Source organism: Solanum pennellii, chromosome 7 (genome assembly GCF_001406875.1).
Source record: "Solanum pennellii chromosome 7, SPENNV200".
Lineage (NCBI taxonomy): Eukaryota > Viridiplantae > Streptophyta > Magnoliopsida > Solanales > Solanaceae > Solanum > Solanum pennellii.
In genome coordinates this window covers 38470544-38542632 of record NC_028643.1, presented here as the reverse complement: position 1 = coordinate 38542632, position 72089 = coordinate 38470544, and positions in this window count along the sequence as shown.

The window sequence follows — 72089 nt, the reverse complement described above, 5'->3', positions numbered from 1 at the left end:
GACGACTAAATATCTATATTAGGCCTGTTTTAAACAACTTTTACACGTCATAAATCAGATCAAACGAAATTTCTTTCATCTCTCTCAAGAAAGCTCTCTTTTTTAAACTACATTGAAGAACAAGAGGAGCTTAAGGAAGAAGACGAAGACTTAAAGCTTTTCATCCGATTTTCGTGGATTCCTCATCTATAAAGTATGGGTTTTTCACTCTTGGGATTCTTTTCCCTAAGAGGTCCTCTCAAGATAACTTTTCAAGACTTCAAACACTAGGGTTTTTACTCTACAAAATGAATTTTCTTCCTAACCCTAGATTTATGATTTTCAAAGTAAAGTAATTGTTTTCCATTGTCTATTCACACGAATTGATGAGTATGTTTTTAGTATGTTGGAATTTCGTGTGGAGCATGTTCTCATCTATATCATGGTTTCGTATGATTGTCTCTACTACTTGATAATATGAAAACCTACAGATTTGAACTAAGACTAGAATGAACTCCTAAATGACCCTTATCCTTTACCCTATATTATGCTTTGATATCTTACAAGTTTTAAGGAGTTTTTCTTGATAATTATATTGAGTATTTCACTATGTTATGGTTATGTATGTTGTAAGTTGAACATAAGTTCTTAAATAAGGTCCTTGGAAGCAAAAGATAAGTTTTCTAAAGTTCTGATTACTCTACCATGTTTATGTTAGCCTATAAATCATGATGATATGTTGTGAAAGTATGCATAATGTTGCTATGTGGATATGCTGGGCTACGAACATGTTATTTGTAAATATCATGAAAAGAACATGATAAATGCAAGTTACTATATTCTCTTGTATGTTCAGAAGATGAATATGTTATATTAATCTCACATACGAAGGTTATGATGAAAGGAAATTCTCATCTATTCATAAAGAGCTCATGATCATGTTTATACGAGGAGTTAATCTCCTATGACCTATGATAAGTTTATGATAAAATACAACTTAAAGGTTATTCAATGAAGGGACTTAAGCTAAGCACCGATGAAGTAGATATAAGAGGTGTCCCTTCTCTAGTTGGAAGGCAGGTTCACAATGATTCTCATGAGATTGAGGCTACCATGTAATGTGGAACTATGGGTCTCTAATACATATCATTGTTCTTGAACTATGCACTTTTGTAAGAAGTGTTCCGAATCACTTCATTTATAATGAGTTGCTGAAAGAATACTTCTACTGTGCGCAGGATGACAATTGTAAGGTAGTTCTTGATACTATATCTAAGGTTTTTATGGTTAATGCACTTTTGAGCAGATTGCGGAGAAGACGGAGAAGATCTCTTCGAATAATAAAGATTGGGGTACTAGAAAGATAGATACTAGGAGAAACACATTTGCAGTCCATGCCACAAATAACTAATACAAAGATGATCATATTCATGTGGAGATGGCGCAAATTAGAACTTGATTAGGGTTGGTTTAGAAGCATGTGAGTGGAGGTCTTGAGAAGGTAAACGTTGTGAATTACTTTACTACAAATCCACCACCGACTGTGGTGTATTACGAGGAAGAATATGCTTATGCGGTGAATAAATAGAAAAGAGGTTACCGACCAAACTCCTTCAACATGGATAATTAGCTCCAAAGTCAAGGAATCCAAGTTCAGAACTATGAAGACTACAATCAAGAGGTTCAATATGTCCGGGATGGAAACATCAATCACAACAACAACTATAACTAGAAAAACTATGGCAACAGGAACAATCGGGTTGGACCTTATGTTCCTCATCAAAATCAGGAATCTCATCCTAGCGAAGTTGGAGGTAATACAGCGCGTATTGAGGATATGATGCAAGAATATGATGAGGAGCTTTTATGCGACTTATAAAAATGCAAAGGAGATGCAATTGACTTGTCTTGTAATGGTGAAAAATATGATGCCCATGAAGGGTTAATAAAACATATTGGAATGACTCAATTGTCTACCAAAGTTAACCCACATCAGCTTGACACTCTTCCAAGCAATGCCATCCATAATCCTAAAAATTGTAGGAATTGTATGATAGTCATTACCCGCGAGGTTAAGAAAACCATTGATCCACCTATGCCGTCTAGGGTGGAAGATAGGACTACTAAGGATTATGATGTGGTTGAGGTGAATAGAGGGTCCAAGAAAACGACAAAGAAAGAGAGGTTGAAAGGTGCGTGAAGCAGACCGAAGAAGGAAAATAGCACAAGTTTATTATTATGTTGAAACAACTTTCGATCATTGTTTCGTTGATAGAAGCTTTTGAGCAATTTCTTGGGTATGCTATTTTTATGAATGACATGGTGACAAAGAAGAGGTATGTGAGTTTCAAAGATAAAGATAGGTTACAACATCATAGTGCTATTTCTACAAGTCCCTTGTGCAGAGAACGAGGATCCTAGTGTCTTTAGTATTGTATGTACCATCGGGTTATTGCAATTTTCCAAAGAATTGTGTAATATTTGTGCTAGCATAAATCTCATTTAGTTATTCATTTAAAAGAAGTTAGGATTACGAGATCCAAAAAAAACTACGATGTGGTTATCTTGGATGATAACTGTGAAGAGGACCATTGTTGTTCTCTATGATGTGATAGTGAAAGTGGATACATTCATTTTTCTTGTGGATTTTGTTATTCTTGATTGTTTCGTTGACTTTGAGGTTCCCATCATTCTTGGGAGACCATTCCTTTCCACTTGGGTATGTTAGTTTATATGAAGAAAGTCTAGATGAAGTTTTGACAGCACAATAAAGAAGCAACATTCAACATTTGTAGGTCCATGAAGTAGAGTTGTGATCTCCAATCGGTATCTTCTATCAGATATATAGTAGAGTGGGTCTAAGTAGCAGATTGAAGAGAGATTAGGTGTTGAGTAACTAGCATCTATTATGATGAACATTGAGATTGATGGTATTGAAGACTATGACAAATTGGTTGTTGCACTTGATAGGTGCGAATATCGGTCAAAACAAAAGAAGTCGGAGCTAGATACAAATAATCGTGACTCCTAATCAACAAAACTATCTGCTGAAGAAGCACATAAGTTAGAGGTTAAGTATCTACACCCACATTTGAGGTATGCATTCTTCGGGAAAGACGATACATTTCCAGTAAACATTGCCACAGATTTGAATGCGAGACAAGTAGAGTGCTTTGTTAGGGTGTTGAAGAGGTTGAAGTTAGACCTTTAATGGACTATTGTAGACACTATTGGGATCCCCCCGGTATTGTTGTCATAAAATCGAACTCATTCTAGATCACAAGGCTAGTATTGAGAACTAGAGAAGAAGAAATCCACGTATGCAAGAAGTAGTTAAAAAGAAGATCATCAAGTTGTTCGATACTAGAGTTAATTAACCCCTTTCAGATAGTAGTTGAGTGTGTCCTATTCAGTGCGATACTATGAAGGGTGGTATTATTGTGGTTCCTAATAACAGAAACGAGATTGTTCTAATATACCTTGTGACCAGATGGAGAATCTTTATGGACTATTGGATGTTGAACACTTGGAAAAGAAAGGACCACTCTTCGATGTCATTCAGGACCAGATGTGGGATAGACATGCGGGTAAGGGTTGGTACTATTTACTTGATGGTTTTTCAGGCTAGAATCAAATTTCTATAGCTCCGTAAGACCAAGAAAAGACCACCTTCACTTGACCCTATTGGACTTTAACCATCAAACACATGTCATTCGGGTTGTGCAATGCTCCAGTGACATTCGAACGTTGTATGATTTTTATATTCTTAGATATGGTGGAGGACCCTTTTGAGGTTTGCAAGAATGATTTCACAGTGTAGGTAACTCGTTTGATTGGTGTTCAGTTATTTTGGTTGAGATACTTAAAAGGTGTCAAGACTGTAATTTGGTGCTAAATTACGAAAGGTGCCACTTTTTACTGATAGGAGGTATAGTGTTGGGACATCAGATCTCCAAGAAAGGTATTGAGATTGATAAATATAAGGTTGAGAAAATATAAATGCTTCCCTCACCTATCTCCATTAAACGTGTTAGAAGATTTGTTGCCCATGCAAGATTTTATAGGAGGTTCATAAAAGATTACATTGCACATCCGTTGTGCAAAATACTTGAAAAGGAGAATAAATTTGACTTTGATGATTCTTGTAGGAGATATCTTTTATGAGACTTTTTTAAAATAAAGCATGCCCAATAAATCTTCTCACACCTTTAGTGGATATAGGGGAAAGCTTTTCTATTACCTCTACTTTAGATTTATAAACCTCAATAACATTCTCGAAGATTCGATGCCCCAAAACTTTACCTTTTTTAGCATAAAGTAGCACTTTTTCGTAGTACTGGGACAAAGGCGTGAAAATATACTTCACCCAATTTACTATGCAAGCCAATCCCAAAAGGTAACCCTAAGAATTACACCGTAACAGAGAAAAAGCTTCCTACATTGGTGTTTTCATTTGTGAAATGTCAATCTTACTAGCTTTGTACCTAGGTCATAGTGCATACAGTTCATTCACAATGAGGTATTTGATGGCTAAGAAGGATGCAAAACCTTGACTGATTAGATGGGTGTTGTTGTTGTAAGAATTTGATCTTGCGGTGAAAGTTAGAAAGGGGACAGATAATCAGGTTGCCGATAACTTGTCTATATTGAAGTATGAAGCTTTGCTCGAGCTTTATGATACGACTAAGATTAATGATGCTTTTCTAGATTAACGAGTATTGACATTCTCTCAAGATTAGACTCCTTGGATTGAGGACATTGATAACTATTTATCAAGTGATTTGGTGCTTCCATATATGTCTTTTCACTAAAGTATGAAGTTTGTGCATGATGTGAAGAAGTTCTTTTGGGATGATCCTTACTTGTATCGTAGTTGTGCTAGTAGGATAAGTCGTCGTTGTGTGCCTGAGATTTAGATGTTAACTTCTCTTGAGGAGTGTCATTCATTACATGCTGGTGGGAACCATAGTAGTATTTTGATTGCGTATAAGATATTGAAGTATCGACACTACTTGCCTACCATAAACAAAGATGCTCACGACTTTGACAAGTCTTGCGACAATTTCCTAAGAGAAGGGAATATTTCAAAGAGGCAAGAGCTTCCTATGAATCCGATATTTGTGATTGATTTTGTTGATGTATGGGGCATTGATTTTAGCGGACAATATGTGAGTTAGTATGGGAGTAAGTACATTCTTGTTACAGTTCATTATGTTTTAAAATGGGAGGAGACATATGCGCTCTCATACAATGAAGGAAAGAGTGTCACCGCATTCTTTAAAAAGAATATCTTCTCAAGATTTGGTAACCCTTAGGGCGATTATAATTGAACGAAGGTGCTCACTTATGAAATAAGTTGTTCAATGAAATTCATGAGAAAAGGTAAATGACTTAAATATGCTTAATGAGTTTCGCCCAAAATCCTATGAAAGTGCAACCTTTTATAAAGAGAAGATGAAGAAGTAGAACGAACAAAGGATTGAAAAGCGAAATGTTGTTCTGGAGGGTCTTGTGCTTCTATTCAACTCTAGGTTGCGCTTGTTTCTTCGAAATCTCAAGTCCAAGTGGACCGGACATTCTCACTCAAGCAGTGTTTCCACATGAAGCGGTGCAGCTCGAAAGCAGTGACGGAACAAGGTTCAAGGTAAACGGCCAAATGATCAAGCTTTATCTATGAAATGCAGAGAGTGGGAAAGAAGTGATTGAGACCTACTATCTTGATGAAGTCTGAGTAAGCATATGCATGCGCTGTGCTGCACATTAAATCAAACGTTTCTTGGAGGCAATCCAAGGAGTAAAATCTAGTAAATGATAGGTTTCTACTTTATGTTTACTACTTTTCTTTGTTTGTTTGTTTCTTTGTACTTAATAAGATAGCTGATCTATTTTTTGTCATAGTGTGTGTCTAGATGTAGCATACGGTCCATGTGTAATAAGTGACAAGAAAATTCTAAAATAATGGCCTAATGGTTGCTACATTTGTAGGTGCGCAATGAAAATATGTAGAAAAAGCTCAAGTACAAAGACCGACGGACCACATGGACGGTCTGTAGTTCAATGTACGGATATGTAAATAGTGTCTGTAGATCCTAGTTAATTGTTAAGCTTATCTATGGTCTCAATCTATAGAGTGTAGATCGACTTACAAATCGTAAGCGGGGTCTCGTAGGTCAAACCCTAGTCTCCCAAACCGACATGGTTTGCCTTTAATTTAAAACACATGATTTTTGAATCATTTCCCACTTCTTCAAAATTCTCTCTAACTGTTTCTTCCCATTCTTAATCACCAAAATCACTCTTTATTGATATCAGTACATTATCATCCATCCTTAATTGTTACCCCAACATTCCCAAATTCTCTTTTTCCCCCAAACCGTCTTATCTCCCATTTTCAAAACTTTGGTTTCCGGATTCAGTTCAACAATGCAATTTTTGTGGTATTTAAAGCTTATGGTTGTCACACAATTACCCCACTCCTCAATTCATGTAAGGTAATAGACTTTCCCCTCACCTTGAATTTTGAATCATTGATATAATATAGAAAGTCGGAAGTCGGGTCTTGACTGTGGATAGTTAAGTGCCTGTAAATAAATGATAATTTTTAAATACATCACTTGTAGGACAATGGTCAGTTATTGGGTGTAGGTATGGTATTATAATAGTACAAAACAGTCTATATGTAAGTTTTAACTTACGGTTCTGAATCATGTTTGAAATAATTATAAAATTGAGTAATTGGAACTCTTAGAATTACGTTCTAACATGATAGACATTGAAATGCACTAATCCATTAAGATATTGTTTAAAAATGCATTAATTTTGGGTTTTAAGTTAAGAAAAATTTGGTACATGTATGAACCCATCCACGACACCCCATCTACAGACTTTAGGTCAATCTATGGTTAAGATTCATAGATGGAGGTATGAAACCACGTTTATGGACTCATCCATAGATTGATCAATGGACAGTTATGCACAAGCCTGGTTTCCATAAGATTACCTTTTTGGTATCTCTGATCTACAGAGGGTTTTCACTGAAAGGAGATCAATCTACGGATAGTAGGTCCCCACCATATATGTCCATAAAAACATGTTGTTGCAAATGTTTTAATTTTTGTTATAAGTTCTAAATATTTTGATTGTGTTTTAGTTTAATCTTGGGTACTAACAACTCTGCCACATGTACGATGACTCCAAAGAAAGCATAGGCTACAAAGGGCGGTAGGTCCAAGTCAACTAGAACTTCCCGCCAACAAACTTTTAAAAACCCAGAGATTAAGAGGGATCCTGAACATGTCTCTACAACTTGGAGGACACCATTTTCAAAACCCGAGGCTACTCGGTACCGGCCCAAGAAGGTGAAAACAGACATATTCACATCATACTAGTCATATGATAGGGATACAATGATCAGGTTAATGACTAGGTTTACTTCCAGTTTTTTGTCAAACTTTGTTGTCGGGTCTGATTCGGGATCCGCCACCGGATCGAGTTCACATGATAAAGTACCTTAACTGATGAGGCTACATGTTTTGAAGCGATGATAGTGCCACCTAATATTGAGCCTAGTCTGCAGCTGACAAGCCTAATAGATGGTGTTTAGAGGGCCAGTGACAGATATACAATGAAGGCAAGATGGATAAAAAAAAGTGGCCCATACTACTACTGAGGAGCGCAAAGTCCTCACAGGTAGCCTGCACACTGTACCAAGAATCCACCAGTTATTTCAATGTTACAAATGTGAGTTGATTGCTCGTAACCAATGCGCTTAAAGCGAGGAGATTGTGAGGGGATTTTATGCTTACTATGCAACCATTCTCTAGGGTTTTATCCATATGTATTCCCGGCCTACTTCCCATACACCTCTCACACCTACACTTGTGCACGGTTTTGCTGTGATATCTCTAAGACCACCATCAATCGATTTATCAATGGTCCAACGCTTGGTCACTTTTGAGCGTCCTAGAAGGAGGAATTTGACTACAAGTGGGACACTGTACGATGAGTGTAGTTACAATGGACCGCTGAGAAAAGAGAGGTGTTATTATACTCGTCGTCTAGTCAATTGCTACTGACATGGATACGGTTAAGTGTGTCACCACACCAACCGTGAGCATAAAACATCTCACTCTCAAATTTGTTGGTAAATTTTTCTTTCTCCACAAAGGCCGACAATGCATTGACTTTGGACAGTGCGGTTATTAATAAATCATTAGTGGCAGGATTCGAGATTGATATTGCCCGCATGATAATTGTGGAGATATATCAGAGGGCTTTCAAAGCATCTACAACCTACCCTGCCCTTGTCTTATTTTCAAATTATGCAGCGCTGCTGGAGTTCGTATTTGGAATTGTGACAAGTCGATCCGGACTATGGGGACATTAGACATAGGCCGTATTAGTGATGATGCAAAATATGGCAGCACCTAGTATAGAGTCATAGGTCGAGGTGCCACTTATGGGTTCCGACATTGTAGATATTGTGGCGCAAATACATGGCAATGATCCTTCCCCTCCAATCCACATGGTCTATGCCCCAACCTTGTAATCTCAGGCCTCCAATCAGGCACAGAGCTCATATAGTGCCACTCACCCTCAAGTGCTGCTGTTCAACCACTTGCTCGAGTGTAGAAATTAGAGACTCAGATAGACACTCTACATTACCACATATAACCATGGATGCGGAAATCGATTGCCGAGTCTTAGGCAAGAACCAAAAAGAGAATTTTGGCCATAATAGACTTAAGGTCCTAGATTTCTATAAACACTTAAATGTATTCGAGTTGAGAGTCTTTGAGCGACCATCCCTCACTATACCGAGTTAGCTATTCATTTAGACGATGTTGATACCATCCTTTCCACACCGGCCATTGAGGCATAGGTTGCACCCTCTACATTGGGCGATGATTCAGTCCTTGATGCCCTATTGAATGGAGATGTCGAGGAGGAGGAACATCAATAAACTCATGCTAGAGGTAATTGACACCGATCTATTCACACAATTGAACTCACAAAGGAGGAAAATCCCAGCAGTAGGAAGCACATGTAGGAGAAAAAGTCTAAGAAGGACTCTAAATTTGATGAGAAGTTGTCTCAGCAAAGGGATAGTGAAACTCCTACAGGGGCATCGATTTCTATTCCCATGACTAAGATTTTGTTGACTGTGGCGGATGATGTGAGGACAACTGAGGGTTAAGTAAGAACAATCGACCACACTACTGATGGTTCAATGATTTTTGATGCGGGCACTATTGAGGGTGACCTAAATGTTGTTTCAGCGCGGTCAGGGAAACAATATAGACCTGCTTGTTGATTGTTTTTCGGCGCTTTGCACCACATGTTTGCTTCACCCCATCCATTAGTCTTTGATTTTGTTTGCGTTCGGGGAAAATTGCACCTTTTTTTGTTAGGGTGAGGTAAAACTTTTAATCCTCTCTTTGGTTTTTCTTTATTGTTTTCTTTTTCCCCAAGAGACTTATTAATTTCTATTGAACCGGTATGCGTTAGTATTATGTGTAGAAGCATGAGAACGAATAAAGCATAATGGAATAAGTTTCTTTTAAAAAATGATATTAAACAAAATTTGAGATATGTACTAAAATCTATAGGGTAGAATGTGTTGGCGCTCTGTATGACATTATAATGAACCAACTATATTTTGTGACTTAAGTTGTGACTTGAACAGGGTAATCGGATAATTCATTAATAGAACTATGTTCCAAGAGTGTGTGAGAACAATTGATTGTTCAAACAGTTTTTGTGCTGATCTAGAACTAGCGCGGCTAGTCCTGCAAATATAATCTACTCTAAGAGTCTAGGAAGTGATCATAGGCCCTTGTTCTAAAAAGTCCACCAAATTCCTAACAGAATCCAACCAAATGATATCAATGTACCCGTTAATCCAAATCCTTTGAGCTTAATGATACATTATTCTTTTTTAACACCTAACTCACCTTCCAATAATCTACTATATTTGCCTCAGTCTCACCTTGGACATGTGCACCTCGACTTAGTCCAAAAGCCTAAGTTGAGGGTGGCTAATGCAAAATTAACCTCACTATTTTCCCTAATCACACATCGGGCATTATGTACCTCAACTCATGGAAAATCCATAAGTTGAGGGTGGAAAAGAAAGAGGAAATCAAAAGAAAAATGTGTATGGAAAGTGTTTAGTGTTGAAAAGAAAAGAAAAGAGAAAATGTGATTTTGTGTGAAATAAACTGAGAAAAAATAAAGAAAAAAAGAAGATTAAAGAAAAGAAGAAAAAATGAAAAAGATAAGATCTATTGAGTTGAAAGTCATATCAAAAGTTGAAAGGAATTAAGGGAAAGAAGATAAAAAGGTAGGATGTAGAAAATAGGGCGAAAAGAGGTAGAAGAGCCTAATATAATGTCATGACCTGCAAGTACGCCCTAGAAGAAGGGAGCAGTCTTGAGTCATAACAAGGCGTACTTGACCTTTCGAGGTCTTGTAAAAGCCTCTTAACTGTCATTCATTACATAAGATATGAAAAGTAGTGTGGAATTAAAACTTTTCACAATATTAATAATAATAAGGTAATACGTTTTATAATTACTAAGGATAAGTCTCGTCATCACAAGCCATCTTAAAGATACACTTAAATATCTTAGGGTTACGACCCTTTACATTGAAAGAAAATTCATAATGAGTCTTATATAAGTCTTAAAGGAGAAATAAAGAAACAAAGATTATGTCCTCGAATATATGAGGACATACCGAGTCTTGAGAGAGTCAACTTCCCAAGCTTGCCTTCTAGACTTCCACTTGCTTCCAACCTATACTTATAGAGTATATAAAAGTATGGGGTTAGTGGAAACATTGTACTAAGTGTGACATTATGAAATAACACATGAAAAGGAACATTTTAGTTGAAATAAGGTTTTCATGAAATATAAGTAAAACTATATATAAATCAACAATTAGCACATAAGAATCTGAATATTGAAGTAAAACTATATATAAATCAACAATTAGCACATAAGATATGGATTCCATAATTTTAGGCCCCAAACTACACTATACAGTAAACTCAAGAATCTGTACAAAGAACCAACTTCTTTTTATCTTACAATGAACTCATTTCTCTTGAAATTTCCGTATCCAAAGTTATCCTAAGACTCACTAAAGTAAGACATGAAGAAACCGCTCATACAGTCCCTTCAATACACACCTATGAGATCCTCAAGACTACCGACCATGGGCTTACTTACACGGGTAACAAGTCCACTGTGAATATTGAAGATAATAAATCACCTAACTCTATTTACTTTTCCTAAAGACCAATTCATATATTCATATAATGACTCAGCATGACTACTTCCAAATGTGTACTTGTGCAATGAGTAGATAGCGTCCTATACCACCATTTACCCTAAGTAGTAGACCCATTAGAAGACCTGGTTCGCTAAATACTTTTGTGAGAGCTAGCTTTAACTGACATAGGCGATTAGTTTTAGACATAGAACCGGTGTTAAACCCTACCAGATGAGGGATCCCCACTTTTCTAGTGTAGGATCATTTTTGAGCTTTTACATTGATTCTCAATAAGCTACTCCTATGCGGGAGCATAGTTAAGAGATGAGGAGATCTCATGAACGAAGAATACTCAACTCAAGAGGTATATTTGGTACAACATCTCATCTCATGATGTGTAAGCACCCCTTCTTCAAATCCTCTTAGTGCTAAGCATAACTCCCCCATGGAGTCATAAAAATTGTTACCAAAGGTCAAGGTATAACTATTGTACACCACAACTCAACTCACGAAAACTATCCATCCTATAACCTATCATAGAGAGCTCTTGGGAATGACTAGGATGCTGCTTAACATTTAATCTCAACTGAAAAATATTGTCCACCACAAAACTCCCTTTCTTCTTACTATATGAATATTAGGGATGGTCTAGACACTTCATCTCTACTCACTAAGAGTGTCCACCATAAAATACCCCATGAATATTCATTAACTTCATTCATTCATTCCAAGTGTGTGAGAGAGTACATATGAGCACACCTTTCACATAATAAACATTTTCATAAAATTGACTTCTAAACATGCTTATACATTCATTCAGCGTAATCCACACACTGTCATGCTCCTCACACTATCATGCTTCACATATACACATAACTTCATTAGACATAATCTCTACAGATTATACATTTCAAGCATCATAATGCATATCAACATAAATATCATTAAGGTAAACCCTTTTAACATTCTAAAAAACACATCATATTAGCATCATAATCATCACTTCAATTCACATACTATGTCTTCAAGGCAAATTCACAAGACACACATTCATACATGTATCTATATACTTCAAATAATCACTGCCACCAAAGGTGGACCATACCACTCAAGATCATTTCACAATAAGAACTAAACAATATAAGTAACTTACCTTTCATCAAAGATTTTACCACCTTTTCTAAATTTAACCAATAATTCATCATAAAATAGTCGTCAATGCTGTAGCTAATTAAAATATAGCCATAAAGAAACCATAGTTTTAACATTATCTAATCATGTTCATTAAACTCAGTTCATAACATAAAAGTTAATATTAACCATAAACATGGTATAATTAAAGTTGTAGCATTAAAACCACCAACTAACACTAAAAACAACATATTTCCATCCTTAAAACGTTTTCATCCAAAGACCCATGCTTAGAGTCAAAGATTGAAGTAATAGGGTTTAATAACCTTTTTGAAATATCATTGGAAAGACTAATTGAATGAAAGAATGTTCAAGGATGAACTAAATTACGTCAATGATAAGAAACATATGAAATTCGAATGAATAAAATGTCCAAAACATTAACTTCTAGTCCTTCCATGAGTTGTAGTTTCTATGGAGTTTTATAGAGTTCTTTCTTGAGGGAGGGATTTTGAATATTATAAATGAAGTCTTGCCTAAGTCTAGAACTATAAACAAACATAAAATACCCGTAAGACCCTAAACAAACTTCCAATAAATTTTAGGAATGCTAGGTGAAAACCCCATATTGCCCTTGAGCCGGCCATGACTCTGCAAAAAATCTACAGGCCACCATCGGCGGACAATCATTGATGCCAAATTGATCAATTGATGGATTGTGTTGGAAAACTTCAATTGGATCGGAGACACTCAACGGGGATCATGAGATCCTCACACAAAGTTTCAACCTAGTCCCTCCATCAACGCAGCATCGATAGCCTCCATTGGTGGAGCCGGTTTTGACAGCTTTGACTCACAAGTTGGATCCTCCTCAAGGACCATTTGGTTGGTCCTTAGGGAGTTTTACCCAGATGTTTCCAACTTTAATACACTCATATACATAATAGGAACCTATAACATAAATTTCAACCAAAATGAACAAGTAAAATATTCAAAAACATAGTAAGGAACACAAGCACATTTCAATGCAAAACTTTCAAACGTGATGGGCGTTTAACATATAAACATCACCAAACTTTAGACATGCCTATAGACATAATTATAAATAATTTAGGACTTTATAACCTTATGACACACGTGTTAGGCTCTAGTTTCACCTAAGTCATTTTAGAGATGTTACATTTTCCCCCGCTTAGAACAACATTCTTTCTCGAACGACACTAAACAATTTTAAGGAGATTAACGACTCAACTAGCATCATATAACACATCACATCATGGTCAAAAAATTCATAGTAAATTTTCCAAATTATCAAGGAACACGACTACATACTGATAAGAATCTTAGCAACAGAGGCAACTCCTTGGAACAATTTTCCATAATTTAAAACAAACAATTATTTCATCATTTTATGGAGGAACTAGCTTTTCCAAATAAGACATGCTCATATTGGTCATTCTACTCACATTTAAACCATTAATTATGAAATATAATTTAATTAACTTTTATGTTTATTTACAGTGAATAAACGTTCACAGTGAAGCATGCATAATAGTTCAATAATTCGTCTTTTAAGAAATAAATTAAGGAGGCAGGACAATATGAGAGAAAATACCATAAAAAATCATCTTATAACACCAAAATAACAACCAAAAATAATTAAGATTTACCGGGACTTTCTTTCCTGATTAGTCTTCTCCCCTAGATACAAGTGCATAGAAGTGTTTCTTTTTGGAGCATTGGGATTTAGACAACCTTAAAGAGATTTGTTGACCTCTTTCCCTTTTGATTTGAGGTTAGGGAAATCCCTCATATTGTGACCCTTATTACCACACCTAAATCAACCATTCGTACAGGAAAAACACATACCCGAGTGTTGTTTCCCATAACTTGCAAAAGTAGACCTCTCAAAAGCATGGCCAAATAATTGGGAATTTTTGTTGGAAACCCTATCCTTGTTTTCCATGGAAGAATCTTGGTGATAGAACCTTTTCATAGGTTTGTGTAGGCCTGGTTCGTCAACCCTAGGCCTCTTCCCATCCTTACTCCTTTCTATAAGCTTGGACTCTTCAATTTGTTGAGCATACAACATGAGCCCATAGATATCCATATCATTAAGGAGCATTGACGTACGACACTCCTTTTCTACTAATCTAGACACCAAAATCACAAATTTATTCATCCTATCCACAGGGTCCGCTATAAAGGTTGGGGCATACTAAGAGGCTTGGGTGAATTTTAGAGAGTACTCTTTCACACTCACTCCCCCTTGATGAAGGTTCATAAATTAAACCAATTTACTCTCCCTCATCTCTAAGGGGAAAAAACTATTATGAAAATCCACCTTCAACACTTCCCAATCTACCGTATATTCCTCTAAGGGTCTTTTTTCCCTCCATTTCTTAAACCACACTTGAGCCACATCTTGAGTCGATAAGAGACTAGCTCTGTTCTCTGTCTCGAGCGGTCAAACCCATATAATTCACCACCTTCAACACCTCATCATGAATCCTTCTTGATCTTCCTCCACCTTGGTGTCATGGAAAGTATGAGGGTTCATCGTCATGAAATCCCGCATCTAGAAGCGGGAGTACTTGCATTTTGTTGAGATCCAACTCCTAGATTAGAGTGGGAAGCCACATGATTAGTGATTACTTGAGCTTGATTCGTCATGAGTTGGGTGAAAACCCTAAGAGCAGCCCTTATCTCCGTATGACACATGTCCCCTTCAACAAAGGGACTTGAGTAACTTGGGGCATTGCAGGAATTTGGGGCGCTTGAGGTACTTGAGGTTCTTATGGGTGAACCACCTCTTTTAAATCTTCTTATCCAAATCTAGGGACATGCTCACCATGGGGAGGGATCCTCTCATTAGCTATTTCTCTCTCCTTTCTCCTAGCGGATGTCCTCATATTCATGTCCTATAAACATAAATGATGAGTTTGAGAAATACATCTTATAGACTCAACTCTAAGGAACGACACTAGAGTAATGAAAAAAGTGAAACATTTATCGCCTTTTCGTCTCCCAATCATTGATATGTTGCGACTAACACCGATGAAAATGACTCTACTAGACCTGGCCTGTTAGACTTTGGACCCTAAACTCTGATATCAAGATTGTCACAACCCTCAAGTACGCCATAGAAAAAGGGATCACTCTTGAGTCATAACAAGCCGTACTTAACCTTTCGGGGTCTTGTACAATCCTCTTAACTACCGTTCATTACAGAAGATATGAAAAGTAGAGAGGAATTAGAACTTTCACAACACTAATGTTAATAAGGAAATATCTTTTATAATACTAAGGATAAGTCTCGTCATCACAAGCTAACTTAACGATACAGTTTAATATCTTAGGTTCACGACCCATTTTATTTAAAGAAAATACCTAATAAGTCCTTTAAAAATTTTAAAAGAGAACTAAAAAAATATAGATTATGTCCTCGAATATATGAGGACATACCGAGTCTTGAGAGAGTCAACATACCAAGATTTCCTTCTAGACTTTCACTTGCTTCCGACTTATAGACTATAAAAAAGTTTGGGCTTAGTACAAACATTATACTAAGAATGACATTATGCAAAATTACATGAAATGGGACATTTTAGTTTAAATAAACCTTTCATGACATATGATTTAACATTCATGAATATAGAAGAAACACTACATATAAATTATCATTTAGCACATAAGATAGGACTTCCATAATTTTAGCACCAAACTACACTTTACAATAAACTCATAAATATTTACAGTGAACCTACTTCCTTTTATCTTACAGTGAACTCATTTCTGTTGAAATTTGCCTATCCAAAGTTATCCTAAGACTCACTAAGGTGACAAATGAATAAACTGCCCATACAATCCCTTCAATACACACCTATGTGATCCTCACGACTACCCACCATAGGCTTACTTCACATAGGAAACTAGTCCACTCTCAATATCCAAGACACTAAATAGACTAACTTATTTTACATTGCATAAAGATTTATTCATACATTCATATAAAGACTCACCAAGACTCCCTACAAATTTATACTTGTGCAGTGAGTAGATAGCGTACCACAACACCACCTACCCTAAGTAGTTCACCCTTTAGAAGAAATAGTTCACTACTTACATTTTTGTGGACTAGCTTTAACCGACATAGACAATTAGAGCTAGAAATGAAATCTCGGTATTAAACCCTACAGGATGAGGGATCCCCACTTTCCTAGGGTAGGGACATTCTTGATTTTTTACATGGATTCTTTATTAGCTACTCCTGTGTGGGCAGATAGTTAAGGGATGAGGAGATTGCTTCTATGTAATTCTCTACAATTGAGGAGTACTCATCTCAAGAATTACATGGGTACAACATCTCAACTCAGGAAGTGCAACCACCCTTTCTTCCAATCCTCTAAGTTTTAAGCATAACTCCCGCAGAGAGTCTTAAAAGTTCATTAATAAATGTCAAGGTATAAGTATTGTAGACCACATCTCAAATCACGAATATTGCCCATCCTCTAACTTATCTTAGAGATATCTTAGGAATGATGAGGTTACTGATATACACTTAATCTCAACTCACGAAGAGTGTCCACCCCGAAACACCCCTTATTCATACTATTGGAATAGTAGAGATTATCTAGACACTTCACCTGTATTATTGAAGAGTGTCCACCCTAAAATACCCCATCATCATTCGTTCACTTCATTAATTCATTAAAAGTGTGTGTAAGAGTACATGTGAGCACACCTTTAACATAATCACCATTTTCATATCATTGACTTCTAAACATGCCTACATTTTCATTATTCATAATCCACGCACTATCATACTCCTCACACTGTCATGCTTCATATATATGATCTTTTGAATATGAAAAGTTAACATGAATCTATGATAATATGTCTTTAATTATGATCATGTTTTATGTTGATGGAATACCTGACTTGTATATGTTCTATGCTATGTGCATTGAAGACGTTCAAATGACTTTTCTTGTTTTGCAATAATACGATAAAGGTCACTTTCATGAATGTCCTTATATGTTATGAGCATATACCCATACTTAGTTCATGTGGTGTAGTAACCCTATACTTTCTATTAATACAACTGTAGGTTCCGGACATTGAAGTTTAAGGAGGTCAATTTGAAGAAGCTTGTGTCACGACCAGAATCTAGATCCCAGACGAGAACGGCATTGTTGACCTCTCAGAGGTCGCAGACAAGCCTACATACGTCATTCTTACTTCATCTAGGTTAATTTTACAAAAAAAGTTAAAACTTATTGTTTCTTAACATGATTACTAAACATTCTACTACATACGTAATTGTTCACCATCAACCATCTAACATAAAGATCATCAAATGAAAGAAACATTTATTATAACGATAAAGATGTACTTGCAAAAATGGCACCAATACAATGTCTGAAAAAAAAACGGGAAAGGAACGCTTGTGGAACATACTCAACTAGCTCAATCCTAAAACTAAGCTAGAATGTAAATTGCCAAGCATCCTCAAAAGCATGAGGGCCTACCAAGTCCGGATGAATATTCGACGTACGGATAACTGCAATGTTGATCCTGTAGCTCTATCTTCCACCTGTGCCTGCACCTAAAAGTTTAGAGTTTATAGGGTTAGTACACACTTCTACTAAGTATGGGTACATTCAAGCACACACAAAGGACATGCATGAGTAACATTAGCTCTTTCCTATAAACATGATTAAAAAAGGTCAAGTCAGTGGACTTGCCAAATTGAGATTAGGAAAGTGAGTGAGCTTTCCCAATTTGAATTAGGATAGTGTATGAGCTTTCCAAATTTGGATCAGGAAAGTTGTGCCATGAGTGTAACAAGTTTCAACATACTTAAAATTTTGCACCCATCACACAACAACGTACACATAGCACATGTCATAATTCCTATAACACATAACGTTGTTCATGTCATTCATTCATATGCCATGAGACCTTGGAATAATGTACTTGACATTAAGACTTCTCAAAAATGAGGGCTCAACAAATGGAACCTCAATTAGGGAATCTGCTTTAGCAAACATAGAGTTTGTTTTGTTCATTCACACGTCCTTCATTTTATTTCATTCATGGTCTAGTGTAAATAGCAGCTATACCTAGGATGTAGTTTAAGACTTTCATCGGATTCGTTGTGCAATGGCCAAGAATGACCTAATGTCATTACCTGAATCAAACTCACCTCTTGATTATCCTATCATAACACATTTGGTATCGTTTGTTTCATTATGTGCATCATTTGAGGCTTGCATCATTCATTCATTGGGAACTTTAACTTTAACCGACATAGATCATTTAATCATCATGAAATCCAGTGTCATGAAACCCCACACCGTAAAGAGGTGGAATCACCGGCCAAAAGTAACCAAAAACATGCTAGCGTACATGGGAATTGAACCCCGCTAGATCCCTCTATTGGCAGTATAGGTTTGAAAATTAGGAGATATAAGGAGAACCATACCTGGCATGCCAGACAGTCTCATCGCAAGAGAGTTAAGTGAACCTCCGCCTTCCCGAAAGAAGGAACTACCGCTCATATCTAGTCTATCGGTGCTCAGTATAATTTTCCATTACATTCAACTCATACGTCCTGAAAGGAGGCTTCTAGTATAAGGTCATCATAGATCAATAGTTGATTTCTCATCTCATCATTAGTATTAAGTGTGTTAATCTCAATACTTTCATTAGAGTATTTGTAGAGACTGATCTCTTCATTAACTTTACACTCTCATAGCTGAGTACGTTTTGGTTACATTTACTTAGGCTCATTTGAGATTGCCCTCATCTTTTACATTAGCCTTATATCATATTGTCACCATATTCAATAACATTAGCACATTTGTTCTTCATAATTACTCACCCCTTTTTACGTGAATTTTCAATTCATTATATGCCAATGTAGTTGATCATTTGTGTGTTTCACTCTTACTTAACCCTTCTAGGGTTTCATCATTTCATTACATAATATTCGTGTCATCATATGCAAATGCGCTTGCCCATTTAATGTGTTTTACACTCTTACTTGACCCTTCTAGCGTTACATCATTTCATTACATACATCTTAGGTTCACCTTTTTTTAAAACGTATGTTAGACATACGGTTCTATACATACAAGCCATGAGGCTTCATTCATAGTTCGTTTAAGTGATTCATATCTTCCTAAGATTATGTGGTACAAGACATATGCATCTTGTATGTATTCCAAGATCTCAATTTCGATCTAAGTAGGCAGCAAATTCTTGAACATTTAATTCACATATGACTTATGTATCAATACGGAATTTGGGCAAGGGAACCCTATTTTCAAATCCCTTGAACAACATTTACAGTTTTCTTTATTCATTATAGTTTCATCCATACAGCTTGGGGACCCAAGTTCGAGCCCTAATGCCTTCATTTTATTTTCGCTTAATTTCTCTCTTCATTTTTCGCTTAATGGAACTAAGAGGATGTGGGATCGAACCCCCACAACCTTATTTACTTTTTATTTTCATTGCCTTTAAATTTCTCTCCTTTGGCCGAGGGTTTGTGGGTTTGAACCCCCACATCCCCTCTTTAATTTCTTTTAATTTTTTTCTTTAAATCTGCCTAAGAGGTCGTGGGTTCGATTCCCACGTCTCACATCTCTTTTCTTTCATTTCCTTTGACTCTCCTTCACTTCCAAGAGGCCGTGGGTTCAATTCCCACGCCTCACATTTTTTTTTCTTTTACTGTTCCTTAAATCTGATTGAGAGGTGGTTGGTTCGAATCCCACTCCTCTCATTTCTTATTTTTTTCTTTGAAGTTACATTTTCCAGCAAATACCATGGTTCGAATCGCCTTCACCACATTTCTTTTTACTTCTTTATTTTCATGGTTTTTAACATGGTGAGGTCACAGGTTCAATTCTCCATGACCTCACTTGTTTTAATTCATTTTTTTCAACATTTTGAACCCTATTTGCTGACCGAAATTCATTAGTAGAAGCTGGTAATTTTCTTTTAATTTTTCAGCATCCTTTCATCAAGTTACACCTTAGTTCTTAGGGGAATTTCGTAGTGCATGTAGAACATTTTAGGTGCGTCTTCATGTATTCGTTTAGCCAAGACATTAACCCTTAAATCAGCCACATTCAACTCATATGAACATCACATTTACATCACCATGTTTACATGAAATATAAAGAACTATCATTCCATTTCAAGTCCTACACCATGAACAATAGCAACCGCAACAAACACATACACATGTTGTTACATTTCCGGAATCATCAACATAAGTCACATAATTCAAAACATACATATAAACACATAATCATGACGAAAACACGTTTCATCCCTAGTTTTCTAAAAGCAAACATAACCAACCTATGATTCAATGGGAGCTAGTGACAGGGTCATGCAACGGGGAACAATCCTAGTTTTTTTGGAATAGATTCGTCTTAACCATAGGGGGTCTCTTGGGAAAGGGGACAAGAGAGAGGAGAACTCATACCTTTTTGACGTTCAAACCTCGACTTTCTGCCCAAAGAACTCCACCAAACATCCGTCCAACACCAAAAGTTTAACACCACACTCGACAGTAAACCATCTCTTTGCTTACGTGATTGATTAACGTTTGTTTTTCTTATTTTTTTTTCGTGTGAGTTCTTAAGTGTGAAGATCTTTGGTTTACCTACTATTTTTGGAGTTATTTTTGGTAGAGAAAACGTTAATGAGAGTGATAGAGACATGAAAGAGAGATGAGCGTGGGAGAGAAGAGTTTTCTTAGGCTTAGGAGTTTAGTTTAGGACTTAGTCAAATAAGGTTTTATTTAATTATTAAAAATCTGATTTCCTTTTATTTTAAATTAGCTAATAACTAATAAATAAAAATTAATTACATTAATTTGCAAACTTAAATTAAAAACAATTTAATTTATTGCTTCCACCTAGGTTCGAACCTTGGTGGAGCAAGACTTCACTTCAAGAGCCCAATTTCGGCCCTCTCTCCCCAAAATGCCCCTCCACCTTATTAATTAAATATATATATACATATATATGTATATATATATATATAAATAGGGTAATTACGATACTACCCTTATCCTGAAAAAATACCATTTTACCCCTAGACCCTCCAAACCTAAGATTTCCTCTTTTAAGTCCGGTAAATACTCCTTCGAGTAAATCTTAGTATTCGAGAGCCCTACATGGTTGAACCCAACCTCTACAAGATAAACTAACTCCCCAAGTTAGTTGGCTTGTATGTAGCAAGGGTTCCGAGGTCTTGTTCTACTCGCGTCAATCAGTGTGATCCCGGTCTAATCGTTCGCATTCTAGACACAATAAACATTACTTAGCATATCTATTTTTAGGGTTGTTACATTCCCCCCCCCCCTTAGGAACCTCCATCCCCGAATGACACTACTCCTTACTAACAATAAGTAAGTCATCTATAGAACGTATACATATATAGGTAATTAAATACTCCCCATTGGTGAATATCTGACTCACATATTAACATGATGGTGCACATCCTTCAAAACTACTAATAGCTTCATACTAATAGACTAAGGAACTCTTTCCAAAACTAGTCTCATCAAACCATGCAACACAAGTAAACATATAAGTCATACAAATCAGCAACTAACAAGATGACTCAAACATATTCACCTCATATTAGTGCATAAACACCATACACAGTCAAATACATGATAGACTAATTAAGGCCACGCACCCGAGACTTCACCAAAGGTGCCTTCCCCTGCACCCCTAGCCTTGAGTGAGAAGAATCGTTGCCTCCTTGGAGCCTCTTCACTTGCACCATTAGGTTGAACTCTCTCCTTCCCTTGTTCTTGACTTCTCCTATTCGGATAATCCTTCACCATGTGACCCAGTTTGCCACAATTTTAACAAGCGTTAGTGCCCATCATACACTCTCCTCCATGTAGTTTGCCACACTTTTTGCAAGGTGGTCTCTCCTGAGGTGTATCTACTTCATTGTTTCGCTTTCTGGGCTCGTATTCCCTATCATAGCGACCCTTGGATGAACTTGCCTCCCCTTAGTGAGAGAGTACTCTTCCTTGAAAAATTCTTCTCAGCTTGCCTTGACCTGTTCCTTCCAGTAGTATGCTTCATCTTCCTGTTTTCCTCAACTTGTTGGACACAGGCCATAATCCTTGAATATTGCATGCTCGCATGCAGCATAGCTCCCCTACTCCTCCTTGATATTCTCAGTAATCTTACATTCAATCTAAATAAGAGGATTCATCCTCATGAACTCTTTTAACCTGGTAGCCATGGTGCTGACTGTTGGGTTCTTCCTGGAAACACCTTGTTGCTATGCCTGTGCTTTCATAGCCTGAGCTTGTAAGGTGATGGCTTGGGCTATCTGTACTAGGGTTTTCCTTACTTCTCCATCTATCAACCCAGTTGCATTAACAGGCATCTCCATTCCAGCATATGGAGCCTGGGGAGGAACTTGATTTACCCCAGCAGCTGCTCCTCCAATCTCTCTGCCTGCGTTTCTCCTCGTATTCATCTTTCTGAATCTCAAGAGTTGATGTTAGATACGCTCTTAACACCAAGAAGTCATACATTAGAGAATGCACGATAAGATCAGAAGAAGGAAATTTTCCTATGCATCATGCAGTCACTAATCCAGGATAGTGGTGCACTTCACTACCATGACTTAGAAACTACTCAATATGGTTGATGTGAACTTATTATTTGTGTAATTTATCCTAGGGCTTTCATACCAACTTTTTCATGACCGGAATCTACACACCAGACGAGACCGGCATTGTTGACTTCTCTGAGGTAGCAGACAAGCCTACATACGTCATTCTTACTTCATATAGGTTATTTTTAGCAGAAAATTTGAAAATTTTAGTTTCTTAAAATGCTTACAAAACATTCTATAACATACCAAATTGTTCACCATAAACCATCTAACATTATGATCATCAAATGAAAGAAACAGTTTATTATAACAATAAAGATGTACTTGCAAAAATGTCACCAATACAATGTCTAAATAAAAATGGGAAAGAAATGCTAGTGGAACATACTCAACTAGCACAATCCTACAACTAAGCTAGAATGTAAATGGGCAAGCACCCACGAAAGTATGAGGGCCTACCAAGTCCAGATGAATACTTGACGTCCGGAAAACTGCAACGTTTATCCGGTATCTCTAGCTTCCACCTGTGCCTGCACCTAAAAGTTTAGAGTTGTATAGGGTTAGTACACACTTGTACTAATTATGGGTATATGCAAGCACACACAAAGTACATGAATGATTGATGTTAGGTCTTTCCTAACAACATGATTAAAGAAGGTCAAGTCAGTGGACTTGCCAAATTGAGATTAGGAAAGTGAGTGAGCTTTCCAAATTTGAATTAGGATTGTTTATGAGCTTTCCAAATTTGTATAAGGTAAGTTATATCATGAGAGTAACATGCATCATCATACTTATTATTTTGCACACAACACATAACAGCGTACACAACACATATCATAATTCCTATAACACATAACGTTGTTCATGTCATTCATTCGTGTGACATTAGACCTTGGAATCATGGAAATGACATTAAGACTTCCCAAAATGAGGGCTAAACATATGGGACCTCAATTAGGGAGTCTACTTTAGCAAACATAGAGTATGCTTCGTTTATTCATACATCCTTCATTTCATTTCATTCATGGGCCAATGAAAACACCAGCTAGACTTTTATCAGATTTGTTGTTCAATGACCAAGAATGACCTAGTGTCATTACTTGAATCTAACTCACCTCTTGATTATCCTATCGTAACACCTTTGGTATCATTCGTTCATTATGTGCATCATTTGAGGATGGCCTCATTCATTCATTGGGATCCTAAACATTAACTGACATAGATCATGTGAGCATCATGAAATCCAGTGCAATGAAAACCCTCAACGAAAAGAGGTGTAATAACCGTCCAAAGTGACCCAAAACATGCTAGGGTACATGGAAGTTGAACCCCGCCAGATCCCTATATTGGCAGTATATGTTCGAAGACTAGGAAATATAAGGAGATCCATACCCAGCATACGAGATAATCTCATCTCACGAGAGGTACGTGAACCTCCGCCCTTCTCGAACGAAGGCATCACCGCTCATAGCTAGTCTATCGGTGCTCAGTATAATGTTCCATTATCTTCCACTCATACGTCATAAAAGCATGCTTCTAGTGTGAGGTCATCATTACTTAATAGATGATTTCTCATCTCATAATTAGTATTAAGTCTGTTAATCTCTATACTTTCATTAGAGTTTTCATAGAGACTGGTATCTATGTTAACTTTACACTATCATAGGTGAGTACATTTTGGTAACATTTACTTAGGCTAATTTGAGATCGCTCTCATATTTTACGTTATCCTCATATCATGGTGTCACCACATTCATTAACATTAGCACACTTGTTCTTCATAATTAATCACCCCTTTTTATGTGAATGTTCAATTCATCATATGCCAATGTTCTTGACCATTTGTGTGTTTCACACTCTTACTTAACCCTTCTAGGGTTTCATCATTTCATCACATAATATTTGTTTCATCATATGTCAATGCACTTGGCAATTTAGTGTGTTTTACACTCTTACTTGACCCTTATAGGGTTACATCATTTCATTACATACATCTTAGGTTCACTTTTTTGGAAACGTATGTTAGACTTATTGATCTATACATATAAGCCATGAGGTTTCATTCATAGTTCGTTTAAATGATTCCTATATTCCTAAAATTATGTGGTACAAGACTTATGCATCTTGTATGTATTCCAAGATCTCAATTTCAATCTAAGTAGGCAGCATTATTCTTGAACATTTAATTCACATATGACTTTTGTATCAATACGGAGATTAGGCAAGGGAACCCTGCTTTCAAATCACTTGAACAACACTTACATTTTTTTTATTCATTTTAGTTTGATTCATACGGCTTGGGGACCCAAGTTCGAGCCCAAACGCCTTCATTTAATTTTCCCCTTAATTTCTCTCTTCATTTTTCGCTTTATGGAACTAAGAGGATGTGGGATCGAAGCCCGACAACCTCATGTACTTTTTATTTTCATTGCCTTTAAATTTCTCTCCTTTTGCCGAGGGGTTGTGGGTTCGAAACCCCATAGCCCCTCTTTAATTTCATTTAATTTTTCTCTTTAAATCTGTCTAAGAGGTCTTGGGTTCTATTTCGACACCTCACATCTCTTTTCATTCATTTCCTTTGACTCTCCTTCATGGCCTAGATGTCGTGGGTTCAATTCCCACGCCTCACATTTTTTTTCTTTTACTCTTCCTTAAATCTTATTGAGAGGTGGTTGGTTGGAATCCCACTCCTCTCATTTCTTACTTTTTTCTTTGAAGTTACTTTTTCTAGCCAATACCATGGTTTGAATCGCCTTCACCACAATTCTTTTTACTTCTTTATTTTCATGATTTTTAAAATGATGAGGTCACGGGTTCAATCCTCCATAACCTCACTTGTTTTAATTCTTTTTTTCCACATTTTGAACCCTCTTTGATGACCGAAATTCGTCAATAGAAGCTGGAAATTTTCTTTTAAATTTTTAGCATCCAATAATCAAGTTACACCTTAGTTCTTACGGAAATTTCGTAGTGCATTTAGAACGTTTTAGAAGCATCTTCATGTATTCGTTTAGCCAAGACATTATCCGTGAAATCCGCCACATTTCAACTCATATGAACATCACATTTACATCAACATGTGTACATGAAATATAAAGAATTATCATGCTATTCGAAATCCTAAACCATGAACAATAGCCAGGACAACACACACATACACACGTAGTTACATTTTCGAAATCATCAACATAAGTCATATAATTCAAAACATACATATAAACACATAATCATCACGAAAACACATTTCTTCCCTAGTTTTGTACAAGCAAACATAAGCAACCTATGATTCAAGGGGAGCTAGTGACAGGGACATGCAACGGGGAACAATCTTAGTTTTTTGGAATAGATTCATGTGAACCTTAGGGGGTCACTTGGGAAAGGGACCAAGAGAGAAGAGAACCCATACCTTTTTGACGTTCAAACCTTGACTCGCTTCCAAAATAACTCCTCCAAACACCACTCCAACAACAAAAGTTCAACATCAAACATGACGGAAAACCTTTTTTTTGCCTACGTGATTGATTAATGTTTGTTTTTCTTATTTTTTTCTGTGTGAGTTCTTCAAGTGTGAAGAAATTTTGTTTACCTACTGTTTTTGGAGTTTTTTTTTCCAGAGAAAACGTGAATGAGAGTGATAGAGACGTGAGAGAGAGATGAGCATGGGAGAGTAGAGTTTTCTTAGGGTTAGGAAACTAGTTGAGGACTTAGTCAAATAAGGTTTTATTTCATTACTAAAAATATGATATCTTTTTATTTTAAATAACCTAATAACTAATAAATATAGATAAATTACATTAATTTACAAACTTAAATTAAAAACAATTTAAGTCATTGCTTCCACCTACGTTCGAACCCGGATGGAGCAAGACTTCACTTCAAGAGCCCAATTTCGGCCCTCTCTCAAAAAAATGCCCCTCCACATTATTAATTAAATAATTAATTATATATTTAGGGTAATTACTATACTACCCTTAGTCTAAAAAATACCATTTTACCCCTTAGACACTCCAAACATAAGATTTCCTCTTTTTATGTCCAGTATAGACTCCTTCGAGTAAATCTTCATATTTGAGATCCCTACATGGTTGGACCCAACCTTTCCTAGCTCAAATAACTCCCCAACTTAGTTGGCTTGTATGTATTAAGGGTTCCGAGGTGTGGTTCTACTCGCATCAATTCGTGTGAACCCGGTCGAATCGTTTGCATTCTAGACACATTAAGCATTACTTATTATATCAATTTTTAGGGTTGTTTACACTTGCAATTCTTTCTCCATGTCTTGGTAGGTCCTCATGTTCGGGGATTCTGTCTATCGTATTCTAGATTATGAAGAAATTTAATAGTTTTTAGGAATATACTACTTCCGATTATGTTTCCTTGGATTATTTTTTGTTAAGGACTATATGGCATATTGACTATATATTGGCTAAGTCAAGATTTGCACTCTTTAGATGGTTTAGTATATGTGATTCAGATTTTTAGAATATCATATGTTTTTATGAATGTTGAGTATTAAGTCTAAGTATACTTCAAATAGAATGCAAATGTTATGATTTTCCACAATTGCTACTGATCACATGTTATGACGAATGCTAAGGGCTTGTCTGAGTCCTCTGAGAGGACGACGACGCTGCTCTCATCTGGGGTATGCTCTCCAGGTGTGACAAGATTGGTATCAGATTATGAAGTTAAATATCCTTAGGATCAATGTCTCACCAAACCACATTTCATAGTATCTTGTTCATGGTTGTGAAGCGTGCCACAATTATGGATGAGAGGCTATGTGATGACTAGGAAACTTCTCTTTTCTTGATACTCTTATGTCATGCCTTTAGAGTTTTGACTCTATGTGTCTTTTAGCATCTAATCCCTTTCTTGTGGTTATAGCCGATGAACACAATAAGGAAAAGCACGAGAAAAGTAGGAGAAGAGATTGCGAATGCGGGAGCTACTCCCCAAGGAAATCAAGTTCCTCCTAGAGGTCAAGCTGTTGCAAACCAACAAGTTCTGGTTAATCCTCCAGCTATGACGGATGGTGAGGTAAGGGAAGCCCTGTTTCAAACCGACCAAGCCCTCACCACCTAAGCTAACTCAGAGGTTGTTCCTCGAGAAAACTAACATGGTAGTACTATGGTTAGGCGTTTGAGAGATTTTACCAGAATGAATCCTCCCATGTACTTTGGTCCAAAGGTTGATGAAGACCCCCAAGATTTCCTTGATGAGTTCTACAAGATTTTATTTTTATGGGGGTGAGTACTACTGAGAAGGCTGAACTTTCTACCTATCAACTCAAGGAAGTGGCTTAGACATGGTACAACCAGTGGAAGGATAATCGGGCTTTAAGAGATGGTCCTGTTACTTGGAAGATCTTCAAAAATGCCTTTCTTGACATATTCTTTCCAAGGGAACAAAAAGAAGCTAAGGTAGAGGAGTTTATCAACCTTCTTCAAGGAGGTATGAGTGTAAGGAATACTCCTTGAAATTCATTAAGCTGTCCAAATGTGTTTCTTCTTTGGCTTCTAATGCTAGGGATGAAATGAGTCATTATGTAATGGGCGTGTCTTAAGATCTTGAAGAAGAATGTCGTGCAGTCATGCTTCATGACAATATAGATCTTTCTAGGTTTATGGCTCATGCTCCACAGGTTGAGAAAAGTCGTCTGAGATAGAGTAATAGGGATGCTAAAAGGGATAAGTCAAAGAAAAGCTTTTCAAATAAGGTTCCTTCTAATTTCTCCAAGAGTCGCTATAATAGAGTTTCTAATACCAAACCTCAAAAGGGGAGAAATGTTGATCCACCAAAAGAGTGACCGGCTTATGGTAAGTGTGGTAAGAAACATGTGGGTGAATGTCTTGTTGGGACTAATAGTTGCTATGGTTGTGGCAAGGGTTGTCATATGGTGAAAGATTGTCTTAATGTGAGAAGTCAAGGAAAGGAAAATGGTAAATCTCAACCAAGAGGCCCTAGCTTTGAAGTTCCAAAAAGGAACCGTTTCTATACACTCAAGGCTAGGGGTAAATAAGAAAGCGCTCCCGACGTCGTGACGAGTATGTTACATGTTTTCTCTGTTAATGTTTATGCTTTGCTTCGCCCAGGTGCTACTCTTTCTTTTGTTACACCTTTGGTAGCTAGGAAGTTTTATGTACTTCCAGATGTTTTGATTGAACCCTTTTTCAGTTTGTACCCCAATGGGTGACTCTTTAGTTGCAAAAAAATGTCTATACGAAATGTCCTGTGATGCTTCCCAAGAGGGTTACTATTGTTGATTTAGTAGAATTGGACATGTTTGATTTTGATATCATCTTCTGTATGGATTGGATTCATGATTGTTTTTCTTCCATAGATTATAGAACAAGATAGTGAAATTTCAATTCCCTAATGAACCCATTTTTGAGTGGGAAAGAGGGCAATTTTATGCCAAGGGGTCAAATCATTTCTTGTTTTAAGGCTTGTAAGATGATAGCTAAGGGTTGTCTATATCATGTGGTGAGAGACTTCCCAGATGTTTTTCCTAATGACCTTCCAGAAGTTTCTCCCGAACGGGAAATTGAATTTGGAATTGATTTGTTACCGGATACAAATCCCATTTCAATTCCTCCATTTAGGATGGATCCGGCTGAATTGGAAGAGTTGAAGCTCCAAATCAAAGATTTACTAGACAAGGGTTTCATTCAGCCTAGTATTTCTCCATAGGGTGCTCTGGTCTTGTTTGTTAAAGAGAAAGATGGGTCCCTTAGAATGTGCATTGTTTATTGCCAACTCAATATGGTCACCATAAACAACAAGTATTCTGTAGCTAGGATTGATAATCTATTTGATCAACTCCAAGGTGATAGTTTCTTTTGAAAGATTCACATAAGGTCGTGTTAGAGGTGAAGATGTTCCCAAAACAACTTTCTGAATTAGATATGGTCACTATGAATTTTTAGTGATGTCTTTCGGGTTAACGAATGCCCTGATGGATTTTATGGACCTAATGAATAGAGTGCTCCTAGAATAGCTCAACTCATTTGTGATTGTGTTCATTGATGATATTTTGATATACTCAAAGAATGAAAATGAGCATGAGAGTCACTTGAAGCTGGCCTTGCAAGTCCTCAAAGAACACCAACTTTATGCCAAATTTAGAAAGTGTGAAATTTTGTTAAGGTTGGTCGCTTTTCTTGTCCATCTATATCTCTGGTGATGGTGTAGAGATTGATCCGAAGAAGATGGATGTGGTCAGAAATTAGCCTAGACCTTTGACTCCCACACACATAAGGAGTTTCTTGGGTCTAGCCGGCTACTGTAAAAGATTTATTAATGAACTTTCATCCATTGCTTCTCCTTTGACAACTTTGACAGAAAAAAAGGTGAAGTTTGAGTTGTCAGAAGCTTGTGAGAAAGGTTATCAAGAGTTGAAACATAAGCTTACCTCCGCTCTGCTGTTGATGTTACGGGAGGGCAATGAAAGCTTTATAGTGTATTCTTATGCTTCTCGAGTGGGATTTGTATGTGTCCTGATGCAACATGGTAAGGTGATTGCTTTTTCTTTTAGGCAACTCAAGGTTCATATGAAGAATTACCCAACTCATGATTTTGAGTTAGCTACTGTAGTTGTTTCCATGAAAATATGGAGGCATTTTTTATATGTTGTGCATGTTCATGTGTTTACTAACCATAAAAGTCTTCAATATGTGTTTACGCAACAGGAGTTTAACCTCCGACAGAAAATATAGTTAGAATTGTTGAAGGATTATGACATGAGTGTCCTTTATCACCCCGACAGAGCTAACGTGGTTATGGATGCTTTGTGTCGAATGACTATGGGTAGTGTGTCTCATGTGGAGGAAGAGAAGAAAGAACTTGTGAAAGATGTTGATAGGTTGGCTCGCTTAGGTGTGCGGTTAGAAGATTCTCCAAATGGTGGTTTCATGGTCCATCATAATTCCAATTCATCATTAGTGGTGGAGGTGAAATCCAAGCAACACATTGATCTTCTATTGACGGAGTGGAAGTAATTGGTACTTAGTATGATCAATGAGTCATTCTCCCAAGAGGCGATAGTGTTCTTATGTACCAAGGAAGATTATGTTAACCCGATGTTGAGGATTTGAAAAAACTTATTCTGGAAGAAGCGCATGGTTCTCGATATTCTTAACATCCGGGTGCTACCATAATGTATCTTAACCTTAGCGAGGTCTATTGGTATGATGATTTAAAAAGGGACACATCAGAGTTTGTTACTAAGTGTACAAACTACCAACAAGTTAAAGTTGAGCATCTCAAACCTGGTAGGTTAACCAAAATCATAGATGTTCCTACATGGAAGTGGGAAGTCATCAATATGGACTTTGTTGTTGGGTTGCCTTGAATCCTAAAGCAAAATGATTCTATATGGGTTGTAGTTGATAGGTTGACCAAATCTGCCCAATTTATTCCCGTTAAGTCAACATACACGGCTAAAGATTATGCAAGGATCTACATCAATGAGATTTTGAGTCTTCATGGGATTCCTTTGTCCATCATATCTGATAGAGGTGCCCAATTCAGTTGTCGTTTTTGGAAGGTTTGTAAAAAGGGTTAAGGTATCAAGTGAAACTTAGTACCATTTGTCATCCTCAAACAAATGGTCAAGCAGAACGTACCATTCAGACCGTTGAGGACATGTTAAGAGCCTATGTTTGATGCCCTAAAATGAACTAAGGTTAACTAGAGCCTTCTAAGTGTTTATTGAGTTAATTTGAAGTTAAATGAGTTACTTTAGTGTTCTTAGGAAGTGTGTGAAGTTTGGTTATGTTTGGATATTAAACATCAAAGAACGTCGATGACGTTCGGAAGGTGTGTCTTAGATAGCGCTTGTGTGTCTTGATGTGTTTGAGTTAGTTTTACGTGTTTGTTTTGCTTGAAATTGATCTGAGGTATTCCTAAGACATAGACAACTTAGTTTAGGGGTTCTACAACCCTACCTAGGACCAACAAGGGGCCCTAGATGAAGGTCCCAAGACTTGGACCAACACTACCAAAACATGTCCAATAGACGAGCCAATCAACGGTCAGTCGACTAGGAAAAGGCCCGTCGACCTGATCTTTCATTTGGACAAGAACCTATGAAATTTGGGGAGTTGCATCCCAAAAAACTAGACCTCACCAACGTCTCGTCCCGTGACAAATGGTCCGTTGGTTGGTTTGCTGATGGTGGCTATCCTAAAAGCTTCAACGCTGCCTGTTAAGTCTTAGGGTGTTTTATAAATCACCTAATGTATTTTATGACCCTAGGCTGATATTTTTAGGGTTTTTAAGTTATATTAGGTTATTTTTAAGTCCTACACCTAAAAAAAAATCTCTCAAAGTCAACATTGGAGCTAAGACTCAATGAGGGAAAAAAGGGAATGGTTTGGACGTTTATCTTTATCAAAATTAGTTTTTTTCCTTTTATTTTATGTATGATTTCCATCCTTGAAACCTCTTCCATTCAAGGAGTCAATTCCAAAATATTTCAAAAAGGGTTTTCAAATTCAATATTTCTTCTGTCTTTGATTTTAAGTATGGGTCATTTTGTAAAAGTGTTCTAATGATTTAACTATGTTTATTCTTGTAAGAATTGATGATTTTCATGTTAAAAACCTAACGAACTTCATGTAAATGCATATTTTAAACTTTTAGCTTAAGAAATGGGTTAAATGAGCATTTTTGGGAAAGGTATGAACTTTGGTTTTCTTATATTGTTATTTTGATTTAGATACTGCCCTAAGGGCCTTATTATGATGAAATATTAAGAAATTGATTATATTGGATCATGGCTTGGTGAAATGGTTAGTTGCCTTTATTGTATAGTTCTTACTATGAATTGCTCTTGAGTGGTATGGTCCACCTTCTTGGTGGCAGTGTTTATTTTATGAGCTGGATATTAATAAGTATATTTTTAAGTGTGGCTTTGAAGGCCTAGTATATTAAATGAAGTGATTTTGAAGATACTATTTGTCTTGTGTTGTGTGAAGTTGAATAACATGTTTAGCTTAGATTATGCCTAAGTAAAAAATATGACTTTGTGAAGCATGTAAAGTGTGTAAGTTTATGAATGTAAGTCTAAATCATGTATAGAGATTAATGTTGATTAAATGATGTTTATATGCGAGATGTGCTCACAAATACACAGACACACACACCATGAATGTATGAAGTTAAACTGATTAACTAGAGGTGTTTTGAGGTGAACACTTTTCCTGAGTTGAGATGAAGTGTTAAGTATCAACCTCACTACATTTCAAGAGCTTTCTAAGATAGGCCAGAGGATAAATGCCCTTCGTGAGTTGAGACATGGTGTTTACTAGTTATCCTTAACCTATAGTTTGAAGTGTTTAGAATATGTTGGGGTTATGTCTAGCAACGAGAGGATATGAAAAAGAGGTGGTTACACTTTGTGAGTTGAGATGTTGTATTTCAATATACCTCTTGAAATTAGTAATCCTCGTTAGTAGAGAATGAGTTACTTAGTAGCAATCTCCTTATCCCTTACCTATATGCCCGCATATGTGTAGCTATTGGGTAAGTCATGTAAAAGCTAAAAAGAATGACCTTACTCTATGCAAGTGAGGATCCCTCATCCCATAGGGGTTAATGTCGAGATTCCATGTCTAGCTCTTTTGGTCTATGTCGGTTAAGCTAACCCTCCACAAAAGTATTGATTGAACTAAGTCTTATAAAAAAAAACGGGCTACTTAAGGTAGGTGGTGGTATGGGACACTATCTACTCATTGCACTAGGTAGGACCATCTAAAAGGGAAGACTTGGTGCCAAACCTTTTAAAAGAATGTACTACTTAGGGTAGGTGGTGGTATGGGACGCTATTTATTCATTGCACTATGTAGTCCTTCCGAAAGGGAATACTTTGGTGGTTTGTTGGATGTCCTTTTAATGTCTTGTCATTGAGTGAGAGGCTTGTTATCCCGAGGTCAGTAAGTCGAAAGGGGTAGTCTTGAGAATTTCCTTGGTAGGCATACACATACTTTCTTCATGCCTTACCTTAATGAGTCTTAGGATAATCTCGAGCTAAGGAAACTCCTACGGAAATGAGTTCACTTTCTCTTTGCTTGGCCTTGGAAGTTCACTCATTTTGAAAAGGATAATTCACTGTAAATGCTTTACATGATTCATTGTGATGGTGCCAAATAGTTCACAGTAAGGATCATTTGATTTCACTATAAGGTTTGGAAAGTTTATTGTAAATTGCTTCTTTTGTTTAAAATTATGGAAATTCTTGTCTAAGTGTTTAATGATGATTCGTATGGTGTTTTGTCTTTATTTTCTTTAATGTTTTACTTAAATTGCACGAAATGTTATTTTATATAAATGTCCCTTTTCTCATGTTTTTGCATATTCCATAATTAGTATATTTTTGTACTAAAACAATACATTTCTATACTATAAGTATAGGTTTTATGCTTTTGGAAGGTTTGAAGACGTAGCTTGGGAAAGTTCCTCTCAAAACAAAGTATGTTCTCATATATATTGGAGGGCATAGTCCTTTTCTTAATTTCTTAGTTAAAGACATATTATGTATTTTATTTTAATGTAAAGGGTTGTGTCCCTAAGACATTATATATCGTGTCTGAAGTTGGCTTGTGACAATAAGATTCTCTATGTATTTATGAAAGATTGTCTTTAATTAATTATTCGTGAAAATTTTTAATTTCCGCACTAATTTTTATGTCTTATGTATTGAACGATAGTTAATGGTCTTGTACAAGATCCCAAAGGTTCAACTACGCTTGGTCACGAACGATGGTTCTCCCTAACTTCTAGGAGGTGCTTTCGGGTTCTGACAGACTTGGTATCAGAGCATAAGGTTATGGGAAATAGTTTAGGTTCTAAAAGTCACACAAGCCACATCTAGTAGTATCTTGTTCATTGGTGTGAGTCGCGACACATCCATGGATAAGAGGCTATAGGATGATAGAAGTTTCACTTTATTTTCTATTTTATTGTCGTGCCTTAGAGTTGAGTCATATATGGTGTCTTTTGTTAACCTCTTCTCTTTGTGTTTATAGGGCATGAATACGAGAGGATCAAACGCTAGAAGGGAGGAGGGAGGTGTTGCTAGTGAAAGGATCCCTCCTCGTGTTGACCAAGTTCCTATTGTTGGTCTAGAGGAAGAGAATGAGGAAGTTCCCCTTCAAGAACCTCAAGAACCTCCGGAACCCCAAGAGTCTCAAGTGCCTCAAGTGCCTCCGATGGCTCAAGATCCTTTTGTTGATGGAGATATGACTAATGCGGAGTTGAGGACTTTCCTAATAAACTTGATCCAACTCATGACGGCTCAATCTCATGTCGTCAACAATCACTTTATTGCTCAAGCTAACCAAGGAGATAGGCCCCAACCAGATGCTAGCACTCCCGCTTGTAGAATTCGGGATTTCATGAGAATGAACACACCAACTTTCCATGGAACTAAGGTGGATGAAGATCCACAAGGTTTAATAGATGAGGTTTTCAATGTGGTAGATGCAATGGGTGTGACTCCTAAGAAGAAAGCATAGTTAGCCGCTTACCAACTCAAAGATGTGGATCAAGTGTGGTTTGAGCAGTTGAGGATTGATAGACTCTTAGAGAGAGGTCTGGTTGATTCGGAGGGATTTAATGAGGATTTCCTAGATAGGTTTTTTCCCCTAGAGTTGAGGTAGAAGAAGATGATTGAAGTCATGAACCTTCGTCAAGGTGGGATGAGTGTACAAGAATACTCTCAAATACACCCAACTCTCTAAGTATGCCCCAAGCATGGAAGCCAACCCTAGGGCTAGGATGAACAAATTTGTGATGGGAGTGTCTAGATGGTGGAAAAATAGTATAGTACAACAATGCTTCTTAATGACATGGATATCTCTAGGCTCATGGTCTATGCACAACAAATTGAAGAGTCCAAAATTAGATATATAAGGAAAGAGGGCAAGAGGCCTAGGTCGGATGATTCTACAAACCAAAATCCTAAGAACAGGTTCTATCACCATGATTCTTCCATGGGAAACCAGGATAGGGCTCCAAACAAAAGTTCCCAAGGTGGTGTCCATTCTTTTGAGATTACTAGCCGCCCTACTTGTGGGAAGCAACATTTGTGTAGGTGTCTTGCCGGAACAGATGGTTGTTTTGCATGCTGTAGTATGGGCCACAAGATGAGGGACTGCCATACATCAAAGCAAGAGGGAAATATATCAATCAAGCTTCCCTAGATCCTAATGCTCCAAAGAAGAATCCTTCCAATGGGATGGGAGCTATGAACTATAACTAATCCGGATTTGATGGTCTTGGTAAGTCTTAACTCTCTATTATTGTTGTTTTTATGTTATGAAAAGATTTAATATGATTTTATAGTTCATATGATCATTTCATCTTGATGATTTCCTCAAATAATAAATTATTTAAAATTTTGAGTATATTGAGCAGTGTTATAGTGAACCTTGCTGCAAAATTTTTGCATTTTGAAAAAAACAATTGTCTTGAATTGAAGTTTCAATGTGTACAAAAGTATTGTATATGAGCATTTTTAATGTTGTAGAGGGTAGTTCGTCCATAAAATAAGGTTAAGGGTGGGTTTTTAAGTTTGTGAGGTTTTGTTAAAACTGCTTAAGTTGCTAACTGTTTGAAGTTGTGAGATGATGATCCTTGCTAGTTAATGCTCTGATTTTGAGTTTTTGAGTCATGATTGCAGTGTGTTATATGATGCTAAGTGAGTCCTTGTTGTTCTTGAATTTTTAGTGTAATTCGAGGAGGAATGTTGTTCTAAATGGGGGAGAATGTAACGCCCTAAAACGAAATAAGTCAACTAGATCCTCTTTAGTGTTTATTGAGTTAATTTGAAGCTAAAATTATTCACTTTAGTTTTCTTATGCAGTGTGTGAAGTTTAGTTAAGTTTGGAGGTCAAACATATAAGAATGTCCATGACGTTCGGAAGGTGTGCCTTAGATAGCGCTTGTGTGTCTTGATGTGTTTTAGTGAGTTTTACATGTTTGTTTTGCTTGAAATTTATGTGAGGTGTTTGTAAGACCTATATGACTTATTTAAGGGGTTTAACGTCTGGACACAACCCCACCTAGGACCCACAAGGGTCCCTAGATGGAGGGCCCCAGACTTGGACCAACACTGCCAGAACAGGGTCCAATAGATGAGCCAATCGACCAGTCAACCTGATACGTCATTTGGAAAAGAACCTGTGCATGTTGGGGAGTTTCATCCCCAACCAACGAGACCTCACCAATAGCCCGTCCCTTGAAAAACGGACCGTTGGTTGGTCCGTCGATGGTGGCTGTCCGAAAAGCTGCAATGCTTCCTGTTAAGTCTTGGGGTGTTTTGTAAATTCACCCCAAGTCTTTTATGACCCTAGGCTGATACTTTTACGGTTTTTAAGTTATATTAATTTATTTTTAAGTCCAATACCTAGACAACACTCCTCACTTCAACTATTCAAACTCCCTCTTGAAAGAAAACTCTCTCAAAGGTGATTGGTTCTAAGATTCAAGGAGGGCAAGAAGGGCCGTGTATCTTCATCAAAATTAGTGGTTTTCCTTATCTTTGAGGTATTCTATCAATTCTTGAACCCTCTTCCATTCACAGAGTCATTTCGAGAAGATTTCAAAAAGGGTTTTGAAACTCAATATTCCTTCTATCTTTGATTTTAAGTATGGGTCTTCTTTTAAAAATGTTCTATTGATTTAAATCTTGTATGAATTGATGATTTTCATGTTAAAAAACTAATGAACTCATGTATATGAATATTTCAAACTTTTAGCTTAAGAAATGGGTTAAATGAGCATGTTTGGGTAAGGTATGCACTTTGGTTTTCTTATATTGTTCATTTGATTTAGCTACTGCCCTAAGGGCCTTATTATGCTGAAATATTGAGAAATTGATTATAGTGGTTCATGGTTTGGTTAATTGGTGAGTTGCCTTTATTGTACAATTCTTATTATAAATTGCCCTTGTGTTGTATGGTTAACCTTCTTGGTGGCAGTGTTTATTTGATGAACTTGATATTAAATAGTATGCTTTGTAAGTGTCGATTTGAAGGCCTAGTTTATGAAATGAATTGATATTGAATATAAGCTTTGTCTTGTGTTTTGTGAAGTTGAATAGCATGTTTTGCTTAGATTATGCCTAAGTAAAATATATGACTTTGTGAAGCATGTCAAGTGTGTAAGTTGATGAACGTAGGTCTAAATCATGTATAGAGACTAATGTTAATGAAATAATGTTTATATACAAGATGTGCTCACAAGTACACACACACTTAAATGAATGTAAGAAGTTAAATTAAGTGAATAGAGGAGTTTTGAGGTCAACACTCTTGTGTAAGTTGTAATGAAGTGTTCAGCAGCAACCTCACTACATCCTTAGAGCTTTCTAAGATACGTCGAAGGATGAATGCCCTTCGTGAGTTGAGATGTGGGGTTCACTAGATATCCTTAACCTATAGTTTGAAGTGTTTAGTATATGTGGTGGTTATGTCTAGCACTGAGAGGAAATGAACAAGAGGTGGTTACACTTCGTGAGATGAGATATTGTATTCCAATGTAAATCATGAGATGAGTACTCCTCGTTAGTAGAAAATGAGTTACGTAGTAGTAATCTCCTTATCCCTTAACTATGTGCCCGCATAAGTGTAGCTATTGGGAAAGACATGGAAAAGCTAAAAAGAATGACCTTACTCTATACAAGTGAGGATCCCTCATACGATAGGGGTTAATGTCAGGATTCCATGTCTAGCTCTCATGGTCTATGTTAAGCTAACCCTCCACAAAAGAATTGATTGAACTAAGTCTTCTAAAAGAACATGCTACTTATGGTAGGTGGTGGTATGGGACTCTATATATTCATTGCACTATGTAGTACCTTTCGAAAGGGAAGACTTGGTGCCAAGCCTTTTAAAAGAATGTATTAGTTAGGGTAGGTGGTGGTATGGGACTATATCTACTCATTGAACTAAGTAGTCCTTCCGAAAGGGAAAACTTTGATTGTTTTGTTGGGTGTCCTTTTAATGTCTTGTCATTAAGTGAGGGGCTTTTTATCTTGAGGTGAGTATGCCGAAAGGCGTAGTCTTGAGGATCTCTTTGGTGTGTACTGAAGGAGGCACATGCATACTTTCTTCATGTCATGCCTTAGTGAGTCTTAAGATAATCCCGAGATAGCGATATTACTACGGAAATGAATTCACTTTCTCTTCTCTTGGTCTTGGAAGTTCAATAATTTAGAATAGGATAATTCATTGTAATTCTTTAAATTATTCATTGTGATGGTTCAAAATAGTTCACTGTAAGGGTCGTTTTATTTCGCTGTAAGGTTTGGAAAGTTTACTGTCAATTGCTCTTTTGTTTAAAATTAGGGAAATTCTTCTCTAAGTATTAAATAATGATTCTTATGGTGTTTTGTCTTTATTTTGTAGAATGTTTTACTCAATTTGCATGAAATGCTATTTCACTAAAATATCTCTTTTCGCATGTTTTTCCATTTACCTTACATAGTAGATTATTTGTACTAACCCCATACAATTCTATACTATAAGTATAGGCTGGAAGCTTTTGGAAGGTTTGAAGACGTAGCTTCGAAAAGTTCCTCTCAAGACAAAGTATGTCCTCATATATTTGAGGGCAGTGTCCTTTTCTTAATCTCGTAGTTAAAGACTTATTATGTGTTTTGTTTTAATGTAAAGGGTCGTGTCCCTAAGATATTATATATCTTGTCATAAGTTGGCTTGTGACGATAAGATTCTCTAAATATTTATGAAAGATTGTATTTTATTAATTATTCATGAAAAGTTTTAATTTCCGCACTACTTTGCATGTATTATGTAATGAAAGATAGTTAAAGAGCTTGTGCAAGACACCAAAGGGTAAAGTATGCCCGGTCACGAAACGAGGGTTCTCCCTAACTTCTAGGGTGTTCTTTCGGGTCGTGACATAGTGTCATTGACTTCAAGGGAAGTTGGCATGATCACTTACCTTTGATTGAGTTCTCTTACAACAATATACATCATTCAAGCATCTCCATAGCACCTTTTGAAGCTCTTTATGGTAGAAGGTGTATATCTCCGGTGGTTTAAGGGTTGTGAGTCCTCACTTCTTGGTCCCGAGATTATCTATGAAGCTATTGAGAAGGTTCGAATCATAAGGGATAGATTGAAGACAACCTATAGTCTGCAAAAGTCTTATGCCGAAAATAGAAGAAGAGATCTTGAATTTGAAATAGGTGATCATGTCTACTTCAAAATTTCACATATGAAAGGAGTGATGAGATTCGGTAGAAAGGGGAAGTTAATTCCCCAGTATTTTTGTCCCAATGAGGTTTTAAAACGAATTGGGAAGGTTGCCTGTGAGTTGAAACTACCTAGTGAACTAGCTTCGGTTCATCCGGTGTTTCATGTTTCTATGCTCAAGAAATTGAATAGTCGACCCGGTATTTTTTCTTCCTATAGAAGGTTTATGAGTGGATGAGAACCTCTCCTATAAAGAGGTTCCTCTTGAGATCCTAGATCGCCAAGTCAAGAAGTTGAGAAACAAGAAGGTTGACTCGGTAAAAGTTCTATGGAGGAACCATCTTCTTGAGGGTGCAACATGAGAGGCTAAAGCCGACATGAAGTCCCGCTACCCTCATTTCTTTACTCCTTAAGGTTATATATTCATCTTAATTGATAAAGTAATACATGATCATGAAATCGTCTTGTTTTGTAAGTAGGTGCATGTTTGGTAAAAGTTGTACCAACTAGAGTTTAAAGAAAATGCCTTCATACACTATTCTTGCACTTACGTAAAACATGTATGCGTATGTTTTCTTGAGATTTTGTTGTTCTGTTTCCATCTTGAGAATAACGATAGCATGGTGACTCTTTGATGCATTTTGAGCTTATGATAAGGTTGAGAAGGAAATTCGTCACTATGTGTTATGAATATGGAGCTCTTATATGTTGTGTATCATGAATTGGGTGCTTTGTGTAATATTATAATATATGTTGTAAGGAATTATGATATACTCCTATGAAATGTGACTCATTATGATTTTATGTTGTTGATTGGTCGTGCTGCTAGTATTGAGCCTATTCCTACCCTCCAAAAAATTTGTGTCATTCGGGGACGAATGTTCCTAAAGGGGGGATAATGTAACACTCCAGAAACTTCATTACTTAAACTAGAGCTTAATTCATGAAATAATGTTTAAAATAATGTCTCCAGACCTATATTAACGTAATAAACACATTTAGAAAAGGTTAGAGCTAAAACGACAAAGAAAGACCTTGACGTCCGAGACTAGATAATTTTCACTACTTAACGTTCCTATGTTTGGTGAAGGTCTTAAGGTGTCAAATGAAGTCCAAAACATGTAAAGAGACCTTTTATAGGTAGCATGTAGTACAAAGGGTCCAAACGCCCGGTAACGACACCCCAAGGACAAACCTAAGGGTCCTTGGGGAGGACCCCAACATGGGTAGGCAGGCTGCAAAAGCAGCCTGCGCGAACAAGATTGGGACTTGAAGTGTGCCATGCGAGCTGGACGCGAGGTGTTCTGCCTCAAGATTTGATAGTCATCCTCGCAACGCGAGGCTGACACGCACCTTACTTCCTCAACTCAAAATTTTTGTAAAAATGACGGACTTGTCCCCGCGATTCGCAGCTACTTACCAGAATCGCTAAAGTCGTATTTTTGATAATTTAACTTCTTAAAAAGAGTAATTTAAGTGGAGGGTAGTTTGGGTAATTCATAGTAAGACTATATATTGATATTAGGTTAGTTTTACACCACTTTTAAAAGTCCAAAATCAGATCAAACGAAATTTCTTTTATCTCTCTCAAGAAAGCTCTCTTTGACAAACTCCATTGAAGAACAAGAAGAGCTTAAGAAGAAGATGAAGACCTTGAGATTTTCATCAAATTTTTGTGGATTATTCATATATAAAGTATGGGTTTTTCACTCTTGGAATTATTTTCCCAAAGAGGTCCTTTGAAGATAAGTTTTCAAAAACTTTAAACACTAGGGTTTTTACTCTACAAAACGAATATTCTTCCTAACCCTAGAATTATGATTTTCAATACAAATTAAGTGTTTTCGATGGTATATTTAAAAGGAATTGTGAGTATGTTGTTAGTACGTGTGGATCATGTTCTTATCTATATGATGGTTTCGTGTGATTGTCTCTACTACTTGATAATATGAAAATGTAGGGATTGGAACTAAGACTTGAATGAACTCCTAAATGAGCATTATTCTTTACCCTAAATTATGCATTGGTCTTGTACATGATTTGAGGAGTTGTTCTTGATTATGATATTTAGTATTTCACTATGTTATTGTTATGAATGTTGTAAGTTGAATGTAAGTTCTTGAATACGGTCGTTGGAAGCAAGAGGTAAGTCTTCTAAAGTTGTGATTACTCTATCATGTTTATGTTCTTCTAAAGTTGTGATTACTCTATCATGTTATGTTAGCCTATAAATCGTGATGATATGTTGTTAAAGTATGTATGACGTTGCTATGTGGATATGCTGGGCTATGAACATGTTTTTTGTGAGATCATCAAAAGAACACGATAAATGCAAGTTACGATATTCTCATGTATGCTTTACACATGATGGCTATGTTATATTAGTCTCACATACGAAGGGTTATGATGAAATGAAATTCTCATCTATTCATGAATAGATCATGATCATGTTTATACAAGGAGTTAATCTCCTATGACCTTTGATAAGTTTATGATAAAAGAAAACTTAAAGGTTATTGAATAAAGGGACCTAAGCTAAGCTCCCATGAACTAGATAAGAGAGGTGTCCCTTCCCTAGTTTGAAGGTAGGTTCACAATCATTCTCATGAGATTGAGGCTTCCATGTAATGTGGAACTATGGGTCTCGAGTACATCTCCTATTTCTTGAACTATGTTGCCACCATAGGATACTAGCCACTGAATCCACCTAGAAAGCTATGTCATGTTTGGTTCTACTTTGTCCAGTAGACCACCTTCTTTTGGTGTGGAGTTTAATGACAACGGATTACGTATTAGCTTACATGGTCTATATCGATTAAGGCGTTTTTCCCCTCATGTAAAATGAAAGACAAGTAAATGAACGTTGACTAGGGTGACTTAAGGAGTCTACTTAGTAGATATAGGGGTATGGGACTATACCTAGACATTGCACAAGTTGACTCGAATGGAAGTCCTTGGAGATTGTTCTTATGTAATATAATAACATGAAAGGTATATGCTTATGCTACATGATGTTACTCTTATATGATGTTGGTCATTATGATGTATATGTTATTGGGTTATATTTCTATATGAAGTGTTGACTAATTATGTTACAAGTTATATGAAGCAAAGCTTTACCTATGGTCTCATATCTTCTCTACTTGGTTGTGTGGAGTTATGGGGCATCACATGACCACTGGACTTTTATGTTGGGTATGGGATCATTGGTAAGTGTTTTTTATGTTATGTTATATGATCTATTTAATATGAAAAGTTGACATGACTCTGTGATATATGTTTTTAATTATGATCATGCTTTATGTTGATGGAATCCGTCACATGTATATGTTCTATGGTATGTGCATTAAAGACGTTCACATGACTTAGCATGTTTTCCAAAGATACGATAAATGACCCCTTTTCATGCATGTCGGTATATGTTATGTGCATATACCCATACTTAGTACATCTGGTGAACTAACCCCATTACTTTATATTACCACAACTGTAGGTTCCTGCCATTGAAGTTTAATGAGGTCGATTTGAAAAAGCTTGGAACTCTTTCTCATAGTCTTGATAGGTCCTCTTGTTTGGGGATGCTATCTATCATATTCTGGCTTATGAATATTTTTAGTAGTTTTTAAGAATACGATACATCCGATTATGTTTCCTTGGATTCTTTTGTATTAAGTCCTATATGGCATATTATTTTGGCTAAGTCCAGATTAGCACTCTTTAGATGGTTTTTATATATGTGAGAAATATCTTTAGATTATCATATGTTTTTATGAACGTTAAGTATGAAGTCTAAGTATACTTCAAATAGAATGCAAAATTTATAATTTTCGATATTTATTACCGATCACATGTTATGACGAATGCTAAGGACTTGTATGAGTCCTCTGAGAGGACGACAACGTTGGACTCATAAAGGGTATGCTATCCGGGTGTGACATAGCCAGACATCTAACAGTTTTTTTTGGTTTCCATTGTCATGTTTGGGGCATCTCCATGTCTTCAAAAGTTTATTGATGTCTAGGTACCATGGCTCACCATCTGATTCTACTTCCACTGTATTGCAATTGTCATGTCGGTACCAAACTTGAATCTCCAAAAATTGCTAAGATCATCCAAACATTGCATGTATGTAAGAAGCTTGAGGTCTTGAGTCATCTTGAACGTTTTGAATAAGCAAATACGAATCTCCCAACACAATCAATTCTTCCACTCCAAAATGTATTGCCTCTTTTAGAACCATAATGCAACATTCATACTCTGTTGTGTTATTGGTACAAAAGAAAAGAAGTCAAGTCATTGGAGGGTAATGTTGCCTTGTGGGTGATATGAGAACTACTTCCATTTGTGTTCGTTACTCCATTGAAGTACAATTGTCAGGACTGATTTCCATCTGAACTACTTCCTCAATTGAGTTGATATCTTAATATGAAAAATATGTATCCAATGGTTCGTAGCCACCATTAACTGGTTTCTCTACCAAGTCGTCTGCCAAAGCTTGGCCTTTCATTGCAGTTCAAGTGACATATATAATGTCAAATTTATTGAGCAAAATTTGTCATTTTCGAGTCTACCTATTAGCATTGGATTTTAAAAGATGTACTTCAAAGATATCATCCTAGATATGAGGTAAGTTGTATAGGACAAAAGGTAATCCCTTAACTTTTGAGCTACCCAAATTAGGGTACAACATATCCTTTCCAAGAGGGTGTACTTGACCTCATAACTAGTGACTTTTTTCTCAAGTACAATATAACTTGCTCCTTCTTGCATGTGGAATCGTGTTGACCGAGAATGCACCCAAATGAATTGTCCGTCACTAAAAGATATAGAAGAGAGACCTATGAGGTTAAGGAGAGAAAAATACAAGAGGGTTGGACAAATATTCCTTGATTTTTCAAAAGCTTGTTGACAGTCCTCCGTCCATCTGTTGAGCAATAAACCTGTTGATGTAGTTCAACCTCCCATGTAGACTCATGAATTCTACCATACTTTTCGAGGGTTGAAAATCTTGAATGGATTTTATGTTGGAAGGATTTAATTGGATTTCCCTTCTACTGACAATAAAACCCAGAAGTTTCTACATGGAACTCCAAATGCACATTTTTTTGGATTAATCTTTTGACGATATCTTCGCATTCTTTCCATGATTTTTCTCATATTTTAGACATGGTAAGATTGTGTTTTAGACTTTATCATCACATCATCGACGTATATTTCAATTTCTTTATGCATCATATCATGAAACATGGTGGTCATAGCCCTCATGTTAGTTGTTGTCACAAAACGCGAGTACACCCTCGAAAAATATGGTATTCTAGAATTGCAACATGGCGTACTTGACCTCTCGAAAGTCATGTACAAGCCCTTTGGTATCATTCATTGCATACATGTATGAAAAGTAGTGAAGAATTAAAATTTTTCACATGAAATTGTAAGATTCATATTATCTCTTTTATAGAAAAACATAAAGAAAGGCTATGTCTAGAAGTCACCATCTTAGACATACGATTAACTTGGGACAGGGCCCATACTTAAACACATAGAAAATAGCAAAATCTATTACAATACATCCAATAAGAAAACTAAACATACTGAGGTCCTCGAATCTAGTGAGGACATACCATTTCTTGCTTGAATGAAATGCTAATCCAAGCTTCACTTCGAGACGCCTCTCAAATTCCACCTACACCTTTAGTGATAGACAAAATTTTTGGAATTAGTACATTAGAATGTACTAAGTATGACATAATGCATAAAATAATGATAAAAGACATTTGTATAAAACACACTCTTTTTTAGTAAAACTCCATAAAACAAGTATAAGAGATCACATTAAATCAACATAAGAACTCATAGCCACATTCCACAATATAACACTAATATAACTTCAATTCACATAACCATGAGACCCTCCAAACAAAGTTGATTCTAAGGCTCACTTCATTGAGTTATGAAGCGACCACCCATAAAATCCCTTCACATACACCAAAGTTATCATTTAGATTACCTAAGAAAACATTATTCCCATTTCATACATTTAACTCCCTACCTAGAATTACTCTAAGACTCATATAAGTAAGATATGAAGAGAACACCCATGAACCCTCTCCAAACCTACCTAACCTATCCTTAAAGATACTCCACATAAGTACCTTTTCATTAATATGCATTTATCTTAACTCATTACGTTCATTAAACTGTTTAGGAGACATTCAACACATAAGGATATTCACATAATGGTCTTGGAGAAGACATAGAGAACTCACATACTAATATCTTCATAGCCTACTCGTACAATTCCTAGATAGCGTAATATTTCACTATCTAAACTTCATTGAACTTATCCAACACTAGGTGTATACCACATGATGAGAATAGGAAATAAGCGACATAGACTATACAAGCTAGGCATGGAATCCAGAGTCAACCCTACTCCAATAAACAGTGTTGCACTTGCCAATGGTAGAACAAGAACACAACCCATGTAGGCACATGGTTAAGGAATATCAAGGGTTTCTTGGTGCTCTTGTCTCATTTTAAAACTAGAGCCACTCCCCAAGAGTCCTCACTCATTTCTAGCCTTTGTTCTCATAGAATATTTCAATAAAGAATCATATGATGCGGTTCCATAACTTGTTCATTACCAAATCGTAATACACCTTACCAAGAAGGGTCCCTGGGGATGCCTTACACAAGTTACTAAGATAACTCAATAACTTTCCTAAGGATGATTTCTGTCACGACCTGAGAGCACACCCTAGTAGTTAGGATCGATCTTGAATCTAGAAACGGCGTACTTTACCTCTCGAAGATCTTGTACAAGACCCTCCGTATCATTCATCATATATACATGTATTAAAAGTAGTGTGAAATTGAAAATTTTCACACGAAAGATCTAAAACATCTCTTCATATTAAAATAATAGAAACACTAAGTCCCAATATATGTCATTCTTAAACTCAAGAATATTTGGGACCTGTACCGTACAATACAAATATAGAAATACTTAATCTATTACAATAATTTGAAATAAAATACATGTATGCCCTCGAGTCAAGTGAGTACATACTTCAACGTTGCTTGAAAGATAACTAGAATCCAAGCTTTCCTTCATGGTCCTTCTCACCTTCAACATATACCTTTACATATAACAAAATGTATGGAATTAGTACAAGCACTTGTACTAAGTATGATATAATGCATAAAATTATGAAAACGGACATTTATTATAAATATGCTCTTTTTGATTAAAATATCATAGTATAAGAATAAGCACAACATTTAAAACCTTAGAAACACATAAGGTAACATTCATTGTAACACATAAGATAACATTTAAGCAATTTATCACATTTTTAGGAAATGTTACAGTAATCTAATTCACTGTTACAGTAAATTCCTTCACTATTACAGTGAAGTTCCTTAACTTCACATTGGACACTTTCTGGCATGTAATTCCCCCACTAAAAGCTATCCTAAGACTCACTGAAGTAAGATAAAGACAGAAGGCCCATACACCCTCTCTGGGCATACCTAAATGATCCTTAAGACCACCTATAATGAGATATACACACTAACAATACACCAAACATATAAACATGAGATCCACCTACGAAAGGTGATTCTAAATTTTACTGAGTGAGTTGTGAAGCTACCACCCATGCAATACCTTCAAACACACTTAAGATATCCTTTAGACTATATAAGATAGAATCATTCTCACCTTATACAATAACACATAAGTAATATGGCATTCTCTTCCCAAAGGTTATCAAAAGGCTTACTTAAGTAAATCAAGAAGATAATATACATGCTTAACCTCTCAAAGATTACCTAAATAATCCTTAAGACTACCTAAGGTTAGATCATATCTACTAAATCAAAAAACTTTCCTAACTAGAGTCATTCTTTAGAGTTATTTAGGTAAAATACGAAGTGACCATTCCTATGCCTCTTTCACACGTTAACTAGACAACCCTTAACTCCTCTAGATAAGTACTTATTCCTTTTACATGCTTTCTAACTTAAGTCATTAGTTCATTAGTTTATATAAGAGATATTCATCACATAAAGACATTCAAGTATGGTCTAGGAGAAGACCTACGGACTCTCACTAACATCTTCAAAGCCTATTGTGCAAGGAGTAGATAGTGTCCCATACTACCACCTAAACTTTGTAGAACTTCTCCAATACTAGTAGGTATCCCATATGATGAGATCAGGAAATAACCGACATAGAAATGGTAGCTAATCATGGAATTTGGAGTTGTAACCTACTCAAATAGAGTGTGTTTTACTTGCCAATGATAGAACTTGGACACATCCCATATAGGCACATGGTTAAGGAATATGAAATGTTTCTTTGCACTCTAGCCTCATTCTTTAACTAGAGCTACGTCCCTTATCATAATCACTCGGTGCTAGACCTTTTTTATCATAGAGTAGTTCACATTAAGGATCACATCAAGAGGTTCCTTATCTAGTTCATAACCCAATCACATTAACCCTATCAAAGAGGTCTCCAAGGGATGCCTTTCAATGGCGAAGAGGATATCTTAATGACTTTCCTAAAGATGATTTCATGTCATACCATCAAACCAACCTTATGTACATCATTCATACAAGACGGATACTATTACGGCTTTAGACTTCAAGGATCATAATCGTACCACTAGGTTGAAGGTTCCACATAAAGGACCTTCTTAGCATCATTCAAGGTCTCATGTCATTCATACATATAATACTAAGAGGATTTAGAATCCTAAGTCAATACATCTCATATTCATATTTATACATGTATCATGTAAGGGACACAAGTGTACCACACAAGAAACACCAATACTTCACTTTAGCACATATTGCATATCATTCTAGCAGCACACAAGAATAACAATTATCATCTATAAGTCATCCTATACAGTACTATAACATCATCAATATAACCATCATATACTCATATAGTCATGTTGAAAAAATCATGCATCAACTCTAAGACGGCAAACATAATGACGTAGTCATAGTCTAACATGATCATCTAACAATATCAATAGAAGAACATACACTTTAACTTAATCAAAATTAAATATATATTATCATATTCACATAATCAAATAGAAAAAGCATCATAATATCTCAAGTAATTTGCAAACAAGTCCATGAATATCATAATACCTAAAGTAACGCCAATGTGGCCACATCATTTACAAGATAAGCACATAGCCGCCATCATAAGTGGACTGTAACACTTCGAAAATCCAAGACGTGTTCTAGATCCTAAGTCATTTAGGATGTCTAGAATCCAAAACGTTTAAGAACGTCCATGACTTCTAGAAAATACTTGAATGAGGGACTATCATTCCCTAGCCTATTTGCACAAATCCCAAAGGACAAACCAAGGTCCCTTGAGGAGGACCCTTGCATTTTGGGGTCAAAGGAATGCCCAAGGCCGTGTGCATAAACGAGTTCCAACAACAGACCGTTGGTGAATCGATGGGGCGTCGATGCTTCCGTCGATGGTCAGTTAGCCAAAATCATTGAAGGGTCATTTTGCATAGTCTCTAAACTCATCGATGGATGTGAAGCACGGAGGTTCATAGTGGCAGTTTAATGACCCATGATCCATCGATCGTGGAGTCGTCTGTGATGAGTGGTTTTGCTGCACGTTTTCATTTAAGTCATTTAATTAGTTTGCTTAGTTAGGAGGTTAATTAGGGGTTAAGGAAGGTCTAATTGAGTTAGTTAACAACGTATATAAAGCCCTAACCTAATTAGACTAACCTAAAATCTAATAATTCACAAACCTAATACTCTCTTCCTTTTCTCTTCTTTCTCTCTCCTTAGAAACCCCGTTGAAAAACCAAGCTAGAGGTGGGTTTAAGGGATGCAAAGAATAAACTTTCTCCATCAATGTTCTTCAATTAGTAAGGTATGAGATTCCTTTGACCTTTCTCCTCAAAGGGTTCCATCAAATTGATTTCAAAAGTTGGGTCTTTAAGTGGGTTTTCATCCAATATAAAATTGATGTTATGAATCCCTTTATTTATGATTTATTTTGGATATTATAAATATATTAACATGTATTTTATCTCAATTATGTTATACCTTGATGAATTGATCTAGTTTGTAGAAGATGACATATTCCCCTTAACCCTAGGTTATGATCTTCATGTGAACAATGTACTGTAGGTTAAATTGATTTGGTTATTGGTACTACTATATGATGATATTGTATAAGTTATGAATATATTAATATGAATTTGAGTCCTACAATTCTATTTCTTTAGTAATTGATCTAGGTTATAAACTGTATTATGGAATCGACTTAAGCCTTTTATCTTAAGTTATGTACTAGTAATGGATTGTAATTTAGTGACTCAATTGAATTTGTTATCATGTTTGTTATTGTTATATGATGACACTACACCCTAATTAGGTTGAATTAAGGGTTTATGGTAAGACCTTGATGATGACTTATGAAGGAGACTTGGTAAGTCTTAGGATCCCAATTATTTACATTAATTATGTTTAATTGTGATTAAGTCATGATGTTGTATTGGAGTATGCCTTGTATTAGGATTTATAGGGTTAGAATTATGTTGAATTGAAATGTCTTTACTATGGTTATGAGGTGTTTACTAAGATGTAAATGTTATAAGGATGGTGATGATTTACCAATATGCCTTATTATGAAGTGATTTGTAAATGTGTTAACATTACTTATATGAATTGTAGTGAAAGGACTATACTCATGCAATTCGTATTGATCTATGATGATGATTATGATGATTATACAAGGGGTAGATCCTATGACCTACATTAAGATATGATGATTAATAAAGACCTTATATTACAAACATTTTAAAAGGGACTCAATCTTAGCAACGAGTAAGCTAGAGTGAGTAGTGTGCCTTCCAACATAGCGAAGGTAGGATCACAATAGTACTCTTGAGATTGGAGACTATAATGCATGTAGCATAAAGAGGGTCCCAACTATACCTCATAGTTCTTGAACTATGTCGGCCCCATAGGAATACTAGCTAGTGGATTCACATAGTTCCTATGTTAAAGGAATTTAATCTAACTAAGATAACCTAAGGGGTTTAGCTTAGTTTAGGTAGGGTTATGGGACTCTACCTAAACATTGCACCTGTTAGCCTTGATGAATGTCTTAGGAGGACGGTCATATGTATGAATATGATTATAATGCTACATGATATGTATATGATCTACTTTCACATTGTTGATACTATATGTTGATTAGTTTCACTTATGAATATGTGTTGGTCTACATTGTTAAAGTATGATGATATGTACTCTTAAATGCATGATATATGAAGTGGGATGTTGGTCATGATTCTTGTGGGGTTACTTGATTGAGTAAGGTTATGGTGCTTTGCTAGGTCATTCCACTTGTTGACTTAATAGGGGTTCATGGGTAATTATCTTTCTTTATTCATGTTGTAATGAACTCTTATTCATGCTTGTGGTTATTATAATTTGATGATAGAGTTACTTGACTATGTATTCAATTATATGATATGCATGTTGACTTGACTAGATTTGGTGTATTTGGTCTTGTGATGTGCATGCCTATAAATTAACGAGTATGTCTCATTAATTGGACTGGTTTTATTGAATGTGAATAAAGATTTTTTAAGTAAATTGCATACTTTAATGAAATTCCCCTTTTAGCTTGTTTTCATGATATGTATGCATATGGTCTCATACTTAGTACAAGTGGTGTACTAACCCTATTTATTCCTTTTCCTCAATATTTTAGGTTCCGGTCGTTGAAGGGCTTTTCAGGACGACTTTGAAGAAGACTTGGAATTCTTAATCATCCAAGTTGGGTAGGTCCTCACTTTCTGAGGGCAATACCACTATTAATCCTATGATGTTGCTTTAGTTTTTAAGACTCCTATCTTCTTTCCTTTTCATTTTGATATTAAATATTGTATGACCTATATGTGGTCTTATTGTATTGATGTATGGGCTAGTCCCAATTCGATATATTCTTTAGATAGTTATGAGATGATATATGCTTTTGATACTACGTTATATTTTATATATATCTATGTGCAATGAAAGTAGAAGACTAAGTAATCTTCCTATACGAAGGGTCTATGTATACCTGATATATATCTTAACTATGTCTATGTAGAGGTTTCTGTACACCTCAATGTTGAAGTAAACTTTCCAAATTTCCGCTAATTTTGACCTATGAATGTTATGATGTAAGCTAACAGGCTAGTTTTAGTCCTCAAAGAGGATGACGACGCCAGCTACGTCTAGGGTGTATTTCTCGGATATGATAAACTTGGTATCACAACATGAGGTTGAAATCTTTGAGTCTATGTCTCTCTCAACCACATCTATGTAGATTCGTACTCATAATTGTAAAGCGCACCACACTTATGAATAGGAATCTATGTGATGCTTAGGAAACTCTCACCTTCTTAGAAGTCCAATATCGTGCCTCTAGAATTTAGCTCTATTTGCTTTTAGTATCTAGTCTTTTCATTCTAATCATTGGCAATGAATACTCGAGGGAACATGGCACGAAGACTTGAGGAAGAGATGGCCAATGTGGGACTTCCCCTCGTGGTGATCAAGCCCCTCCTATTGAAGAAGAAGTTAATGGTGACCAAGCTCCGGTCGATCCTCCTCCTTTGATGGATGGTGCCATAAGGGCAAATCTTTTCCAAATGGCCCACGCCATTACTACCCAATCACAAACCACCAATACTCACGCCTAAGACATGATGGCCCAAGCTAATCAGGATGTTATACCCAAAGTGAACCAACAAGTTTCTACCATGGCCTCCCGTCTAAGGGATTTCACTAGAATGAATCCCCCTACTTTCTATTGGTCCAAGGTTGAAGAACACACTCATGAGTTCATTGATCAAATCTACAAGATATTCTATGCTATGGGGTTGACTACTAGTGAGAAGTACGAGTTAGGCACTAACTAACTCAAAGGTGTGACCCAAACTTGGTATGTCTAATGGAGAGACAATAGGCCGTTAAGGGGTGGACTGGTGACTTGGGAAGTGTTCAAGAAGGATTTTCTTGATATATTCTTTCCTAGGGAGAAGTGGAAAGCTAAAGTGGTATAGTTCAGCAACATTCGTCAAGGAGGTATGAGTGTACCTGAATACTCTTTGAAATTCACTCAATTGTCAAAATATACTCCTTCTTTGGTTTTCGACCCTTGAGATGAAATGAATCGCTTTATGACGGGATTTTTGGATTACTTTCAAGAGGAATGTCATTCTGCTATGCTACATGACAATATGAAAATTTCTCGTCTCATGGTTCATTCTCAACAAGTGGAAGAGACAAGGGCTAAGAGGAAGAATAGAAATGCCAAGAGAGCAAGATCTTTTGATGGTTGTTCTTCAAATGGTAGGCTTAACATTCAAGACAAGCCTAGGTTTTAGAAGAGGGTTTCTAATCAAGTTCCTTCAAAGTTCCTCAAGACTAGGTATGATAGGGTGTCTAACCCTAAGCCTAAAAAGGAATGGGATGCTAGTTCACCAACCAAGAAGCCAACTTGTGGAAAGTGTGGCAAGAAGCACTATGGTGATTGTCTTAAGGGAAAGGATAATTTTTTTTGTTTGTGGTAAAAGTGGGCACAAAGTTATAGATTTCCCAAATGTGAAGGGTCAAGACAAGGAGAGTGTACTAGCAAGTGGTTCTAATGATACATAGAAGAAGAATCGCTTTTATGCTCTCTGCTCTAGGGGTGAGCAAGAGACTTCGCCCGACATAGTGAACGGTATGTTAAAAGTCATTTCTATTGATGTATATGATTTTATTGATCCGGGTGCTACATTATCTTTTGTTACTCCCTTGATTGCTATGAAATTTGATAGCTTACCCGACATTTTAAATTAACCTTTTATGGTGTCTACCCTGGTGGGTCAGTCGGTTGTTGCAAAGAGGGTATATAGAAATTTTCATATAATATTGCCCAATAGACTTTCTTATGTTGAACTAGTAGAACATGATATGTTTGATTTCGATGTCATATTGGGTATGGATTCGTTGATTGCTTGATTTGCCTCTACATATTATTGAACAAGGGTGGTGAAGTGTAACTTTCCAAAGGAGCGTGTTTTAGAGTTGAAGGGGGGAAATTGATTTCGGTATCGACTTGTTACCGGATACAAATTCCATTTCAATTCCTCCTTATCGGATGGCTCTTGTCGAATTGAAAGAGTTGAAGCTTCAACTCAAAGGCTTAGTAGACAAGGGTTCATTCGACCTAGTATATCTATATGGGATGCTCCGGTATTGTTTGTTAAGAATAAGGATGGGTCCCTTATAATATGCATTGATTATTGCCAACTCAATAAAGTCACTATTAAGAACAAGTATCCTCTCCCTCCTATTGATGAAAGCTACTTTTCTAAGATTGACTTGAGATCGGGATATCACCAACTTTGAATGAGATATGAGGATATACAAAACAACATTGTAGACTAGATATGGTCACTATGAGTTCTTACTAATGTCCTTTGGTCTCGCTAACGCCCCAACGCCATTTATGATCTCATGAATAGGGTGTTTCGCAGTTACCTGTATTAAGTTGTCATTGTTTTCATTGATGACTTCTTGGTATATTTGAGAAATGACGGTGATCACATGGACCATTTGAGGGTGGTGCTACAAGTTCTTAAGGAACACCAATTATTTGCCAAGTATAGAAAATGTGAATTTTGGTTGAGGTCGGTGGCATTTCTTTGTTATATCATTTCTAGTGAGGGAATTGAGTTTGAGCCAAGGAAAACGGAGGCGGTCAAGAATTAGCCTAGACCATTGACTCCAACAAACTTTAGGATTTTCTTGGGTCTAGAGGGTTATCATCGGAGGTTAGTGGAAGGTTTTTCGTCTATTGCATGTCCCTTGACTACTTTGACCCAAAAGAGTAAGAAATTTGAGTGGTCGAAGTCATGTGAGAGAAGCTTCTAAATATTGAACAATAGGCTTACTTCGGCTCCATTGTTGACTGTACAAGAGGGTAAAAAGGGATTTGTTGTATATTGTGATGCATCTCAAGTGGGTTTAGGGTGTGTGCTTATGCAACATGGGAGAGTGGTAGCCTATGCTTCTAGACAACTTAAGGTGCATGAGAGAAACTATCCAACTCATGATCTTGAATTAGCGGACGTGGGTATTTCCCTTCAAAATATGGAGACATTACTTGTATGGTGTTTATGTTGATGTGTATACCAACCACAAGAGTCTCCAATATGTGTTTACTTAAAAGGAGTTTAATCTACGACAATGAAGGTGGTTAGATTTATTGAATGATTACGACATGAGTGTTCTCTATCACCCCGTCAAGGCCAACATGGTTGTGGATGCTCTAAGTCGTATCACCATGGGAAGTGTGTCTCATGAAGAGAAATCTAAGAAATACCTTGTGAAATATGTTCATAGGTTAGCTAGATTGGGTGTGAGATTTGAAGATTCTCAAAATGGTAGTTTTAGTGTCCATCATAACTCCGAGTCATCATTTGTGGTTGACGTGAAGTCCAAACAACACTTTGATTAACCATTAATGGAATTGAAGGAATCGGTTCTTGGTATGCTTAATGAGTCATTCTTCTTAAGGGGGGATGGTGTCTTAAGGTATCTAGGAAGGTTGTGTGTGCCCAATGCAGATCGTTTGAGGAACCGGATCCTTAAGGAAGCTCATGTGTCCCGTTACTTCATTCATCCGGGTTTGACAAAGATGTGCCATGACCTTAGGGAAGTATTTTGGTTGAAAAGTTTGAAGAAGGACATAGCAGAATTTATTGCTAAGTGTCCCAATTGCCAACAAGTGAAAGCCGAACACCAAAAGTCGGGTGGTTTACTACAATAAATCCAAGTTAAAATTTGGATGTGGGAAGACATCAATATGGATATTTTGGTAGGATTGCCTCGGACACAAAAACAATTTTACTCTATATGAGTAGTTGTGGATAGGTTGACCAAATCTGCTCATTTCATTCTTGTCAAGTCTATTTATTTAGCGGAAGATTATGCAAGGATCTTCATATATGAGATTGTGTATCGTCATTGTATTTCGTTATCCATCATATCGAATTGGGGTGCACAATTCACATCTAGGTTTTTGAGGTTATTTCAAGAAGGGATAGGTACTAAGGTTAAGTTAAGCACCATTTTCTATCCCCAAACGGATGATCAAGTGGAACGCACTATTCAAACCCTTGAGGATATTCTTAGGGCTTTTATGATTGATTTCAAAGGATATTGGGATAAGCATTTGCCTTTGGTGGAGTTTACTTACAATAATAGTTTCCATTAATCTATATCCATGGCTCCTTATGAAGCCTTGTATGGTAGGAGGTGTATGTCTCCAATTGGATGGTTTGAAGCAGGTGAGTCTTCATTTTTGGGTCCCGAATTGATTTATATGACTTTGTAGAAAGTTCATATCATAAGAAATTGCTTGCAAAAGACTTATAGTCGGCAAAAGTCATATTGCGATCATAGGAGAAGGGATTTGTAGTTGACGAAGGTGATAAAGTGTACATGAAAATTTCTGCTATGAAAGTAGTGATTAGATTTGTAAATAAAGGGAAATTGAGTCCTCATTATGTGGGTCCCTATGAAATCTTGTAAAATATTGGTAAAGTGGCATATGATTTGAAGTTGCCTAGTGAATTGGCTTTGGTTCATCCGGTTTTCCATGTTTCAATGCTTAAGATGTGTATCAGGGATCCCAAATATATTCTTCCTATTGAGGGTCTTGGTGTGAAGGATAACCTCTCTTATGAGGTGGTTCCAAATAAAATCCTTGATAGGAAAGTAAAGAAGTGAAGGAACAAAGAGGTGGCTTTCGTAAGGGTGTTATGAAAGAATCACCTAGTTAAGGGTGTGACATGGGTAGCCGAGGCCAACATGAAATCCCGTTACTCTCATCTATTTGATAAACTAAGGTTAGTTATTCCTATTTATAATGATAATAATGACTAAGTAATTATGTTTCTTGAATTTTAGTAAAGTCTTGCAAAATGTGCATTTTTATGTTGGTACAGTGCCTTACAGCGAAGTATGCCTATAAATTTCCAATTCTTCTTGTTTTGAATTATGTTGAGCATTTCAATATGGTGAGTCTTTATGAAATTATATGAAGAATGTTTATAAGTTTATCTTGAACTTAGGCATAGTTGACTCATGTAAGGTATGTTGAGCTCTTGTTGTTGTGAGTAGGATTTTCCTCCTAATGTAATGATGAGACTTATGTGTGGTAATTCAAGCTCTTGAATTGCCTTGTGTAAATGATATTATAATGTATTGTCGTTGGATGGGCTGATAGTCTTGAGTCTATTCCTTCCCTCACAAGATTTTAATGTCATTTGGGGACAAATGTTCCTAATGGGGGGGAACAATGTTACACCCAAAAATTCAAGATGTGTTGTATAGACTAATATGAGTGCCAAAAGATGTAGACACTGTCTTGAGGTCTAATTTAATGAATACCAGTCATTAGAATGTCTAGAAACCAAAACGTCCAAGAAAGTTCATGATGTCTGGAAACTAGTTCAATGAGGTGCTAGCGTGCCTTAGCATGTTTGACTAGCTTTTAGGAGCCGCACAATGATAAAAATTGGTGGAAGGGTTTCTAACATTTATTTGACTTAATCAATATTCAAAAAGTCCAGGAAAAACTCCCCAAGGAAAAATGAAGGGCCCTTGAGGAGGACCCTTTCATTTTGGGGTAAAAGAACTGCCCAAGGCAATGTGCACAGACAAGTGCCATCAACGGGCCATTGGTTAATCGACAAGGCGTCGATGACTCTGTCAATGGTCACTTATCCAGAATCTTGGAAGGTTAATTTTTCATAGTCTCTGAACTCATTGACGGATCTGCAGCACTAAGGTGCACAATGTTTGACGATAGACCCAAAATTTGTCGATCGTGGTGTGTCTATGATGACTGGTTTTGCTAAACGTTTTCATTAAATTAGTAAGCTTAGTTAGGAGGTTAATTAGGGTTTAATGAAGGTCTAATTATGTTATTTAACAACCTATATAAAGCCCTAACCGAATTAGACTAACCTAAACTCTCATAATTCACAAACCCAAAACTCTCTTCCTTCTCTCTTTTTTCTCTCTCCCAAAGAAGCCCCATTCAAGACCAAGCTAGAGGTGGGTTAAAGGGATTCAAAGGATCAAATTTCTCCGTCCATATTCATCAATTAGTAAGGTATTGGATTCCTTTCACCTTTGTAAGCTCTTTCCTCAAAGGGTACCATCTAATTGATTTCAAAAGTTGGGTTTTTAAGTGGTTTTCCTCCAATACGAAATTGATGTTATGAATTACTTTATTTATGATTTATATTGGATATTATAAATAGATTAACATGTATTTTAACTCAATTATGTTATATCTTGAGGAATTGTTCTAGTTTATAGAAGATGACCTATTCCCCTTAACCCTACGTTATAATCTTGTTCTAAAATAATGTAATTTTTGTTCAATTGAATTGGTAATTGGGTGAATTACTAATAGATAAAGATACAGTATCAATTATTAATAGATTAAGATTAATTTGAGTCCTATCATGATAATTCTTGAGTAATTGATCTAGGTTATGAAGTGTATTATGGAATTGACCTATGCCTCTTATCTTAAGTTATGAACTAGTAATAGATTGTGATTTAGTGCTTGAATGGACTTTTGTATCATGTTGGTTATTGTTGTATGATTATACTACACTTTTCCTGGCCTGAGCTACCCCCCAGACGCGCACACGAAACCTAGGACCACAAGCGTTCCCAAGCTAACCATGTTGGCATGATCATGAGACTACTAAAGATAATTAACTGTTCCGGAAGCTAAATCATAATTAAATATAAAAAGATGGGGAATGCCCATATTCTATAACTGAGATATTTGAAAACAATGAGTTTAATACAAAGGAAATACTAACTCAATACTACGATGAATCTAACTATGTCTGAAATAATCCTCTAAATTGGACTAGAAATACTGGGAAAATCTCTAGCTAAATCTATCAAAAACTGAATGTTGAGAACCTGAACCTACTGAAGTGGAGATCAAAAAATTGATCTATGCGTGATCTGGATGTTGAGAACCTGAACCTGCTTCATGAGAAGATGTAGCGCACATATGCATCAGTACTTTAAAGATACTGAGCATGTATGATAGAGTAAAGCTGAACTAAATGTGGAGTCCGATGTATACGCCCCATTGAGAGGACCCAATATACCCTGCCAAAGGTATAAAGGCATGATGGCCTGACATTAAACTGATTGCCCATAGAGGGGACTTACAACCTACTTGGCTAGTAGTTCTGGGAGTATTTGGGTACGTTGAACCCTAGTCCAACTCGGTATTATGCTACTCCCAATAAATTCTGTAAATTTACTGATTATGTCTGAGTTTTTATAAATATTGGATAGCTTGAAACTCAACATGCAAACTGAGAATGCAAAAATTAATATGGTAATTATGCATTTATAAATGAGGCATATATATCTGAAGTGTCTGAAATATCTGACCTAGCATGTGTAATTAAAAAAATAAAGAAATACAAAGCTAGGGTTCAGAAATTCATGCAATAAACTGAAAAATAACACGATAATCTGATTTGGAACATATAACTAATAACATCATGAAGTTCTGTTGAGTTATAGAAACCCTAGCTTTAATCAGGATAATAGAATCAATAATCTGAATTAATACTAGGGACCTAGTTGGTGAAAGGAACCCACTAGTGAAATACCACATACCTGGTGATGAAATCCACAGAAAAATATTTAGGTTTTGGGGCTGGAACTGCTGGAACTTGTTGCGTTCTTGAACTAGGGTTCTTGAGCTTTTCCTCCTCTCTTGCTTCTAATTTTCTAAGTTTTGATTTAATGATTTGACTTAGATATGTTTTAGTTATTTTCTAGACATAAACTTACTAAAATCTGATGATTTAGGGTCAAAAATACATATCTTGAATTTTAAACGAAGTGAGAAAAGATGAAAATACCCCTGGGTAAGTTGATGTTGGGCCACTCGATGGCCAGGACTGACGGTACGTCGATTGACCAACGCCCCATCGGTTGGTCCGTCGGTTGGGCATGTTTGACAGGCCTTTACTAAAACGGGCATAACTTTTTACTCGTAGGTCTGATTTTAGCTAGGTCGGTGGCTATAGAAAGATAATTCAATTATCTATCTGTGATAAGGTAATGGGACACCTATTTCATTTTATGCTAACAGTTATTACCATTTGAATTTGACCAAACTATAGTTCCCCCTTAATTGTCTGCTAATTTCCACCTATAATCAGACCTACGGACCATAGATCGACCTACAGACCGTGCTGGTCATCCATAGCTTTTGCCAGAAAATGGGTGAATGGGGATCTGGATCGACGGTAACGAACTACGCACCATCGTCTGACCTACAGACCGAAGGTCTTTCTGTCGTACAAGACTTAGCTAATTTTTCGCGGTTAAGTTTTTAGGAGTCTCTGATCCCATCGACGATTGTGCAGGATGGACCGTGGGTCAGGCTAGAGTCCGTCGATGGTCACATCTGTAGAGAGGGATGGAGCAACAAACCCTACTACTAAACACGAAGAACTGAGTTTCTGACTGAATTGAGTTCCTATAACATGCAAATACACTGAAAACGAAAGTACAAACTGTGGGAACATGATTCTAAGACTGAATTCACGCATCAATGACAGGAAAACTGAAGAGGAATTATTATCTCATGCTGTAGTGGAATCGTAAGGAAAGAGGTGAGGATACTTAGCTATAATGGCTGCTTTTGCTTCCCAAGCAGCTCCATCTACGGATTGAGTCCTCCACAAAACCTTGACTGAAGCGACTTCTTTGTTTCTCAACTTTCTAACAAGAAGGTCAAGAATCTCAACCGGTACATCCTCATAAGAAAGACTATTTTTTACCGCCATACTCTCTAATGGCACTATAGAGGCTGGATCACCAATACACTTCTTCAAGAGAGAGATGTGGAAGACTGGATGCACTGCTGCTAATTCTGATGGCAACTCTATCTCATATACCACCTTGCCAACACTTTTTCAGATATTGTAAGGGCATACATATCTAGGGCAAAGCTTCTTCTTCTTTCCAAATGTCATTACCCCTTTCATAGTGAGACTTTCAGAAAAACCCAATCATTAACTTGGACTCTAGTTCCCTTCTCCTTACATCTGCATAAGATTTCTGATGACTTTGGGTTGTCTTGAGTCTATGTCTAATGAGTTGCACTTTCTCCATAGCATAAAGGACTGAATTTTGCCATATTAAAGCCATTTAACCTACTTCAAATCAACAAACATGAGATCTACATCTACGCCAATATAAAGCCTCATAAGGTGACATATGAATGGTGGAATGGTAGCTATTGTTGTAGGCAAACTCAATCAGCGGAAGGTGATCATCCCAACTACCCTTGAATTGATCACAAAATCTCTCAATATATCCTCTAAGGTCTTAATGGTATGCTTTGCCTGCCTATCCGTCTGTGGATGAAATGTTGTACTAAGGTTAACTTGAGTACCAAGTCCCTTCTGAAATGACTTCAACAAATCAGAGGTAAATTGAAGAACTCCATCTGAGATGATACACAAACAAACCCCATGCAACCTCACTATTTCATTATTGTAAAGCTTGGCATAGTCCTCTGTGAATCTGCAGTCTTGACCGCAAAAAAGCGAGAAGACTTAGTCATCCTATCAACTATCACCCAAATGGAGTCATGATGTCTGCGAGTACGCGGTAACATTGTCATGAAGTCCATATTGATCACATCCCACTTACAAGTAGGAATATCAATATCTTGAGTCATACCCCCTGGTTTCTAATGTTCTACCTTGACTTGCTGGCAATTGGTGCACTTACTCACAAAGTCTGCTATATCCCTCTTCATGCCATTCCACCAACAGACTTCCTGCAGATCGCTGTACATCTTATTGGCACCTGGATGATTAGAATCCCGAGAGTTATAGGCTTCTGCAAGAATATGCTGTCTCAACTCGCCCACATCAGGAACACACATTCTACCCTGGTAGCGAGGTACACCATCTCCCCCTAGAGAGAAAACCTCCACTCTCTGATTATGGATTGAACCCTTAAGTTCAAGCTATATTGGGTGGTTGTCTCGCTTTTCCTTAACCTCCACCACCAAAGAAGATTTTTCCGCATTCTGAAATGTTACACCATTATCTGATATGCTCATAAGGCGAACTCCCAAGCGAGCAAGCCTGTGAACATCCTTAAGTAGCTCATTCCTTTCTCCTTGAACATGGGCTACACTACCCATAGATAATCTGCTGCGGGCATCTGCTACTATATTCGCCTTACCGGCATGATAATGCACACTCATATTTTAATCCTAAGAAATTCAAGCCATCTCCTTTTGCGAAGATTCAACTCATTCTTGGTGAACACATACTGAGGTCTCTTATGGTCAGTGAGCACATCTACGTGAACACCATACAAGTAGTGTCTCCAGATATTGAGTGCAAATACCACTGCTGCAAGTTCGAGGTCATGAGTTGGATAGTTCATCTTTTGAACCTTAAGTTGTCTAGAGGCATACGCTATTACCTTATATTGATGCATCAACACACAATCTAGGGAACTCTGAATGCATCACAACAGATATACGACCATCTGAAACCTCTAGTAGAGTCAAGACAAGAGCTGTAGTAAATCTAGTTTTCATTCTGCGAAGCTTTTCTCAAAATTATCTTACCATTGGAACTTGACCATGTTTTGAGCTAACGTAGTCAATGGTGAGGCTATGGATGAAAATTCTTCCACGAACCTTCTGTAATAACTCGCTAGGCCTAAGAAACATCTGATCTCTATAGCAGAGATAGGTTTGGGCCATTATTTCACTGCTTTTATCATCTGTGAATCCACTTAGCTCCCTTCGCTAGATACAATGTCACCAAGAAAAGCAACGGAATGCAACAAAAACTTGCATTTACTAAACATAGAAAATAACTAGTGATCCTTGAGAGTCTGCAGAACAACTCTCAAATGACTTTCACCTTCTTCCTCACTCCTAGAGTAAATAAGGATTTCATCAATAAAGACGATAAGGAACAAGTCCAAGTAATGTTTGAACACTCTGTTCATCAAATCCACAAAAGTTGCAGGAGCATTGGTTTGTCAAAACAACATAACTACAAATTCATAATGATCATACCAAGTTCTGAAGCCTGTTTTTGGAATGTCACTATCTCTGACTCTAAGCTGATGATAACCCGATGTAAGGTCTATCTTTGAGAGATGGCTAGCACCATGAAGTTGGTCAAACAAGTCATCAATTCTAGGGATGGCATACATATTCTTGATTGTCGCCTTGTTCAACTCTCTGTAGTCAATACACATTATGAGAGCACCATCTTTCTTTTTTACGAACAACACTGGTTCACCCCATGATGAAATACTAGGTCTTACAAAGCCCTTATCTAGAAGGTCTTTAAACTGCACTTTCAATTCATTAAGCTGCTGGAGCCACTCTATATTGAGGAACAAAAATAGGTTGGATATCTTGAAGGAGATCAATTCTAAAGTTAATTTACCTTTCGGGAGAGACTCCGGGAATATCTTCTGTATACACTTCTTGAAACTTACAAACTAGTGAAATTGACTCAAGAGTTGGGGTTTCAAGGCTAGAATCTTTAACCTGAATTAGATGATACAGATAACCCTTAGAGATCATCCTTTTGGCCTTAAGTTAAGAAATAAATCGACCCATAGGCTCTCCGCTACTACCCTTGCATTCTAAGATTGGTTCGTCTGGAAACTTAAAATGAACAATACTAGTTCTACAATCGACTAAGGCATAACTTGAATGTGACTTTCTAAGATACTGTGGACGAACAATCCTACTAGATCTGCTGAGGTGACTTTCTAAGATACTGTGGCAGGGTAATTTCATTATACCGGTGTATCTTTAACTGGGTCACCGACTGGAGTAGAGACTAAGAAAGGTTCTGAGAGAGTTTTTGCACTAACACTGAATTGGACTGCTATACTGAGTTACTGATATGCTCAAATTTACTTGTCAAAAAGAAGTAAATGGGGTCACATCAAGTGAAGAACCCAACTAGTGAGGTTGGGATCTTTCCCACGATGAAAATTTTTCAGACTTAACTTTAATCTGCTATTACTTCTATTCAGTCAATTATTTCCCTAAAATAGATAAATAAAGGGGGTTTTGATTAATAAAAGCAATTAGCTAAATTAAAGTAAACGAGTGACAGGTTCATGTATAGGAGTTTAATCAAGTAAGAAGAGTAAGTAGGATGTAAGTGTTCCCCACAGGCTCCTAACTCGGTAATTCTAGCTATAACAATCCTTTCCTAGTATCTTGCATGCAAAGTGATAAGTTAGTTATCTCTAAAACCTTGGTCCGACATCTAGAGAATTTCACTCCGCATCTTGGTTCGGCTAAGTGTGTTGCTTTACTAAACCTTAGCTTTACCGCATATTAAGTATCATATTCGATATTTAACTATGTTTTTACTTCGTACCAACCGACACTAGCCTATTAGATAGTATACTAAATCTATGTTTATAATTATTTTTCTATTATCTACCTCCTTGGTGCGCAAGTAGCAATAAGGTGAGTTCTAACGTTGGCCATCCGTTAAAAAGACTTCTATGCAACAGATTTAGAAATACATCCAAGACACTATTCTAAAATTGTTATTTTAGCTAGATATTACCTTGTTATTTACCCATGGTTCTCACAACCCTAGTTATGGAGTTTAGTTACCCATGCTAATAATCACACAATTCATATTGATAAGATATGAATTCATGCACTTAGTTTAATGAGAATGAACAAAATCTAGAAATTTACTTCAATAAATCATAAAAACACCAACAATTGATTGCGGAAAAGTATGATCAAAAACGAAAATCAAGGGTTTAATAATTAAACAAGAGAACTAAAATATATTCAAAAATCAAACTCAAAAAATGATGTTTTTCGAACAATTTATAATTAAATAAAAGAAGGACTCTATTTAAGGCAAATCTGTCCAAAATGCGTCTGAATTGACGATCCCTGTGACAGACCGTCATGGACACGATGACCGTCGTGGGCTCCACCGTTCCATTATTGGCATAATTTTCTACTGCTTTCTTCATCAACTCTCTGTCACCCTCGACAGACATATATGACGGACCGTTGCAAGCACGACGGTCCGTCGAGGGTTTCCGTTCCACAACACTTAGAAACTTCTTGAAATTGAGTAATTTAACTATTCTCTGACAACCACGACGAATATGTAGGATGGACCGTCGTGGCTATGAAGGTCTGTCATGAGCATTTGTAGTCCCACACTTGGTCAGAATTCCTTAACTTCCTTCAAAATGCATTTTCATCTATCTATGGTGCCACCTACAGACCGTCACAGTCACGACACACCGTCGTGGGCTCCGTAGGTGGTCACTTCTGCAATTTTTGCACTAATCCTCCGCGTTCACCTTTGAACAAATTTTCTGCAAATAAAGAGAATCTATAGAAAAAATCAATACAAAAAGGCTTTAGACACAAACTAAACATAAGTAAAAGACATTAAATGTACTGTGAAACCACCGTACATCAACACCCTAAACTTAAATTCGTTGTTTGTCCTCAAGCGACGCACTATGACTCACTACAAAATCATTGTACAAGACTATCCGTCTTTTAGCTTTCGCAATCATTTAGCTATCAATACTTATTATTCTCATTATGTTCATAAATGCTATCACTATTAGGCTTGAATTATGTGGATCCAGACCATGACACAGACTCTCCTTAACTTGACACCTATCCTCTTCGATCTCTCACCTAGGTGCTAATTTTTCTGGTATTGCAACTAGTGTCCTCACTTCAAAATAACATCCTCATTTTTCACATAATGATTTCAGTTTGAGTATAAGGATTACTTTTCAACACTCGATCTCAGAACAACTTTACAACTCAATTAAACATATTGACATAGGCTTGCCCTTATTTTTCATTTATTTATGTTCGCCATAACAACTCTTAGGATAACGATAGGACTCTCTTAGCTTGTAACATAGGCTCAGGATCAGGTAGGGTATATTTAGGTATATTTTAGTGAATTTTTTTCCTCCTTGACATATCATTTAAGCATCCTACGATTTCATCGTTTTATTCCGCCCCTTTTCTTATATTCTTTCACCTTGCTATTTTCCCTTCTTTATTCTTTTGTGGAAGTGACTCTTTTATTTTTCTTGCTTGTATTTTTTTTAATTTCACTTTTCTTTCAACTTTTCATGAGTCACTTTTCTTTTGTTCTTTCTCTCTTTATGTTCGTTCAACCCCACTCTCCGGAGCATTCGTCATAATAGCCACTCTTAACTCATGGCTTTTCCATTTGTCAAAGTACACAATACCCAAAGTTGGATCAGCGCCACGACAAGGTTGTTTTCTGCATTAGCCACCCTCAACTTATGCTTTTGGCATAAGTTAAGGTGCACATGTCCAAAGAGGTACCAGGGCCAACACATTGTTCCCCAAAAAGATCAGTTTGGCTGAAAAAGAAAGGTCTATTTCAAGCTCAAATCACTTGGATCAAAAATGAATAAATTTCATTCGATTTTCTTTATTTAGGCTAAAGTTAGTCTATATTGAAAAAGGACCTATGATCCTTTCCTAATTGCCTATTATGACTTACTTTTAGGAGGACTAACAAGGCAAGTTCTAGCTCAGTACAACTAGTGGACTATTAAAATTTTCCTCACACTCACTTGACATCTCATTACTCTACTAGATTATACCTAGTTTGAGTCTTAGATTTAGGGTCATGTAGTGGTGTATCTCTATGTCATGCTTAGAGCCAAAAATTTATCAGTTACTATACCTAGTCATGCATCATTTTCATTACATCAGGATATCATTTCTATTTAGCCATCATGCTTCAGAGTTATACGATGTACACAAGATATAGACATGTCGGTTCAATAATAAAAATAACCAGTCTCTTGGAGAAAAAGAACACTGGCAAGAAAACCCCAAAAGCGGATCGTGACTTGGGATACTCAGACTTCACCCTAGCACTCACTCTCCATTTACCCCACCCCATACAAAATGATATGCAATTGTCCCGAATGCATAAAATAATCCAAAATAATAGAGTGGTAGGTGAAGCAAACTTGAGGCGCAAAGCGCCGTCGATCAACAAGCTTGTGGGTCCGGTGTCACGGAACCCACTCCCTCTCTAGTCTGGACACCCTCAGTAGTGTCCTTAGCATTAACAGCACCCTCAGTAGTGCCTCTCCCAACAATCACAGCACCATCAGTAGTACTCTTCTCTGCCTCAACAACATTAGAGCTAGACACCCCAGCAGCCAACTCAATAGCCCTCAATTGACGGGCCTCCTCATCAGCAATCGAGGCTCTCCTAGCAGCCTCCAACTCTCGGAGCTCCCTCTTCTGTTCCCTAACCTCATTCTCATTTTGACCTCTACGCCTCTTGGAATGCTCTCGTGATGGAGGTGGTGGCACTGCAGCAGTGGAGAATAAGGCCACCAAAATAGTATCCTCGGCGGGCTCTACAAATTGGGCCCCAGGCTCGGGCACCCTAGCCTCTAGAATCATGAACAGGTCCGCTCTCAGACTCTGTACAGCAGCCTGAAGGGTCGACACATCCATCGGAGGGGCTGGCCAGGCTAGCACACGCAACTCAAAACCGTCCAAGCGCTAATGAACCACCATGAACTTTCTCTCCGTGTTCTAGGCCATTTTCGGCTCCATGCGCTCCTCCTCCTTAGCAATAGACCTCTGCATCCAACGCTGGATGTGATGCGGAAGAGTAGCCATTTGGGCCTTCATTTTATAGACCCTAGAAAGTGGGACCAAAGTGGCAGAGGGAGTAGAGCGAAAGGAGCTCGGAGCGGTGCTACCACCCGGGATAGACTCGACCGGGGAAGTGTCAGTAGGCTAAGATGTATCCTGGGTACCTGCTTGGGCTTTCTCTACAGTGTTCGCCAAGTTCTCACCAAGCAGAGGAACCTCCGAGCGGGTCCCTCTGCGTGGGGCCGACTCATTGGCCGCATCCCTGATAAGGCCTATATAACCAGTACCCGGCGGGGTCTTGATGTGATCGATGTGCAAAATAGGCACACCTGCGGACCTGCACAAAGATAACACCATGCACGGAAATGGGTAAGTATTAGTGACCATGAAGTCGCTCTCCTGCATGACCTCCTGGAGAAGCCAATAGAAGTCCACCTCGAACCCTGCTATAATCGCCGCCATCAGAACTGCGTGACCCCACGTGACAATATTGTCTGCAGCAGAGGGGGAGAGGCAGTGGCGGACTATCAACCATAAAAACTTGTCCATGAAGATCAGGTTAGCCTTCATGATGGCTCCCTTCGGCTCAAGTACCTGATCAGCATCCTCTACATCAACTTATAAGTACCTGGTAATCCACCTCTTAGTGGTCTCTCTCAACTCTAGCTCACACAGGAACTATCCATCTTTAACCCGTTTCCACCGGTAGTAAAATTCAGTGGTGAGAGGATTCCTTGTGGCGTCAACATTCTCGCCGTATAGATACCAACGGATGGCCGGCAAGGAGATGTCTACCCGCTTGCCACGGACTCAGATGTGCTCTAGCAGGGCCTGTTTGGCAGGGGCAACCCGCCTATCTATGTGGGATCAATGACTCGCCATATACAAGGCTAGGATTCTCTGACCAACTCCTCACTATATCGGCCCACATCACTAGCCGTCCAATCTAACTGGTGCCATGTGAAGAGGGCATGGATTGCCGGCATGGTGGGGAGACACCCCGTAAGGACCCACCTCTCCACTGTAAGGGTTCGGGTCATAACCCCCTTATAATTCGACAGCTTGGCATCTTTGAACACCTTAAACTGGCCCTCAAAACACCACCGGTTGGGCTTTTCGGCAACTAGAGCGGGGACTCCAGTCAGTGGTGCTGGAGTGGAATCAGCACTATCGGCCTTATCAGCGAGCCAAACTAGGATGCAGTGGCTGGAGAAGAAGCCTCCTCAGACCCGAAAACTTTTTTTGAACTTGATACTTCCTTAGAACCGGAAGCATCGCTGGAGTATGTGGCATACCCTGAAGGCGTGCCGATCAAAATGAGCTTCTCTTCAATCTGGGAGGTAGTGACTATGACGGGCGCCACCTTTGTCGGGGTGTATCTGGTGGTATGTGCAGACCGTGCAGGAATGATAGTGCCTGGTGGCAGGTATTCGGGGTCGCGCTCATCGTCAGAGCGAATGAACAATCAGGCAGATGGGTCGACAGACTTTGAGGGCCCTCGTATGTACACACGATATAGCTTGCGTGCCATAAGTGTTAGCACCAGAAAAGAACAACAATTAGTACCATTAGAAACAAACAAGACATGAAAAGAAGAAAAAAAAACCTAAAACCAAAACTAAAATTGTATTGTTGTAGTTTCTGTGCTGGACGACAGACCGATTGACGGTTCGTCGTGAGCATGACGAACCGTGATGAAGGTCCGTCATGAATTACTTAAGAAAATTTATTGGAGACTCTCAGAAAGAAAGTCTCTGACAATCATGACGGTTGTGCAGGACGGACCGTCGAGAGCACGACGGTTCATCGTAGAGGTCCGTCTTTGGACACTTACAAAATATTTTGAGACCCTTAGGAATAGCTTCTCTGACAACAATGACGGTTGTGCAAGACGGACCGTCGAAGGCATGACGATCCATCGTAGAGGTACGTCGTTGGAGACTTGGAGAAAACTTTAAGACCCTTAGGAATAGGGTCTCTGAAAACATGAAGGTTGCACAAGACGGAAAGTCGATGGCACGACGGTTCGTCATAGAGGACGTCGACGGACACATAGGGAAAATAAACGAGAATTGGTGGGACGAACCCGACAACAGTCCGTCGACGGGGTCTCGTTCTTTGCTTCAGTGACAGAACGTGGGCTGCCTCAATCATCCCCTAAAATTTTAATCAAACAAATACTTATCAACCTATAATTTCTAACCCAATTACCCAGTATACTAGCAAACCTAAGGCAATAATTTCTCTAGTTTTAGCATGACAATTTGGAGGACTATCAACCTAGGTCAAAAACAATTATCAGAAACATACACCCCCATTTGATATAGTTAACACAACACTCCCATTCTGTTTGCTATGTGATGGGTCTTAAGGTATGTAGGATTAACTGGGTGAGTACGTAGCATGCAATAGGGGTCAAATTTTGAAGATCCAACATTCAAAATCAAGCATGTAGCATGGGAAAACAAGAAAGAAATGTAAATGATTTAGATAGCAGAATCACAGGCCTGATATTTGGAGAAGATGAAAACAAAGTAAGGCACACAACAATAGTGATCAACAGAAGAACAGTTTACTCCGACCGGCAGATTACTTGAAGAAGCGGGGAGATTGGAAGAGGGAAGATTAATGGAATTTATGAAGGGATGGGGAATATGATGTTTTGGGGAGAGGAAGAGAGTGTTAGGGATTTGAAGAGGGAGTAAATGGGGGAAGTGAGGGAAACAAACAGTTAGAATGAAGAGGTGGGAAGTTAAAAGGTTTAAAAACTTTTAATAGTCGCCGGTCGGTTCGGGTTGGGTTTACAGGTATTAATACAACAAGTCCCCGTCAACGGTCTGTCACAGGAGTGACGTTCCGTCATGGGGTCCGTCATGGGTTCCCTAATTTAGAAAAAATGGAAAAACTTACCTGGGCACGACGGATGCTTGCGACGGTCCGTGCAGGCGTGACGGTCTGTCGATGGGTCCGTCAATGAGTTATGAAGACCAATTTTTTGATGATGTGCTACCTGCAAATTTAACACCCATGAAGCTATCTTTTCGGACACGGACCCTATACTACGCTCTAGCAAACACTTCTAACAAAAAAAATGAAAATACAACTACTACAAGAAAGTCATAAAAAACCTATAGTTGGCTTAGAGGATACATATTGGGTTGCTTCCAACCAGCGCTTGATTTAACATCGTGGCACGACGGAGGACACTTGATTACTCAGATTTCATCAAGATGGTATGCCTCGATCACTTCATCCATCGTTTCAGCATGCCCAAAATAGATTTTGATTCGTTGTCCGTTCACCTTAAACCGCACAGCCTCCTTATTTTCAAACTCAACCGCTCCGTGAGGGAATAGTTGGGTGATCAAGTAAGGGCCAGTCCATTTGGTCTTGTGTTTGACCGGAAACAAGCGCAACCTAGAATTGAATAAAAGCACCAAATCCCCAACCATAAAATCGTGTTTCTCAATCTTTTGGTCATGGTACTTCTTCATCTTTTCTTTGTAGAGGGAGGAACTTTCATAAACTTTTAGGCAAAATTCATCGAGCTCATTCAACCCATTTAACCTCTGTTCTGCAGCCTTATTCCAATCAATTTTCAACTTCTTCATTCTCCACATGGCTTTATGCTCTTATTCGACCGGTATGTGACAAGCTTTCCCATATACAAGTTGGTATGGGTACATACCTATGGGAGTCTTGTATGCTGTCCAGTAGGCCTAAATAGCATCATCAAGTCTCTTTGACCAATCCGTTCTACTAGCGTTCACCATTTTCGACAAAATCTGCTTAATCTCCCTAGTTTACACCTAAACTTGCCCACTAGTTTGTGGATGGTAAGGAGTGGACACATTATGGCAAACCCCATATTTCTCCAATAATCCCTAAACAATTTGTTGCAAAAGTGGGATCCACCATCACTAATAATAGCCCTTGGGGTGCAAATCGGGAAAATATATCCTTTTCCAAGAACG